This window comes from Petaurus breviceps, unplaced genomic scaffold (assembly GCF_028583685.1).
Source record: "Petaurus breviceps papuanus isolate PSGF00001 unplaced genomic scaffold, PetGlider_PUasm1.0 37, whole genome shotgun sequence".
Classification (NCBI taxonomy): Eukaryota; Metazoa; Chordata; class Mammalia; order Diprotodontia; family Petauridae; genus Petaurus; species Petaurus breviceps.
The window spans coordinates 103801204-103872780 of record NW_027186296.1 but is presented as its reverse complement, the minus strand read 5'-3'; the positions used below and the strand labels follow the sequence as shown (position 1 = coordinate 103872780).

At 40.3% G+C, this 71577-nt stretch overlaps 4 protein-coding genes and 1 long non-coding RNA gene across 10 annotated transcripts in view; 2 read left to right on the top strand and 3 right to left on the bottom strand.

Annotated features, from left to right (window-relative positions):
* The window catches only part of SLC16A12 (solute carrier family 16 member 12), a 115763-nt gene extending 113507 nt beyond the window's left edge, over positions 1–2256 (top strand). For all 4 annotated transcript variants that reach the window (XM_069099188.1, XM_069099187.1, XM_069099185.1 and 1 more), the window contains one exon: positions 1–2256. This exon is cut by the window's left edge and continues 1137 nt beyond it. The gene's annotated coding sequence lies outside the window, so the exon portion shown is untranslated.
* Positions 2257–19108: 16852 nt separating this feature from the next.
* On the bottom strand, positions 19109–29043 carry LOC138169594 (interferon-induced protein with tetratricopeptide repeats 5-like). 3 transcript variants are annotated; one of them, XM_069099181.1, is made up of 3 exons: positions 28822–29043; positions 28122–28232; positions 19109–21116 (listed from the first exon to the last, which is right to left on the bottom strand). In XM_069099181.1, the coding sequence occupies exons 2-3, from the start codon at positions 28154–28156 to the stop codon at positions 19679–19681; spliced, it is 1473 nt and encodes a 490-aa protein (XP_068955282.1). In that variant the 5' UTR covers positions 28157–28232; positions 28822–29043; the 3' UTR covers positions 19109–19678. The 3 variants fall into 3 exon arrangements, with proteins under 3 accessions (XP_068955282.1, XP_068955283.1, XP_068955284.1); XM_069099182.1 differs by having other exon boundaries at positions 28122–28229; XM_069099183.1 differs by lacking the exon at positions 28122–28232 and having other exon boundaries at positions 28822–29041.
* On the top strand, positions 28026–43078 carry LOC138169597 (uncharacterized). The gene is made up of 2 exons (XR_011170398.1): positions 28026–28197; positions 43046–43078. It is a non-coding gene; the product is annotated as an uncharacterized lncRNA (long non-coding RNA).
* Positions 42520–50091, bottom strand: LOC138169596 (interferon-induced protein with tetratricopeptide repeats 5-like). Its single transcript, XM_069099184.1, has 2 exons — positions 49561–50091; positions 42520–44648 (listed from the first exon to the last, which is right to left on the bottom strand). Exons 1-2 carry the CDS (start codon positions 49563–49565, stop codon positions 43211–43213), a joined length of 1443 nt encoding a protein of 480 aa, XP_068955285.1. The 5' UTR covers positions 49566–50091; the 3' UTR covers positions 42520–43210.
* Positions 50092–58697: 8606 nt separating this feature from the next.
* LOC138169593 (interferon-induced protein with tetratricopeptide repeats 1-like) lies at positions 58698–69171 on the bottom strand. Its single transcript, XM_069099180.1, has 2 exons — positions 69073–69171; positions 58698–61695 (listed from the first exon to the last, which is right to left on the bottom strand). The coding sequence occupies exons 1-2, from the start codon at positions 69075–69077 to the stop codon at positions 60243–60245; spliced, it is 1458 nt and encodes a 485-aa protein (XP_068955281.1). The 5' UTR covers positions 69078–69171; the 3' UTR covers positions 58698–60242.
* Between the last annotated feature and the right edge of the window lie 2406 nt (positions 69172–71577).

Here is a 71577-nt window from a genome sequence, read left to right as displayed (position 1 = left end):
ATTTTTATGTTTAGTCTTACACATTGTTTCTCAAACTAAGAATTTTAGGTAGTTCTCATCAGATTGTCCTTCTTGGTATGTTACAATGAAGACAAAACACCTTTTATACTACATTCATTTTTGTTAGTTCCATTGCTGTTCTTCTATACATGTATAAGTTATCAGGTCCTCCTGGAGACTTTCTATTGAGTAAGAAAACACTGATGGTTAATGTAAATACCAGGCCTGCTTCTTTCATTAGAGCATTGGTCAAGGAGAGGGAAAGGGTGGGTTTTCCTGTGGGGATTCAGATCACCTTTTGAGACCTTATTTGGAAGAGGAGAATGGAGAATCTGTTGCCCTGAGCACTTCCTTGACTCTTTCAAGTATTGGTACAAGACAAGAGCCCTAAATTACCTTTCTCCTCTTGTCTTCTGTGAGGTTTTATAATTTTCAGAATGAATTTTGTAGTATGGCAGTTGAATGCTAAGAAAGACCATCTGATCCAACCCAGTAAATTTGCAATTCAGTAAAAAAAGCCTGCAAAGTTTAAATAATTTCCTCAAGAACATGCAGATAATTCTCATGGCTGGACTGGGATAATGAATTCCTTGTTCGGTATTCTTTTCATCACTCCATCAATTCCTGATCTGCAAGCAAACCTCTTTGATTCCAGAGATCCCCAGAAATACTCTTAGATATATCCTAGAAGGTTTGGGGCAGATTCCTTTAACTAGGGAGCAACCATACTTCCATGTAAGTGAGAGAACAAATAACATACTCCTTGGCATATATGCTCAGCTTAGAGCATAACCTTTTAATAAAACTTGATTGAAAGCCAAGGCATCATCATGGTTAGTATTATGTCATTATGGTTAGTGGATGTCAGGAAGACCTGGTTCCAAATCTGCCTTTGAACCTCCTGAGCTATTTGACTGGGGCAAATTAATTCCTTTTTTCTGGGTCTCAATTCCATCATCCATGAAAGGGGAAGGTGAGAATAATACCTATCTCACAGGGTTGTTGTGAGGACCAAAGGAAATAATGAATGTAAAATAACTTTATAAACCTTAAAGCAACCTTAAAAATAACCTTATAAACCTTAGATAAATGGGAGCTATTAGTGGAATAAAAATGATACTTTCCCTACAGCTTTCAGAATAAAAGCTCAACTCCATTTGACAGAAATCTGATGTTACATCAGAGGAAACATTTGAATACTTTCTGTTATCTCTTAGGTTGGTTTTCTTTATGTGCTCTCAACCCTTCTATTTGCACCCGTAAAGGCATGTAAAAAGGATCATTTAGGCAGATTGGCAAAAGAGGGAGAGGGGCAGTTATGACAATGACAGCCCAAGTAGGTTGGTGTCTCTAAGATGCTAAAAGAAGAGGGGCAAGTTTTAGCACATTAGGGAGATACTTTGTGGAGGAATCATGGAGAAACATGTAAGGATCCTACAGGATGCGAAGGTATGGAGGGCTTTTGCTCTGAATCAGGAAGTGCAGAGACTGATGAGGCCATGAATTCACCAAGGTATCACTGTCATTTATATCTTTATTTAAAATGAGAAAATATTGGTAAAAGCCTAAGTTAAATGGAAAAAAGAAAAAAAGGGCAACAACCCATATATGACTTTCAATAGTACATCACACACAAAATCATTTCTTGAATCGTCATAATGTTTTTGTACTATAGATATATATGGGATCAAGCATGCTTGACTTTTTCTGCATACTCCTAGTTTTTTTTTAATAAGTTGATGGAGGAATAATGTTAATGTTGCTTTAGAAATATTGAAATATTACTTTAGAGTCTTAGAAAAGTTAATGAGAAGCAGCATAGACCCCTGAGCTTTTCTGGGCCAGAAGCCTTTGGTATATTTCAAATATGCACAATTGTTCATTTTGATGTTTATTCATTTGGGGAGCAGCATCATAAAAATGCCATAGGAATTTATAGATTTTTTTAGCTCGGGAACTTTGTCATTTACTAATTAAATCCCACTGAGTGCTAGATGCCTATACTTTGTTCCACAGGGCATTTTTGGGAAATGGTGGGTTTCATGGGAACAAGTTGTGGAGGGTTGAGTTCTTTTTCTCAAATATGCCATTATCCCTTTGCATATGGTACTGTGGAATTAGTTATAGGTAGAAAATGCAAGAAAATGACTCACTTTTTAGAATACATCATACGCAGATTGTAACCTTGCTGCCAGATTCAATTATTTATCGTGATATTTTCTTATTTCAATGACATAATAAAAAAGTTTACAATTATGTGTTTAAATTAAAGTTTTTTTGTTTCCTACATGGACCCCAGGTAAAGGGTCCAGTCAAGATGGTTTGAGAATTGATTCACATAGATGCTTCACTATCCCAAGAATGCAGAATTTCACTGGTGTTTGTACTCCTTCCTCTAATGCAAATTATATCCCTTCTAAAATTGGTAAACAGCTTTTGAGAGTTGCTGTTGTATCCTCATCACTCCCAAAATAACAAAGCAAAAACATTATCAACCTGTGTGTAAGTTTCTGATTCCTAAGACAAAAGACATATAATTCATCGCTGAACCCATCTTGAAGCCTTTCCAATTAAGTAGGACTGTATAGAACTTATGCCCCACTAGCTTAGCCTATGAGAACCCAGGGTAACTCCCACCATTCAATGAAGCATCAGGCAAGGAGAAGGAAAAGGAATAACTATTTATTAAACACCTAGTGTGTGTCAGGCAACATGTTTAGTGCTTTAGAATTATTGTCTCAAATGAAATAGGTGATGTAGGTATTATTATTATACCTATTTTATAGTTGAGGCAGACAGAGAAGTGATTTGCCTAGCTACTAAGTGTCTGAGTTTATTTTTGAATTCAGTACTCTATCCATTGTGCCACCCAAATGCCATCAGAAAAGAACTTTAAAGGAAGAGGCCTACAGATAGCAGCAAAGAATGTATTGATGCAGGTAATGTCTGCCACTATATCTCTTGATGTATGGTTGAGAATGTTTGAACTGATTGGTCTATAAAAGGTCATGAATAATAAAATAGATTCTCAGGTTTTTTCAGAGGGAGGTAAGTACAAGTAGGAGCTAAAGTGCATATTATTAGAGTGGGCAGGACTTGGTTTTAAATTAAGAGGATGTAGGTTCAAGTCCCAGATCAGAAACTCACTTCCTATGTGAGCTCTGTGGTTTTACAGTTTTCTCATCTATAAAACGGGATTTTATGGACATACCTCTGAGGTTCTTTCCAATTCTATTTCTAGGAAACTCTGAAATCTCTTCAAGTTTAGTTGATTGTGACCAGAATATGCAACCATTTCTATTTATCACAACTTTGGTTGCTACAGCTTTTCTACAATGCCATGCCTTACAGTAGGGAGTCAGCATGCACCCTTGTGAGTTGCTTAAACATTTGCTAATGCTACTATACACACCTACTATGCCAAGTACTATGTTAAGTACTGTGTATACAAAGAAAGGTGACAGACAGACCCTGCTCCCAAGGGGCTCACAGTCTAATAGTGGAGACAACATACAAACAACCATGTGCACACAACATATATGCAAGACAAATTGGAGATAATCAACACAGGGGTTAACATTAACTAACATTAAATTAACACTGAAGGGGATCAGGAAAGGCTTCTTGTAGAAAGTGGGAATATTTCTGTGACTTGAAGCAGGCCAGGAGGTGGAGATGAGAAAGGAAGAGTATTCACTCAGGTCTCTCTTTGAGAGTATTTGTCATAGTGAGTGTTACAATAACCATGGTAAACCCCTTCAAGTACGACTAAGAGGAATGCCATGGCTTCAATATGATTGGATCTTACTTTCTACTTAGAACCCACATGGAAGTCACAAATTGGGAATATATGAATAAATAAAGGCATTTATTATGTGTAAAGCACTTTGGTAAAGGCTAGGGCTATCAATACAAAAGTTAAGACAGTGTCTACTATCAAGGAGCTCACATTCTTTTTAAAATAATATTTTATTCCTTTCCCCCAATTACATGTTAAAACAATCTTTTTTTTTTTTTTTTTAAAGCAATCGGGGTTAAGCAACTTGCTCAAGGTTACACGGCCAGTTATTATTTCTGGGTGTGGTGCTGAGTGTCTGAGCCCAGGACTTGCTGAGCCACCTGGCCGCTGTGATAGTAATGGCAATTAAAGATTCCCCTGTATTGGCTTGGTTTTCAAATTGATTGTGTTAAAACCCAGAGCTTGTTAATCCCACCTGTGGGATGGACTTTTTGATGTGAAAAGAAAGTCCTGAACTGGGAGGAGCTGGTGACATAGATTTGGAGACAGGAGAGAGGCGGAAGACCTTTTTGGAAGCAGCACCCACATGGAAGCAGGAAGAGAGACTAAGAGAATTGCAGGTGGCCGCTTTGAATTGCCCTGGACTTTTGAGACCTGCCCCCTGAGCTGCCAAGGACTGAGGAGACATAGCTGTTTTGCTGGTACTTTGTCTGTCTGTTTTGATGTTGTTTTGCCAGATTTGTCCACTGGTGAAAGACAGTCCTTTTGTTGAAGAAGTCCTGGAACCTGGCTGTTTGCTAAGAAGCCCTGAGACTGTCCTGCAGACAGAGAGTGAATACTGTCCACTGGTGAAGGACAGTGCTGTTGTTGCAGGGGTCTGGGAACCTTTCTGTTGGTTCAGAAGCCCTGAAGAAGGATTTTCTTGTTGTATGTTTACAGAAATCCTGGGAGAGGGCTTTGCTAATCTGTTCAGGGGTTCTAGGACTGTTCTACAGACAGAGGATGAATTGATGAAGGGACTGGCAATGTATCTTGTGGCCTTGCTGAGCCTTGTCTCCCCAGGAACTAAGATTGCTGAGAACTTGCCTCGTGTTAAGATGAAGAAAAGACCTCCATTTGGGTATTAAGTGCTGTGTTTAAACTTGGTGTAACTCTGGGGTAGATTCAATTGTGATCCAGGGATGGGGAACTTTTGACCTTACTGTTTGGAAACTAATCTCCATTTGAGAAGAGGGGCTTTGTGGTGGACTTAATTAAGGTATAGCCCAGGGGTGGAGAAGTATTTAGAACAGAGACTTTGTAATTGATTGAATGATTGGAAGGTCCTGGGGTGGGGTAGTCCTTGGAGATTATTTAATCACATTTAGTAAATGCTGTATTTGGAATGATGTCATGTTTTGATCTTCTCTGTTCTTGGTTGGTCACTGAATAAAATGGAGAGCACCTATGCTGGTATTTTGAACCTGGGAAGTTGCCTTTGCTTGGTATTACATTACAGCCACCCCTAAGCAATTGGGGTTAAGTAACTTGCTCAAGGTTACACAGCCAGGTGTTTCTGGGTGGGTGCTAAGTGTCTGAGCCCGGGATTCGATGTCCAGGTCAGTCTGACACTGGAGCCGGTGCTCTTACTAGCTGTGCTACCTGGCCGCCCGAAACAATCTTTAACATTAAAAAAAAACAAACTTTGAGTTCCAAATTCTATCCCTCCCCTCTCCTTCCCCCTCCCTGAGATGGTAAGCAATCTGAAATAGTTTATACATGTGAAATCATGCAAAACATTTCCATATTAGTAATTTTGTTCAAGAAGACTTGGAAAGGAAGGAAGGAAGACAGGAAGGAAGGAAGGAAGGAAGGAAGGAAGGAAGGAAGGAAGGAAGGAAGGAAGGAAGGAAGGAAGGGAGGGAGGAAGGGAGAAAGAAAAAAGGAAGAAAGAAAGCAAGGAAAGAAAAGAAGGAAGGAAGAAAAAAGAAAGAAAAATAGCATTCTTTAGTCTGTATTTCAGACAGTATCATTTCTTTCTCTCGAGGTGGATAGTATGCTTCATCATGAGTCCTTTGGGATTGTCTTTGACTATGGTATTGCTGAGAATAGCTAAGTCATTCACAGTTGTTCATTGTACAATATTACTGTTACTGTGTACAACATTCTCCTGGTTCTGCTCCCATCACTTTGCATCAGTTTATGCAGGTCTTTCCAGGTTTTTCTGAAATCATCCTGCTTGTCGTTTCTTTTATTCCATTAATATTCCATTACAATCATACAACACAGGTTGTTTTGCCATTTCCTAATTAATGGACATCTCTTCAACTTCCAATTGTTAGCCAGCTTAAAAAAGCTACAATAAATATTTTTCATAAATAGATCCTCCTCATCCCCTTAATTTTGATGTCTTTGGGATATAGACCTAGCAGTGGTATTGAGGAGGTCACATTCTAATGGGAGAAGACAACTCATAAGAAGTGCCAGTTCTAAGTCAAATGGAAAGGCCCAGTGGTCCTTAGCATGCAGGGGCAAAACTGGTGGTTATGTATCTTCTCTAGTGTCATTACCATTAATATGACTACATTCTTTGGACTATATGATATTCCCAAGGACTTTAATGGTAAGAACTTTGTTTCCTGTTTCCTGTTTTGATATCTATGTCTGCCAAGGAAGTGGGAGCTAGAGCAACTGCAGACTCTGTTGCCATATCACATCTCCACAAGATGTGAAAGATCCAGGGCAATGCAATCCAATCTGATCTGATGTAATCCAATTCAATTCAATAAACACTGATTAAATGCCCGCTATGTTCCAGGCTGTAGTAGGCTATTAATGTTCACTACTAAGTACTGGTGATAAAATTAGTTAACAAAAAAAAAGACAACCCCTGCCCTCAAGGAGCTTACAATCTAGAGGAGAAAGCATACATCACTCAGGAACCTCTCCTCCTCTGGGGTTCACTCTATCCAGATAAGTCAGCTGATCCAGATTCTGGAGGAAGTTATCCTTCCATGCACAGATCATCTTCTCTCCTTTTTCTAGGTGTTCAGTACCTGGATCGTAGTCTTCCTCTCCACCTTACACTGGGGGATTTTAACACACGTGTTTATGTTCCTCCAAACACCTAGCTCTCCTAGTTCCTCATTCTCCTCAACTATCATGGTCTACTCCTTCACTCCACCCAACAACACCAAAGGAGAATGACTACTTAGACCCTCACCATCAGATACAAGTCATCCACTTTCATGATAAACAATTTTGAAATTTTTCTATCCAATTGCAATATTTTCTCCTTCCATTTCTCCATATTCCTCATGTTCCTGAATGCTGTTTTTTATCCTCACTAAGACCTCCAGTCTCTCCAACCTTCAGTGTTCTCCTAGGCCATCATCCATTCCTGCTTTGGGTCCACTTTCTTCATTTCCCAATCTTTACCTTAGTTAACCAGTTCAGCATTATGGTCTTCCACTCTCAAATTCCTTGGCTTTTATCTTATTAATACTAATGCCTTGCCAAACCTTAACCCTGGATTACTCTTGGACTCAATTAATAAGCATTTATTAATCAACCAATTAATCAATCAATAAGCATTTATTTTAGCATCTACTATGTGCTAGGGATATAGACATAAAAAGGAGATAATTCTTGTCCCGAAGAGGCTTAAAATCTAATAAGGGAGAATGACAAGTATAAGACAATGCTGCCAGAGAAGGGTAATTTGAGCAAGGATTGTGAGTGGAGTGGCACAGCAGTACACTGTCTAACCCTTCTCAATAGTCAAAATATTAGTGACATGACTATTGTTCTCAGAGAGAGTAAGAGCAAATGTCAGAGGGCAGTACTTATGGGGTGGGATCAGGGGAAGGTGCTCAAGGGCAGAGGTAGATGACAAGACCCAGGTATGTTAGTGGGTGGCTAGATGGGGTGTGAAGCATAGTCTGGGGCTGACTAAATGTGGTGAGTTAGGTGAGTTTTCACTCACTAACATGCCCTTCAGGACAGCTTATTTCCTAGTGGTATCTCAAAACTGAGCTGATTAATTTCCTCCTTCATTCAGAGTGAGGAGCATGGACTCTAGAATCTCTTTACAAAAGGTCACCTCCTCTTCTGACCCTATTCGTGTGCCACCGAATGAAGTTGGAGGAAGTCACACAACAAGGCCAACTACCTACATTCCTTAATTTCTTTTTAAAAATTAATAAATTTATTTTTAGTTTTCAACGTTCACTTCCATAAGTTTTAAATTTTCTCTGCCTCCGTCCTCTTCCCGCCTCCACTATGTTCTCTAATTTCAACTGGGCCCTTAATGCTGAAATATTTTTTACTTTTCCTCCATTGATTTTCCATTGTATACCTCATGGTGGTTTGGCTAAAGGTTGCATTGGAGCTCAGCTCAAACACTCTCTCCTTTATTTATTTGGAGAGGGGAAGGTAGGGTAATTGGGGTTAAGTGACTTGCCCGAGGTCACACGGCTAGTTTTTGTGTTGTGTCTGAGGCCAAATTTGAACTCAAATTCAACCTCCTGACTCCAGGCCCAGTGCTCTATTCACTGCCCCACCTAGCTGCCCCCACTCTCTCTTTTATGAAGCATCTTTTGGTCTCTCCAGAATAGCAATTTCTCTGTTATCTTAATTGAAATGTGCTTTGTGCCTGTGTGACCTTGGACAAGTTACTTAGGTCTTAGGCCTAATTTTTCTTACCTATAAAATGAGGGGACTGGATTTAATTACCTTCCAGCTTTGGATCTGTCATCCTTGCTTCTTCTCTATTCTTCGCTGTGTTAATGTGTAATTGTATCCATATCTTTTCTCCTCTTACTTAATGGTAGTAGCCTTTATATGTCCCACTGAGCCTAACCTTGCCCATAGTTAGTGGTTAGTACATATGTCTCCAGTGTATGCTAAATGTGTATGATATTGGAAATTGTTACATTTAGTAATAATGAATAGAGACCATTGAGGACCTATGCCTCATTTCTACCCAGGCACCCTATACTTCCATATGAGAAATGAGGTGAAAAGTAGCATAGAAGGAGGTATTTCCTTTGAAGGCACTGTCCTGGCACAGCCATATCCTTCCTTCCTTCCCACTCAGGCTGACGAGCTTTCACTGACTCTGTTCTGGACTATTAATTGAGGCCTTTGCACCAGTCATCATCCCACCGGACCATAACTACCTGAGCAATTGTGAGATGGCAAACGTGGAGAAGGACTTTGAAGTTCTGGAAGAGAACCACCATTACAGAATACTTTTGTTTGCGTTCAGTAGGCAAGGTCAGAGATCTCCAAGTGTGCTCTGGGAACCCCCAGTGGTCCAAAGTATATCACACATAAAGTGTTTTGGTGGATGAGTGTATTTGCCACTGAAGATCAGAATCTACATGAAAAGTCCACAAAAAAACAACATTTAAAACATGCAAATGTTTCTAAAGAGTAGTGACTTAAGCATTGTGGGTAACAAGTTCCTGGACACAAAGTACATACTTTAGAAAACAATTTCAGAAGTTAATTTGCAAAAAAAAAAATCACATTTCTGGTGATGAATGTTTCTGAACTCAGCTAGGCAGGTTTGCCATCTAACTCATCCTAGGGCTCATCTTTGAATTTTTCCCACTTAGTAAGGTCTCTTAGAGCTATACTCTGCCTCCCCAGTCAGCCTTTGAAAATCTGTCAGGATGAGACATCAGAGGAATGCTAGAGTGAAGGCAAATATAATAACAATAAAGCAACAACAACAATAATAGTTTTATGGTTATTGACTTGTATAATCTTCACAACCACCCTGTGAGGCAGTTAGTACAAATACTATTATCCCCACTTTACTGATAAGGAAACTGACTCAGAGAAGGAAAATCATTTGCCCAAAGTCATTCCCGAAAGTAATTGTTTATCTGCTTACCATATTAGTGTAATGTGTACTGCAGTGTGTGTGTGTGCGTGTGTGTGTGTGTATGTGTGTAATAGCAGTTTGGAGCTAAAGGGATTAGATCAATAGTCAGCAATCTTTTTTTCCCAAATGCTTTATTAACTTCTGATTTACATCATTCATTTCCGCCAGATTTTGAGTTACAAATTTTCTCCCCATTTTCCCCCTACCCACTGCCCCAAAATAGCAATCCCACAGGATATCCCCTCCTCCAATCTGCTCTCTCCCATATTTTCTCCCATACCCTTTTCGACTTTTCCAGTGGATCTCTATGCCCCAGTGCCTGTATATCTTATTTCCCAATTACATGTAAAATAGTATTAATAATAGTATATATATATATATATATATATTTGAATATTTGATTTTAAAACTTTGAATTCCAAATTCATTCCCTTCCTCCCTTGTCACCCACCCTTACTGGGAAGATAAGCAGTTCAGTATAGGTTGTACATGTGTGGCTAATGCAAAATAATAACGTAGTAGATATATTGTAAAAGACTGACTGTATTTCCCTCCCTCCTATCCCACCTCCCACTTGTTCTATTCTCTGCTTTGATTCTATCCCTTTTCAAAAGTGGGTGCTTCCAACTTCCCTCCCCCCCAGACTGCCCTCTCTTCCATCATTTCTCCTCTCATCCCCTTCCCCCCCTACTCTCCTGTAGGGTGAGATACCCTATTTAGTGTGTATTTCATTCCCTCCTCAAGCCAAATTCAATGGGAATAAGGTTGACCCATTCCCTTTTGCCTTCCTATTCTTCCCCTCCATTGTAACCATTTTCCCTTGCCTCTTCTATATGAGATAGTTTACCCCATTCTGTCTCTCCCCATCTCCTCTCATTATATTCCTCTCTCACCTCTTAATTTCACCATTAACTATCATCCCTTCCTGTTAAATTGGTCCTGTGCCCTCTATGTATACCTGTGAACATATATATACATTCACATATGTATTCATATGCCCATATACCCTCATATTCATATATATATATATATATATATATATATATATATATATATATATATTTCTAATCCCTTCAACTACTGAGAAAAGTTTCATAAGTTACAATTTTTGTTTTTCCATGTAGGAATGTTAATAGTTCAACTTTGATAAGTTTCTTATGATTTCTTCTCCCTGTTTACCTTCTCATGCTTCTCTTGCTTCTTGTATCTGAATGTCAAATTTTCTGTTTAACTCTGGTTTTTCATCAAGAATGCTTGAAAGTTCTCTATTCCACTGAATGACCATATTTTCCCCTGAAACATGATACTCAGTTTTGCTGGGTAGGTGACTCTTGGTTTTAATCCCAGCTCCTTTGCCCTCCGGAATATCATATTCCAAGGCCTTCGATCCCTCAGTGTAGAAGCTGCCAGATCCTGGGTTATCCTGATTGTGTTTCTACAATATTCAAATTGTTTCTTCCTGGCTGCTTGTAATATTTTTGCCTTAATCTGGGAATTCCAGAACCAATAGTCAGCAATCTTTGAAGGGAGAATTATTCTTTCTTTTTCTAATAGTCTAGGAATAGAATTTTTGAAAAGGCTGGACTTGATTTTATTTACTTTTTAAAGACTTGTCCCTATCCAAATCTATCTCTTTACCACTTGTCAAAGACAGTAGTCATTTTATCTTGTCTGACTGTCCAGTGTGTGGTCCCTAGCTTCTATACACAATCAGCTTTCCAAACAGTGTAGAATATTTGTTTCTGAGGTAATGATAATTTATGGATCCAATCTCTGTGTTAGTGAGATGAGTCAATACCCAGCTACAGACTTACGTTTTTATTTTGGCTAAAAGTTCATGTATGTCTGAAAAACTTCATATGACACTAGGCAAAGTGGCCCACAGGGTAGCAAGGCCCAGGAGGGTTTTCCTTGTGTCAAAGTGATCTTCATTTAGAAATATGGGAGGCCCAGCTGGTGAGCAGTTGGTTTCCAGGAGAGTTTGTCTTTGCCACTGGGACAAGCTGGATAAGTGTCTGGGTGAGATAGATTAAAGGCTCAGAGGATAGATAGGGACTTGATCCTGACTCTGTCAACCCTGAAGTTTCCTTATCTTACCAAGCCTTCTTGAAGATGCACTCCCTGCCAACACCTGGAAGATTCTGTTGTATTTTATCGTTAGCATATCAGAAGCATAGGGGAAAGTGTTGGCTTTCCTAGAACTAACCCACAATATTTACAAGATGAGCTGGCCACTCTCTCTGCTTTTCAGAATTCAGAGAGAATGTGAACAGAAGCAAGGAGAGGCAGGTTTATCTCTCAGGTGTTTTTTTTTTTCACCCAAATGGGGGAAATCTTATATGGGCTCAGCCCAATTTCATGGAATCTACCGGGTTTTTAAGTTAACCTTGGTGAAGAGGTGTGATCTAGGGCAGGAAACAGCCTTAGCTAAGCCCAGTTAAAATTCAGCTAGGATGGCCTGCCTCTTTCTTTTCCTCTGAGACAGAGGCTCTTCTGGGGAATATGGGTTTGGAATTGATAGATTACTGTGTTTAGAACTAGAGCATGCTCTACCTTCCTCTTTTTACAGATGAGGAAAGAGACCCAGAAAAGTGAAATGACTTGCTCAAGGTGACCCCGCTAGTACCCTCTCCCTCCCCCATCTCTTCCAGTTTCATTTTGTCTCTATTGTAAGCTTGTCGAGGGCAGTGACTGCCTCTTTAAAAAATTGTATTTGTATCCTCATAGCTTAGAAGAGGGGTTGACATATAATGGACACTTAATAAATAATAAACTTAAATGTTTATTGACTGACTGACTGGAAGAATCAGGATTAGAATCCAGACAGACCTCTGGACTCTTAGTCTAGCCATGTTCCCACTCTACAATGCTCATTTAGGGAGATTGTTCTGATTGGTTCCTGGAAGAGAGAGATCACAATAAACTAGAGTAATTGAAGAAGGATTTATAAAGCTGAGTCTATTCAGGTGAAAAAAGTCTTATGTTTGTAGTAGGCTGCAAACTCGGCATGTGGGCCAGTTGCTAAAAATAAAATAAAACAATAAAAACTCTTGTGAACTTATGTACATGTTGCCCAGAATGAGGGAGAGGCTTTTTAGACAGACTGTCTGTTACTGAGCATGTTGGGAGTGATGTGTTCAGAACATCACATTTCACATAAACTGATGAAAGTTCATATCCAAAGGGCAGCGAGGAGAGAAGAGAGACCTTATCAGGTGAGGACCAAAGGAAGGACGTGAGGAGGTTTAGCTTGGAGGGGCACATGATAGTGATCTTCAAATATTTGAAGGGCTGCTGCCTCACTGATCAGGGATTAGACTTATTTGAGTAAGGCAGAGCTGGAAGCAAGGGGAAGAAGTCAGAGCTGGCAGACTGTGACACAGTATAGAGAATTTAGCAATTAGCATTCTGCAGAAACATAATGAAGTTTCTTTATAAAGAAATGAGAACATCGTCACTGGGAGTGTGCTAGCAAAAGCCGGGTCACAAGGTGGTACCTTCTCAATGGATTGTATGAAGAATTTCTCCTTGAGGTGGGATGTTGATTTATTGCAGAATTTTAAAGATGAAGAGGACCTGAGAGATCACCTTTAAGGGATCTTATATTTGGGTCCGTTAGCTTGTTTTAAGTAGTATTTTGATAACTGTCTTAATAAAATTGGTTGCCTTTGTATTTTTCTGAATTTTATTTAATGCATTTAAGAACATTGTTCTGAAAAGAGGCCCATAAGCTTCACCAGAATGCCAAAGGGGGCCAATACACACGAAAAATTAAGGACCTCTGTTCTAATCCAATCTTCTCATTTTCCATGTAAGGAAATTAAAGCAGAGAGAGACAGAGAGACAGAGACAGACAGAGAAACAGAGAAAGAGACAAAGAGACAGAGGGAGAGAGACACAGAGAGAGACAGACAAAAATATACACACACAGAAACAGAGACAGAGACAGTCAGAGAGACAGAGACAAAGAAACAGAGACAGAGAGACATACACACAGAAGAGAGTCAGAGATACAGAGAGAGAATGAGGGAGTGAGACAGAGACAGAGAGATAGAGAAACAGACATAGAAACAGAAAGACATATAGTGAGAGACTCTCTGATTGTGTAGGAAGAATATTGAGTGGAGTTATCAGAGGCAGCTTAGCGGTGCAGCGGATAGAGTGCTCGGCCTGGAATCAAAAAGATTTTTTCTTTTCTGAGTTCAAATCTGGCCTCAGACACTTACTAGCTATGATACCCTGGCCAAGTCACTTCACCCTGTTTGCCTCAGTTTCCTCACCTGTAAAGTGAGCTGGAGAAGGAAATGGCGGAGCACTCCAGTATCTTTGCCAAGAGCACCCCAAATCGGGTCAGGAAGAGTCAGACACAACTAAAACTGCAGAACAACCACAATATCCTGCCTCTACTGTTTGCTGGCTGTCTGGCTTCTAGTAAGCCACTTCATCTCTGGGACTCAATTTTCTCATTTGTAAATGAAGGGGTCCAATTAGGAGACCTCTGAGGAGCCTTCCAGATGCAAATCTATAATCCCATGACCAGTTCAAGGTGACACAACTGGGATTCAAGCCTAAATCTTCTAACGACACGTCCTACATCCTTTCTCCTCCCCCACAGTGACCAGAGGCCACCCTCGGTCTCTTCCACCTTTGAGAGTCCATAATGGGTTGGAACAAGTCATTATCTGCTATTTTACATTGATCAAAAATAGTAGTGGATTATTAGATAGTGCTGAAGGGACTGGATTAATTTGCTTTGAAAATCCATCTTGGGTATGGATTATATATACTTGGGTGAAGAGACAATATCTCTGACTTGGCGGTTGAGCCCAGCAGAATTGTATGCAGACCTAATCACCTCTACAATACAGCAAAGAGTGAGTCCCTTTGACAAAAGTCCGAGAGTCTTCACCTTCTTGCTGTCTACTCAACAGAATCACAGGGTCAAACCCCACAGCTCCTTCTAGTTGTGACATCCTATGTATGACCAGGAATTAACTTTGGTTCACCAAGCTGAGAGTGGGGACTTCTTGTTCTCAGGAATCAAGAATCGCATCTCAGTCCCCCATCGCTGCATTGCAAGGCCTTTGAGTAGAATCATGTGGGAGTGGAGATGGATTTTTCTTCTTCCTCCTGTACCCTGACAGAATTTCAAACCCTTCTTTAGGTCTGCCTGCATCCACAGCAAAATGAGATGCAGCATTGCCATCTGCTGGCAGAATGTGAGAACACCTCCCAGAAAGTTGTCCAGCTCCAATGGCAATAGCACCTGACAATTAAATTCTGCTGGAGAGGACTGATTTTGGCAAAATGAGGAAGAAGAAGTAGTGTGCTGGAACCGATTAAATACTAATTGACCCAAGAGTTCAGAAATTCTTAAGGTCCGTCTCATTAGCACTTTTGACAAGTGACTTAAAATTCCAGAGTATCAGTGTTCTTATGTATAAAACGAGTCCTAACAATGTGCTTGTTTAGTCATTTCAGTCATGTCCAACTCTCTGTGACCCCATCTGGGGTTTTCTTGGCAAAGATACTGGAATGGTTTGCCATTTCCTTCTCCAGCTCATTTGACATATGAGGAAACTGAGGCAAACAGGGTTAAGTGACTTGCCCAGAGTCATGCAGCTAGTAAGTATCTGAGGTTGGATTTGAATTCAGGTCTTCCTGACTCTGGGCCTGGTTCTCAGCACTGTTACCTAACTGTGCTTCATACATATTTGAATTTGATCTCTAAGGGCCCTTTCAGCTCTAAAAATCTGTCATTGTATAATTTAGCTAACATATAGGTTGATAATCTCAGACATGCTTTCCAAAGGTGAGATGAAAGTTGATGATTTTTAGTAACAAAAGTCAATCAGTCAGTAGGTATTTCCTAAGTATTTATTACATACTAGGCATGGTGCCAAGTGCTGGAGATAGGAAGTAAAGGAAAAACATGGCCCATGATCTCAAAAAGCTCACATTCGAATGGGGGACATAATATGAAAAAAGTTGTATGTACAACTGTGGGAATCAAGAAAGACTTTCTTGTAGAAGGTAGGATTTGAGTTGAGTCTTGAAGGAAACCAGAGAAGCCAGGAATCAGAGATAAGGAGGGAGAGCAATCCAAGCCAGGGAAAAAGCACAGCCAGGAGATGGAGTATCAGTGGGAGGCACACCAGAAAGGCCAGTGTTGTTGAAATGTAGAATGTGTGTGTGTGTGTATGTGTGTGTGTGTAGGGGAGGGAGGGGATTAAAATATAAGGAGAATGGAAAAGTAGAAAGGGCCAGGTTGTAGAAGCTTTTAGAAACCAAACAGACCATTTTATATTTGACCCTGAAAGTAATATAAGGAGCCTCTAGAGTTTATTGAATTGGGAGGTGACATAGTCAGACCTCTGCTTTAAGAGGATCATTCAGGGGCAGTTGGGTGGCACAGTGAATAGAGCACCAGCCCAGGAGTCAGGATGACTGGAGTTAAAATCCAGTCTCAGACAGTTACTAGCTGTGTGACCCTGGGCAAGTCACTTAACCCCAATTGACTTGCCTCCCCCCCTCCAAAAAAAAAAGGATCATTGATAACTGCATGGAGAATGGAGTAGAGTAGAGAGAGACTTAGGCAGGCCAACCAATCAGTAGGCTATTGCAGCAGGGCTGGTGTGAGTGATGGGAGACTGTACCAAGGTATCAGTTGTGTGAGTAGAAAGAAAGGAATGCAGATGAGAGATGCTGCAGAGATAGAAATGATGAAACTTCTTGGCAACGGATTGGAAATGTGGGGTCAGTGTGAACAAGAAGTTGAGAAGAACACCTAAGTTGCAATCTTCTTCACTCTAATTGTTCTGATTTTCACTCCAATTAGAGCATCAACTGTTAATTTGCTATTAGAGAAGGATCAGACTCCATTTAAGAGAGATGCAACAGAAAGGCTATTCTGAAGGGAAAACCAGGTTTCAAGTCTCAGTTAAAATCAGGAGGTAAGAGGTTTAATCACTGAAAAGTTCAAACTGGTGAATATTGCAATGAAACGGACACATCAGAGTTTCATAGGGTTGACATGGGAGGGCTTGAAGAAAGGTAATTGGGAATGGAGTTGGTTTGGGCAGAAGAAGGCTAAGCTGGCTTGAAGTAAGAACAAGAGAAGAAATAAAGCAGTTCAGTATTTTAATATTTATTTAATTACAGAGAAACAAGAGTAATTATTAATGGGAAAGAAGGTTTCTCCAGTTCATAAAATATTTACTATTTGATGAACCAAAGGAGGGGCTTGGGATACTTATTCATTACTGAAAAATTATTGCAAGCTTATTAATGAAAAATAAATGATCATAACAGGTCCCTAGATCCCTATAGGACTTAGGAGAATATAAGTAAATATATGAGTCAAAAGGCCAGTTGAGGGGTGGGTGACCTACAAGTGAATGTGGTAAGACTCCAGTTTGAAGTGTCTCTTCTCTATCACCAGCCTGTTATACTTATAGTCCTTATTTGACTCATCTGGTTTTTTTCAGCCAATATTCAGCATCTTCCTGCCTCAGACATCAAATATGGGAAACCAAGCAGATAGATCCGAGGAAGACCCCGTACCTCTTTAAAAAGCCCATGACCTTCAGCTATCTGAGGAAGGTGCTTTGATATGAAGGTAATTCTGAAGGCATCCCACCCCAGCTAGGGAAAGTGATATAGTCAGGCATATTGAATTGCAGCAGTCCCTCCAAAGGACCATTGTCAATGTCCATTCTCCCTCCAGAAGAGCCATCCACCCTAGGTTCTGGTGATCACCATGCCTGCTCTATGCTTCTCTTTCTGCTTTTGAGTGTTTTGATGTAGGCCCTGAGTCTCTCGACGTGTTAGCAAATGCTATTTCTTTATGCTGATATTCTCCCTTGAGAAAATACATATGCACATATATGTATTATGTATTCGTATACATGTGTATACACATACACATATCAGAGAGCAAGTAACCAAGCAAATTTTAGCATTAGGTCAGGTACTAAGAAGGGACCTGTACCTATTGATAACCTGATCACTGCCCCCTCCCCATCTTTCTTTAGTAACTTCTATCCTCTTGCCTCCAATCTCATGGGCACATAAATGGCTTTCTCCTCCATGTCGCTCTTCTTCTCTTTCTCTCTTTAACCTCTTTTTCTTTGACCAAATTCACTTTCTCTCTTTGAATTGGTTTGGTACTTCAGCAATGGAAGGAAAAATGAGGTTGAAGCCTCTGGGTTGGTATGGCAGTCAACCAGACCCTTTTATGGAATTGCTGGAAGTCTCATGTGTGTCTTTTCCAGGACTGGGGTGATGACCTTGAATGTTGAAATGATGGACATGAAAGAATGAAGGCAGCAGAGTGGCATGCATTTCCTGTCTTATCCTTGCCAGGAGCTAAGGAAGATTAGTCCTATTTGATAGCAGAGTTATAACAGGTGTTAGGGAGGTAGAAAGCAGGGACTTTGTCCCAAGGCACTGACATCTAGAGGGGTAGGGCACATTTCTTTATTGGAAGAGCCCCCCACCTCTGGACACTCACTGCTATCAGAGAGCATTTGATTGCCTCATTCCCTAATCTAAGATTACACACTCACACACACACACACACACACACACACACACACACACACACACCACCTTTTCCTCCAAGTCCTGCAATGTTTAGGCTTGGACTCCCCCAATATAAGAGTGATTATCTGTACTCATTGTCCTCACTGCTGATGCTGCCTGCCATCTGCCAGAACCACCTCCCCCTCCCCAGCTTTGTTTGGCTGCAGGTGAAAATATTCCTTGATATGACTTCCCTTTTTCTCACTTGTTGAGAGTTTCACTTGGGAAAGTGCAATTAGTCTACTTTCTACATATTCTATTAATACCATTATTGGAGATAAATTTGCCTTACAGCAAAAGAAGGGACATAAACAAAAGTCAGGTATAGGAACACAGGAGTTATGTAACCTCTGGGGTCCTGGATCCCTTAAACAACTGGTCCTTCTATATCACTTAGAAGCTAACACACTCTAAGCACTTAGAAGTTGAAAGAACCCAGAAGATTCCCCGGAGATCCAAGCTGCTTTTTCAAGCCTTCAGTCAAAAGAAAAACATTTCAAAAGCTACGCTGGAAGACTCAGAATGTACCTCTGATTGAAGACCAGAAAGTAGGGCAGTGGGATGTACTATCCAGGGACCTGTCAAACACCACAATTCCTACTTAGGCTCCCCATTATGTTAAATACCTAATAAATTAGGTTATTTGTTGGTCATGGCCCAACAATGTCTGAAACTTGTTTCTTCTGTACTTTCAGTTGATAAAAAATACAGTTTTAGTCTGGGAAAAAATATTCATGTTATGAATATGGTTCATAATTATAGTTCAGGCTGTTTCTTTTTTCTAGCTAAGAGATCCAGAGATAACTTGACTTTATCCTTAGTTGTATTTTCCTAGCTATAAAATTCAATATCACTTTTTAAATAAATGGTATATAAAAAATAAAAATTTGTCATTTATAATGAACACCAACAACTTTTGACTTTTGCTAGATTTAGAGGCCAGGTTTATTACTATTTTTAGGTTTAGCGTATAGTGTGAAAGTTCTCAGAGACAATTTCTCTTTCATGCTTTCAGGGGTTTGTTTCCAACCCAGTTTGATACTGGTCAATAGTCTGATTGATGGTTCAATCTTAGATGAAAGATTTATGCAAGTTACTAGTGATGCAGCTGACAACCAGGTGGAGGTGGTGAATGCCCTGCCCTCCCTCAACTCCCCACCTTGCTGTACCTGGATCTGGAAACCCCCAAAAGAGAAGACACGGCAAAAGAGTCCAAGGGGTAGATGGAGCCAACTTCCTCCAGTCTACCGGTCCTCAGTCAATCCATCATCAGGAAGCAGTGCCAGCCCCTGGGGACCAATCAGGAGTTCCCTGTGTTTTCTCAGCTAGGGGCTAAAATTGTACATATCCCTACTTTGACTAAAATCTGTATCTTATAGTCTGCTATGTGTATAAAGTAATAATTTTTTTTGAAAAAAATCCATAAAGGGTTTTACATTAAAAAAATTTTAATAATGAAAAAAAATGCTCTGAAATGTGGGATTTTAAATGGAGAGGCGCAGCTCTAACAGGGCACTGATATATTCACTGTTACCAGGATCCTGTTTTAAGGCTCTCTCATAATACGCTACTGCTTGATTCTTCTCTCCGTGAAGCTTGTGAACCAAAGCAAGGGCTCCCAAACTCTTTGCGTCTAAAGAATTCTGGTTCAGCCGTTTGAGAGCTAAATTCTGCAAAGCCCTTACAAGTGGAGTGTAAAATTTGGGACTTATCTTCATCCCTTCTAAATAATGGTCCATGGCAAGCCCTCCGGCTTTCCTGTGGAATTCCAGGAAGCGGCCGTATCTGAAGTGGGCTTGCTGCTTTTCCTCTTGTCTGACGTTCTCTAGGTCCAGCACTTTTTCAAAAACGTACTCTGCCTTTGTGAGCTGACCTGCTTCAGAGTACATGTTGGCCAGGTCTAAGTAAGCAAACACAAACAGAGGTTTCTCTCGGACAGCTGCTTCAAAATGAAATATAGCAGATTGGATTAGCTTGTTCACTTCCTGTTTGTTCTTTCCCCTGGGCTTGTTCCATGTGGCCTTCTTGATTGTGATCATTTGTGCCCTATAACAAAGTCCCATTTGGTGATGCAGGAAAGCGGAGGTTGGTACCAGTTTTAAGGCCTTTTTTAAGAGCTCAATAGCCCTCTCTGGGTTGCTTTCTCGCCGGTAAAATTTTGCTGCATAGCGAAAGACATAAGGCTCAGATGCTACTTGGTCAAGGGCTTGCTTAATATAGTTTTCTCCTTCAGAATTTGCCCCCAAGTCCTGAAGCTTTAGTGCCAGGAGAACCTTAACAAATGTACTTTTTGGATCCAGCTTAAGTGCCTTTTTCAGAGGGCTCAGAGAAAGACTTTTACTAGTAATGTCTTTATCAAAGTCATCCATCCGGTACATGACAATGGCAAATCCAGTGTTAAATTCAGGGTGCTCAGGGTCTGACTCCAGGGCATTTTCAAAACAGGCTTTGGCCCTCTCATAATACCTCCCTCCAAACTTGAGAAGGGACCACCCTTTTTCACACTCTATTTCTGGAAGCTCTGCTTTATAGCGGAAAGGACTTGACAGCTTCTTACAACTTGTTTCCACTTTGTCCAGGTAAGTCTGGGCTTCAGGGAGCCTGTCCATGTGATAATAGATCCAGGCATAGTTTCCCCAGGTCACCAGGCTTCTCTCTTCTATGTGGTTAGCATAGTCCTTCTGAATCCTTTCTTCCGCACTTTTTAAACATTCTAAAGCTTTTTCATTTTGGCCTTTTAGATGTTTCACATAGGCAAGTAAGTTAAAAAGGGTGACTTTGGATTTAATGGTCAGATATTCCAACTGGTCATCAATTCTCTCTTCTACGTAATGTACCTCAATGTCCTCTTTCTGCAGATTCCAAGTAAAGTGACAATCCAACATCAGCAGGAAGTGTTCTAAGGAATTCTTAGATATTTCACTGTAAGAGATAAAATCCAGTTTAGTTTCAGGGACACAAATAGAAATAGCTCGTGACTCATAATCCCAAATGCCATTTTTTTTAGCAATTAATAATAATGATAATATAATATCTATAACACTTACTATGTACTCAGTGGGGCAGCTAGGTGGCGCCATAGTGCACAGAGTGCTGGGCTTGGAATCAGGAAGACTCCTCTTCCTGAGTTCAAATTTGACCTGATTCACTTACTAGCTGTGTGATCCTGGGCAAGTCATTTTACCCCTTTTGCCTCAGTTCCTCATCTATTAAAAAGGAACTGGAGAAGGAAATGGAAGACCCCTCTAGTATTTCTGCCAAGAAAACCCCAAATGGAACAACAAAATGTACCCAGCACTATGTTAAGTGCTTTACAATTATCTCATTTGATCTTCATAACCACCCTGGAAGGTAGGGGCTATTATTATATCCATTTTACAGATGAGGAAACAGAGGTTAAGTGACTTGCCCAGGGTCACACAGCTAATAAGTATCTGAGGCTGGATTAGAACTCAGGTCTTCCTGACTGTACCGCACCACCTAGCTGCCCCTAAGTTACATTTTTCTTTAATTTGTCACCCTTCCATTGCCTTACTCCCAACTTTCCTGACCAAAGTAGATAAAGTACTGGGCCTAGAGTCAGAAAGACCTAAATTCTAATTGGGTCTCAGATATTTACTAGCTACATGACCTTGGGCAAATTTCTTAATTTCTCTTTGCCTCAGTTTCCTCATCTGTAAAGTGGAAATAACAACAACACCTGTTCCCAGGGTTCTTGTGAGCATCAAATAGGATAATTATAAAACACAGCGCAGTGTCTGGCACACAGAAGCCCTATATAAGTGTTAACTATTATTATGGTTAATTTCTTCAATGTGCTAGGTTCTGGGCAAACAAAGACAAAAAATGAATAGTGTCTGGACTCAAAGGCATTTGACCTGGGGTGAGGAGGTTCAGAGATTTAATATATACATAGATAAGGAAATATAAAGCATGTAACATTTATGCATGAAGTAAAATAAGAGGTATATTACTAATACATTAGATATAATTAATTTTATTTTATTGCTTTTCCCTCAAGCTTAGAAATATTTCATAAATATTGAAAAACTATTCTTGTGGAGCAGACAGGGTTGGGGAACCTTTTTTTTCCTATTGAAGGTGATGATACAATGAGCAAACTGAGGACCACATAAGGGAAAAAAACCAGCCACATTTATTTATTTTAGAAATTGAAAAGTTTCCACCCACTAGATTTTAAAATTAATGAGAAAAAATATAAAATTGTACCCAATAAATATAATTTTAAAAATTAGGTCCTGAATTTTATGGGAGGTTAAGAGAAGGAAAAATAGTGGAGGGACTAGGGAGAAGGAGAGAGAATATTTTCCCTGTTTGTTGATATTTTGGGCAAGTCATTTTCTCCTTTTGGGCCCCTTCTCCAAAAAGGTGCTTATGCCTGCTACCTGAGGGAAAGGAGGAGAGAATGGAGTATGATGTCAAGGGGTTTTGAGATGAAAAGAAGGGGCCCCTTCCTGCACTGCTGCAAATCTGTACAATGAAAGGCTTTAAACTAATTAATATCTAAGGCCTCTTTCAGTTCTCACTCCTAGGATCTTATCACTGTATAACCTGGGTATGAGAAAGGGATAGACCTAAGTTTAAGTCAGAAGATATCCCCTAGACAATTCCTGGCATGTCTTTTGCTGTGATATCAGATACGATAAGCCAATCACACAAGTAGGAGTAAGAACTTGGTCCACACCATTGGCTCTTTCCTGGTCACTAAACTGGCCTAAGGCATGGAGAGGACAGATGAGATGCTGGCCCAGGGTTCTGGTGAGAAGTCGCCTAAGGGGCTGTCCTGGCTGTATAGGATATACATATATCCTTCCCACATAGCCCTGGCTCCATCATGTGCTTATCCCCTTGTGACTCATAGTAGGCCTTACTCCTTGCCTTAGGGATAGACCCTAGGCCTGTGATTTCATTAGTACAAGGAATTTTCAGAAAAGGAAACTCTTTCTACCAAGGCAGGTTTGTACCTTCTCTGAACCTTAAGAACTCATGGAGTTAACTCTAGTACTGAGAAATTAAGTGACTTAGACAGGGTCACACAACCAATATGTATCAGAACTTGAATTTAAATCTTCTTGGCTTCAACGTCACCTCTCCATCCACTATGCTAGACTTCTGTTCCTAATCTTTCTTTTTTATAGGTTAAAATAAGGATAGGGATTGGACCTGAGAAAATTAAGGGTATTTGACATGAGCTCTCTCATTTTTTTCCTTTATCTTCATCTCAAAAGCCCTTGACATTCTCATACCCCACCCTCTCCTCCTTCCCCTCAGCCTCTGTTAAAGACATGGTGCTTCCCCTTGCCAAGGCCCCACCCCTCTATATGTGCTTATGATTCCAGTCATTCCCATTTTTTTCTAGCAGATTACAACCTCATTATCTTGATCTATCAACATCTTCCTATCTATTGGTACATTTGTCACTGCCTTTAAACAAGCCCAAGTATTGCCCTTCCCTTAAAAAAAATTAATATAAGGACACTTGATTAGATCTTAACATCCCCTTGAGTTATGATGCTATATCTCTTCTTTCTCAGCTAAACTCCTAGAAAAGCTGTCTCTGCTTGCCTACCTCTGTTTCCTCTTCTTTCACGTGTTAGTTTTCTGACCTCATGACTCAGATGAAATACTCTCTCCAAAGTTACCAATGACCTCTTCATTGCCAAACCTAATGGTCTTATTTTTTTTTCAGCCCTCTTCCTTCTTGACTTCTCTTCCTTATTGGACACTGTGGACCACTTTCTTTTCTTACATACTCTCTCCTCTCTGGGCTTTCATATTACCTCCTCCTGGTTCTACTAACCCACCTAACTGCTCCTCATCTTCCTTTGCTGGCGCATCATTTATATCATGTCTTCTTAATTGTAGGTGTTCCTGAAACTTTGCCCTGGACCCCTTAATCTTTCCTCTCTATGCCTTCTCTTGGTGACCTCATCAAATACCATGGGATGTGATTTAATTATTATCTCTGTGCAGATGATTCCTGGAAGAAAATATCCAGTACATCTCTCAATACTGCATCATCAACTGCCTATTGAAAATTTCAAAATGTATGTCATAGAGGGATCCAAAACTCAACATGTCCAAAACAGAATTAAATATCTTCATATGCCCCCAACTTTTTCCTAATTTCCATATTTCTGTCAAAGGCACAGCCATTCTTCCATTCTCCAAGGTTTGTAATCTGGTGTTATCCTTATATCCTCCCTTATCCCACATATCCAACATTGTCAGTTGACAATCTGGCTGTTTCTGTCCCTACAGCATCTCTTGAATCTCATCCATTCTCTCCTAATACAGCTGTCTCTTCAGTTCGTGTCCTTGCCACCTGACTAAATTATTGCAATATCTTCCTAATTTGTTTCCAATTTCAATTGGTCTCCACACTCCAATCCATCCTTTGCATAGGTGCCAAAGTGATTTTCTTTAATCACAATCTGACCATTGCACTCTCCTACTCAATACACTCAAGTGACTCCCAATTGACTCTAGGATCAAATATAGTCTCTATTTAGTTTGTAAAGCCCTTCACAACCTGGTCCTAGTCTATATTTCAGCAATAGAAGGAAAAATGAGGTTGAAGCCTCTATGTTGGTATGTAGTCAACCAGACCCTTTTGTGGAATTGCTGGAAGTCTCATACAGGTCTTTTCTTTGCCAGGATTAGGGTGATGACCTTGAATGTTGGCATGATGGACATGAAGGAATGAAGGCAGTTAGAGTGGCATGCATTTCCTGTCTTATCCTTGCCAGGATCTAAGGACTATCAAATAGTCCTATTTGATAACAGAGTTATAACTGGTATTGGGGGAAGTAGAAAGCAGGGATTTTGTCCCAAGGCATCTGATTGCCTTATATCCTTCCTCATCCCACATATCCAGGCACTTGATGATCTTGATGTGTAGAAAATGGTGTTTTAGGAAGATTAATCTGAAAGTGTTTTGTAGGTTTGTAGGATGGGAACTAAGGTGACCAGTTAGTAGACTTGTAATAGCCTGGACATAAGACAATGAGGCCCTAGATTTCAGAATGGAAAGTAAGGAACTGAATCAAGAAAAATAGACTAGAATTATAGCATGATAATAATGGGAGATTAATTATTATTACTTTTAATTATTAATTTACTATTTGGCCTGGACTTTAGATCTCCTGCCTCCAAACTGGAGTGTTCTTCCTGTTACACCATGTTGCTACTACCATTATGGTAGAAGAATCAGTAAGATTTGGTAACTGACTACAGTAAAGGGAGAAGAAGAAATAAGACTGATTCTACACTTCACGAGCCAGGTTTCTAAACTAGACAGAAATAGGGAAGTGTAGAGGGGAAGCTGTGTTTTGCAAAAGGTGGATGATTCTGATTTTAGTTCATTTTAAAGCACATTCATTATGCTGGTGGGACATATAGATAGAGGTTTCCTAGAGGCCGTTAGATGCACCATAGTGCATAGAGTGCTGGGCTTGGAATCAGGAAGACTGATCTTCCCAAATTCAAATCTAGTTTCAGACACTTAGCATGTGACCCTGGGCAAGTCCCTTAACCCTGTTCACCTCAGCTCCTCATCTGTAAAATGAGCTAGAGAAGGAAGTGGAAAACCTCTCCAGCATCTTTGCCAAGAAAACCCCAGATGGGGTCACAAAGAGTTGGACATGACTGAAATAAGACTGAACAACAACATATTCCTAGAGGCATTTGAAAGCAATGGACCAAAGCTTAGGAGAGAGTTTCAGATTGGGGGTGGAGAGTTGGTAATCATCAAAATAGAAGCGATGCCTGGAAGTGGGTTGGATATCCACGAGAGAAATTGTGAAGAAAGAAGAGCAGGTAGACAAGGGTGAACTTTGGGGAATGCTTATGTTTAGAGGTCTGGAGGAGAAAGTGGTTCCATTGAAAGGAGAGCAAAAAGAGTAGTCTAGGAAGTAAGAGAACTAATGTGGGATCTTAGAAAGCCAAGGAGTAAGAGGTTTCCTAAAGGAAGTACTAGTCAGAGGTGTCAAATGCTTCCAAGGAAGTGGAAAACTGGGTAAAGGACAATATGATTTGTAGTGGCATTTTTTCCCCCAAAGATTACCAATGAAATTCTGAAGAGCTACAGATGTGGGTTGGACACCTTGAACTAAGATTTTATTATAGAGTCAGGTTTTTTGGGTATATTTTAGCACTACTTTATAAAATGATCTCTTTTGTTTTGGTATCACTTTCATTTCTAATTGTATCCCTTCTTCACCGCCTCCCCAGACAGGTATCCTGGGAATAAAGAATAAAAAAAGGAGGAAAAATATGTCAATAAAGCTGCCTATCACACCATCTATGTCTGAAGGTGCGTGCAGTGTTTCATATCCATAATATCCCACCTCTGCAAAGAAGAGAGATTTAGTACCATTTTTAAACACAGCAATTTTGAGGTTACACATGACCATGAACTGAGGAACACATCTACCACTTGGAAGTGGCCTTGCTATTTTACCTTTTCCTTATCTAGGCTTCATCCTAGACCACCTATGTTGTCTGTTTCTACCTTGTTTCTTACCTCTGATGAGCCTCTGCCATGACCTGGTGCTTAGAAAAACAAATTTCTCCCTGAACTCTTTCCATGGTGTATACCACTTTGGGAAAAAAAAAAAAAAAGCACTGCTTCCTAAAGATTTCTTCATCCAGTTATTATAACTTTCTGGGGACTATTAGGAGACAGTGAAAAATCACTTCCCTGGCCTTGGCCTCAGAGGATCTGTGTTCAAATGCTGGTCATGACTACTGTCTGTGTGATTTCAAGTATGCCAAGTAATCCTTCTGAGTCTGAAAGTAGAGAGTTAACAGTTGGCATGCTCTTCTCTGTGTGCAGCATATGTCTCCTCATTTCCAGTCATTTCTTGCCATTGCTTGCTTTAAGAACCAGTTCCAGATGATTCCTCTGCTCCTGGAGGACTTTCCTGACTAACCCAGCCCTGCCTTAATCATCCCTTACCTTGCATGCCACTGGCACAGTTCATTCTGCTTTTCCTACCACTGAGTTTCTTTGTTTGTAAAATAAAGGGTGGACTTTGAATTCCTACTCAGTTCTAGATTTGGGATTCTATGAACTTTGCAGAATGGGTTAATAGGAGTGTTCAACTACATAGGTTTATGGGAGAACAGCACCTGTCTTACCCTGACACACTGGTGTGTGTCCTCTGAGGAAATATGAAACCAACCCCAAATCTCTATGCACAGAGACGATTTGCACTTCCTCATTGAAACAAAGTGGGGCAGGTCCAGGGTAGGCTGTACAACTGCAGCAAAAGGCCATGAACCCATAAATAATGGCCACACACAGCACAGTTAGCAGGGCTTAAATTTAGCGTTAGCTGCTCCTGGTGGGAGGAGGGGGCTAGAGCTCACATGGTCCTGGATCAACCTCACCCCTCTTCTTTTGGATTGGGAGATGGGAAAGCAAACTTCACTCATGCAGTGTCCCTTGTGACTTCATTTTGAATTGTAAGGAGCGAGTGCTGAGGAAACAACCTGATAAAAAAAAAGTCTTCCATGGATGAGAACAAAGAAGGGGAAGGAACATTTCCTAAGCTTCATGAAAGCTGCTGTGGGGGCACACAAAAGTAGTGTAGACTCTTTGCTCTATGGGTGTTACCAGAGGAATTAGAGATACATGATTGGCATGGGAGAGAGGGGCAAGCCAATGGTGTGCAAAGTAAGGGAATGATTTCGGCAGGGCTGGGTTAGTCGGGAAAATCCCAGAGCAGAGGAATCTGCAGGAACTGGGTCTTAAAGCAGGCAATGGCAAGAAATGACTGAAAATGAGGCCACACACCACTGCATATCAGCTGTTAACTCTCTGCTCTCTGGTCCCAGCAGTTTGAGGATGTTATTGAACACAGTCCTGGCTTTGTCTTTGGTGCACAGATATCTGCAACTTACCTAGGATCCATGGAGGGGCACTGACAGCTCTGCATTCACCCACTCTCACCATTCAGTGATTAAGCTGCTATGCTGGGTAAGTTGTAGTTCTAGGTGCTTTCAAAAGTCCTACTTATAGAAAAAAAATGGAGGATAAATCCCTCACCCCAAGAGATTTACAGTCTCTGGGTGCACTTTTCGACATGGCAGGGGCAATCAGTTTTATTTTTCCTCTTGATATCAAAAACAAAAAAACCAAACAGAAGCGAAAAGAAACCTTCCCTCCCCCAAACACTGCCCTGCTTTACTTATTAATCTCGCATTCCCCCTGCAAGCCCCTGACAAGTGTGAAAGAGAATTCTTCCTGTCAGTATTTTCCTTTTCAAAAATTGACCTTTCTCTGAAACGTCTTAGCGCAGTCTAGCTGCTCTCTCGGCTTCCTTGAGGAGAGCTAGCAGTCTCAGTCAGAAAAGATGACTGAAAAGTGGAAAAACACCCAACCCCAACAACTATAAAGCAGCCTGGTACTGGGTTTTTGTTTGTGTTAATGGACTATGACTAAGCAAATATTGGAAGGTGCAATGCACATCCATCTGCCTTCGTGGAATAGCAAGATTGCTCGGTAATTGGAATTCAGGAGAAATATTTGGTTGGAAGATCTTTGCCTGCAGTAATTTGCATTTCAGGAAGAGAGAAACAAAGGGAAAAGAAAGCCATTTACCTCATGTTTATTGCCCGGCGGTCCAGCGTCCTGAAGCACCGGAGGCTGGTCTTGCTTTTCAGGTAGCGGTCTGCAGGGCTGCTTTGAACTGGGCTTTCTCAGGACTGGAGGGACACACCGGCAGATTCTTAGCTTGCCGTGGCTGATCCTTGCATGCAACTGCTTATAAAAAGAGCCTAGCACGTCAGAGATGAGCATAGAGTGGGAGGAGGAAGCAGAAACTGGAAAGTGCAACTGATTATTGCCTGAGAAATGGAAACTAAAAGGGGTGAAAACCTGCTTCTGGACTTTAAAAACTTGAGGCACAAGTCACTGGCAGAAAATAAACTTGGGGTGGAGAGGGAGCATCTACTCTGGACCCCCACACTGGGCTAATCACTTTACAAATATCTCATTTGAGTCTCACAACAACTCTGAGAGGTAGGTACTGTTATTATCCCCAAGTTACAAATGAGGAAATTGAGGCAAATAGAAATTATGTGACTTGCCTAAGGTCACACAGCTACTAAGTGTCGGAGGCTGGATTTGGACTCAGGTCTTCCTGACACCAAGCCCAGGGCTCTATCCACTGAGCCACCCAGCTGCCTCCAGTATAATATTTAATATCTAACACATATAGTGCTTTAAGGTTCACAAAGCACTTAACATAAATTAAGTGATGCTACTGAGCTGCTCTCTAGTCATTTTGTACTAGGTGTGGTTTTCCCAGTCATGAAAATGGGCTGATAGTGATCCATCCATATACTCACCTAATCTACATTAAGATTTGTACATTTATCAAATGATGGGCTGAGGGTGAAGGGGACATTTTGGTTGAGGATCAGAGTAGAGTTAATTGGCTTTCACAGGATCATAGCCTGCAGCTATGCATGTGACACAGCCTGAGCTGTCTCGTACAGACCCAGTAAACCTGCAGTTACAACTCTGGCTTTCCCAGTATCCCCCCCTCACCACAGAATGCAGATGTTGTTGGTGTCGGTGTTTGTCTTTCATTTGTTTATTCTTAGAAGAAAGAGACAGACAGACAGACAGAGATAGAAACAGAGACAGAGAGACAGACAGAAACAGAGAAACAGAGAGAGACAGAGACAGAGGAAGAGAGACAAGCAGAGAGACAGAGATAGAGACACAGAGACAGAGACAGAGACAGAGGGAGAGGAAGGAGGGAGGGAAGGAGGAAGGAAGGAAGAATGGAAGCCACGTTGTCCAACTGTCCAGTTCCAGTTGGGTCCCCAGTGGGCAGCTCTTTTTTTACTCACAGAGCTTGTTGCTTGTCTTTCATTCTCTCTAAGAGGACCATGACGTCAAGGAGGTGATGCCATGTGTAGGGTTAATGGAACACAAGATCTTCCTCATCCATTAATAGGCCTATGTGACCACATGTGTTTCTTTTCCCTTGGAACAGCATCTGTGTTGCCAGGTCTAAAGGTACACAGGTATTTCAATAGCAGACGTCTTGCTGCTTTGAGCTCTGGCCCGCTTTACAGTTGTGACACATCCTGAGTCACATAGAGCCCTGGTGCAGAGCCAATCAGGCTCTGGGACATGTAGGTCCAATTAAGTACTGAGACACATAGATTTTCAAGCCTTTTGGACGTTAAGTCAATCAGGTGCCGAGTCTTTGAAAATAATATGTTCTGGGAGGTTGGTATTTTGCTTTGGGGCTCACTCATGGGAAGAATGCTCTCCTGAGGGTCTTTGTGATTTGACCAGAGGAGACTCTGGGTAAATGTTGTTATGGCCCTTCCCCCCCCAGCTTTGTGAACCCAGATGTTGGTGTTCCCTGATCTGGTGATTATGTGTCTATTACTTTGTTTAGACAGTTGGAGTGTAAACAGTCTATTGGATTCTTTCTTGGATTCTTCTCTCTACTTATATATCTTTTTCACTGTTTAATTAAAGTAAGATTGTTGACCCCCTTGAAGCTGTCTTTCCTTTAGAAAAGCAGATCAAGGAACCTGTGCTTGCAGCCCTCCTGCGTGCTGGTGTTATTGGTCTTACACCTCCACAGCAGCTGCAAGCAGCATTAACCTATACTCTCTCTCTCTCTCTCTCTCTCTCTCTCTCTCTCTCTCTCTCTCTCTCCCCCCTCCCTCCCTCCCTCCTTTCTCTCTCTCTTTCTCTCTTGATTCTTAGGTTCTTAACTATGTGTTAAGTGACTTTGACAGGTTGACTGTTAATGGATGTGTAAGGGAAGTGGCAGGTCTTCTAAAAAGATTCTTCCCTGGGTTTGGGGGAACGGGCCTGCCAATAGAGGGACATTTCTGGTACCAAAGCTTCTAACACAGACCTATGTTAAGACCTGTGCATTCTGGGGGAAACACCATTCAGAGACACATGGAGTTGTCTCTATTCAGAATCCCCTCACAACAGTAAAATTCCTCAGTAGGTATCTCTACTTACCTCCTAACACTTACTGGCAAACTCAATGGACAGTGGACAGTATGAGTAAGAGGAGGACTGAGGAAAATAAAAATGGTTTGGCTTTTAAAGATTAGCAAGTGTGAGAAGCGAAGATTCCACAGGTAGTGTAATCTAAGCTGGCTGGGAGTGCTCCCATCTAAACTGGTCTTCCAGCTTTGGCCTCTCAACCACACCCTGAACAGAGTGGTACTACTCTAGAGATAGAGATTGAGCAACTTTATTGTCCCATATGACATGGATTTCTCATGGGAACTCAGGGCATACTAGATATTTCCCAGCAGCTCAGCTTCCCAGGGATCATTCAAAGCTTTTTCTGATTTTCTACTCCCTTCTTGCCAGGAAGCTCTTTTCTTTCCAATTATTTCATAACCCTCCCACCCCTAGCCCCCTACCAATGATCATGAATCCATAGAGGTACCATATTTGATATGGCATTGCAGGTCCACCCATACTATTCATTTTGAGCATGGGTGTCATCCCATACTATTAAATGTGGGCCTTGCTTAGGGAGAGGCACAAAAAGAGAGTTCATGCAAGTAGGTTCCCTAACAAAATCTTTATTTTTTTTTAATAATTATTTTTAGCTTTCAACATTCGCTTCTATAAGATTTTGACTTTCAGACTGTCTCACCCTCCTTTTCCTCTCCCTTCCCCAAGACGGTGTGCAGTCTGATATAGGCTCTACTTATGTATTCATAGTAAATATATTTTTACATTCGTCATGATGTAAAGAATTAGAATCAATGGGAAGAACCACAAGAAAGAAAAAAACAAAACAACAAAAGAAAAGGAGAGCAAATAGTGTGCTTCCACCCCCACTCAGACTCCAAAGTTCTTTCCCTGGATGTGGAGAACATTTTCCATCATGAGTCTTTTGGAGTTGCCTGACAAAATCTTTATGCAGAATTCCCTTTTCTAGGCATCTTTCAATGATCTCTGTTGCTTCTCTAAGGGCAGCTAGGTGGCGCCATAGTGTGCTCAATGCCAGGCTGGGTCAAAAAAGACCTAAATTCAAATGTGACCCGAGATAGACATTTATTAGCTGTGTGACCCTGGGCAAGTCATTTAATCTCTGTCAGCCTCAGTTTCTTCATCTGTAAAATGGGGATAATAATAGCACTCACCTTATAAGGTTGTTGTGAGGATAAAATGAGATATTTGTAAAGCACTTAGCCCAGTGCCGGGCAAAATGGTAGACACTATAGAAATACTTGCTTCCTTCCACTCTTCTCTTTCATTCAATCAGCAACAATCTGTGGTGTAGTCAAAGTTAGATTAGTTTCCATTCATTGGTATCTCGGACATAATATTTCTGCAGTAGTATAGGCCTAAAAATAGGTTTAAAAGGACTAGTGTAAATACCCTTAAGGGGACTTGTAATTCATATCATTTCTAGTGGACATAGTCAAGCCTGACGCTCTTCTACCTTTTAGGTATATAATATATGTTCTATCCTAAGCCTGGCACATGTGCAGAACTCTCTATGGTAGTTATAGAGTGGCTAATCCTTATGACACATTTCACTACCAAAGATATCTGCAGCTGTGTGTCCTGATATTTTAACTACAGGACCCTAGGATTAAAAAAAAAAAGACTTTGATGTCTTGGAAGAAAAAGGCTCCCATTTTAGTCATAGCACATGTATAAATAATTACACACCAGGGATCAGAGAACCATTATTTCCATTGAGGCTGATTATGTAGGTTCTGAGAAAGAATGTGTTTAGGCCTATGATATATAGCCCATTCTATCTCCAAACACTTGCACATCAAATCCTGGAGTCCAACCAGGATTATTCACTCCAGCTGGTGGAACCATTGCAATCTGTGGGCAGTTTCTAGTTCCAAAATGCACTTGGAAAGGTCAACCCATCTGTCGGGGTATGGTGCATGCTGTCTGTTTGCCTGCATAACATTATGCTATGGTTTTAGGAGACTTGTTGGGGAGGAAACACATTCAAAGTTGGGATTCAAGTGGCCAGATTATATACCCTATGAATGGGCTTGTCTGAGAGCAAGAATCCATTCTAGACATATAAGGGAGCATTCTTAGTCAGACCTCGATATGGTGGAAAAATTCTCAAGGTCCCTTATAGTTACCAGGCATGGGCAAAGGTCAGGTGGGAGAGTTTCTTTACTGGGCCCACAAACTGGTAGAAGGGCCTAAAAGATTTAAGAGAATGACTCAAAGCTCCAGCAGTAGGTCAAGAGTTCATCCAATTAAAAGTTGCAAACTTTATCTGCTTTAGAGTTAACAGTGGAAAAGTACAAATTGTCTGTTTTTTCTCTATACCTCTATGGGCATTAGTACCATTTAGCCTAAATAACTCCATATTATGGAGCCTTATCATTATAAAAATGGCATTAAACTACAAAATTTATAATTATCAACAACAGATACACTACTAAGCCCTGAGGAGTACAAATAAAGGCAAAAGACAATCTGGGCTCTTGAATTCACAATCTAATGGGGAAGACAATGTGGAAACAACTAAGTACATGTACAGGAAAAATAGGAAATAATTAAGAAAGAAAGCACTAGAAGTAAGAGGGATAAGGTTTCCTGTAAAATACAGAATTTTGACTGGGATTTGAAAAGAAAACAGAGAAGCCAAGAGACAGAGAAGAGGAGGGAAAGAATTCCAGGGATGAGGGGGAGTCAGTAAAAAATGCCGAGAATCAGAAGATGTAAGCCAGTATCATTAGATCAGAGATTACACATAGGAGTTTAAGGTATAAGAAAACTGGGAAAGTGTGTGTTGGGGGTATGTAGGTTAGAAAAGTAAAGTCAAACAGAAGATTTTATATTTGATCTTGGAGATGATAAGGAACTGTTGGAGTTTATTGAGTAGGGGGAGTGGCATGGTCAGACCTACACTTTAGTGGGTAAGAAGGTGAACTGGAAGGAAGAGAGACTTGTGTCAGGGTGGCTATTGGACTAGTTTAGGCTTGAGGAAAGGGCACGCAGCATGGTGCTGGCAGTTTCAGAGGAAAGGGGAGTATTCAAGAAATATTTCAAAGGTGAAGTCCAAGGTGAAGTCCAAAAGTGAAGCTAGGCAACTGACTGGATGTGGGGAGTGAGAGATAGTAAAGAATTGAGGATGATTCCTGGATTGGTAGTCTTAGGTACTGGGAAGATGCTGAGGCTACTTGATTTAGGCCTTTAAATCCAAAATCACTTTGGCTTCTCTTGAATGGTCAATAATAGCCCCAAAGTCCAAGCCTCTGAGGCTCATTGTTTAGGCTTTGATGGCTTAGAATGAGTATAAATAGCAGTTGTTTTCTGGGAGGGGGAAGACCTCAATGTTTCTGGCCATTAAATTTATTAGTATGTCATCCCAAAAAGGAATTAGGGATGAAATGGGGTTTGTAACCTCTATGTCCATTTAGCTCTTGTGGGGTTTCTTTGGCAGATCCTTTGGAAATGGGTTTAGGGAGACACACATCACTAGAGAGTTTAAACTGGAGGCATAAGGAATTTCTAACCCTAAATCAGAGAGTTGTATAACAGATTTCAATTTGACCCCAGAAACACGGAGTTCAAAAAAATAGATTTGTTCTTAGCCTGAGGCACTCTGTCTTTTATTTTACTGTCTGGTATGTTAACTCATAGTCTTTTTATGACTAGAGAGTAGGTATCATGGAGAGAGATCTTGTCTTTGTACCATAGCAGACAGCATCCAAGCTGGTCACCAGGTAGCCCTGAAGCTATAATGCTCAGAAGCTAATAGCAGAGAGAAGTTCAGTGGTTCAGAGAACAGAAGAGGCACCTAGAAGAGGAAACATGTTAAGCAGTGGGGAGTGGAGGTATGAAACCCAGACAAGAGAAGCATAGAGTGACATGATAACATCTCTGGAGGACACAGGCAGCAGTGCAGCGATGGACATGTGAGTTGCTCTGGAACATCCCCTCACCATGTTGACACTCTTCTCCCATTCAAGAGTTCCTCCTGGCACTTCCATTTTGGAGATTGCCCCAGGTCAGTCACACTTCATTCCCAACTTGGCGGTGCTTCTGATTCTCTGGACTTTGCTACCATGACCCCTACATGACTATTCTTCCGCTTGTCTCTCCACCAAGCTTCGCGTCCCTTTTATGCATTGTCTTACCCAATCAGAACATATTCTGCTTGAGGGCAAGGATTTTCTCTTTGCTTGTATTTGCATTTCCAGAACTTAGCACAATGACCGGTATATGTGTTTAATAAATACTTACCCTGGCTATATGCGTCCCCCAGATATATGTTCTCTACATACATTTCCTGGCAACACTTATTTTGTATACCCTCTTCTTGCTTTATGGGTTATCTGCTTTTGCCATTGTATTTATTATGCTGCTTGCTTTTTGCTTTGAACAAATATGTCCTATGATTGGCCGGTTAAAAACCAACACACTGGTAGAGTGTTGGCTCACAAGGTGAGTCAGCCCAGATTTTTTTCCATGAGAAGGGCTACATCAAGAAGAGGTCATTCAGCCTTTGGTGGAAGACTTCCATTGACTGATCAACTCACTACAAATTACTCACATTCTGCTTAAATTGTTACAGAGTTTTTCTTTATATCAAGTCAAAGTTGTCTCTGCAGAGACCTCCTACTTCTTCCTTTTGGTGGCCAACCAAAATAAGTTTAATATCTCTTCCTTGAGACACCATTTCTCATACTTCCAATATTTAATGGTGGCTATCATGTTCTTCTGAGTCTTTTCTTCTCCAGGATAAACATCTCCAGTTCCTTTAGTCCATCCTTATCTATTATAGCAGAGACTCAAAGCCCTTCCATATTTTGGTTACTGTCTGCTTAAAGTTCTCTAGCTTCCTGTTCATCCAACACTAAACACAATATTCTAGATGTAGTATGACCTGGATAGAATCCAGTGAGATGGTCATTTTCTTTTTCCTGGAAGCTGTGCCTCTCTTGATTAAATCCAAGATTGGATCAGCCTTTTTGACTGCTACATCACACTGATGACCCAGAAGAGACATGTAGTCCATAAACACCTAGGCCTTGTCAGGTAAACCACTCCCTAGCTGTCCTTCTCCAATCTTGTACTTGGGAAGTTGATTTCTTGACTTAAAGTATAAAATCACACATCTAATCTCATTAAATGTCACCTTATTTCATGCAGCCCAATGTTCTGGCCCTTAGTGATCTTTTTGGGCTTTGACTCTGTTTTCTAGTGTATTTACTATCTTTTCAAGCACGGCACCTTCTGCAGACTTTATAAACTTTTCATCTATGCTTTTTCCTCCCAAGGAATTGCTACAAATGTTTTATTGCACAGGGTCATATATGTACCTCAAAGACATTAGACTTTTGCTGCTCTTTGAATCTAGACATTCTAGTAATTATGAATCTACTTAATTAAATTATCTAGTTCACATCTGTCCTTTTCCTTGAGAATAGTATGGGATACCTTATCAGATGCTTTGATAAAATCAAAATAAGCATAGATAGATAGATAGATGATAGAGATAGATAAATAAACAAACAAATCAATCGATAGAGATAGAATTGAGATATCTAGTCTGCTCATCTGTTTCCCCGATAATAAGACACTGTCTTATTAATTTTTTTGGAAAGAAAAACACCAGAGGGCTTATTTTCAAGGGAGGGCTTATGTTGTCCTGCCTCAGCTCTCCTCTGCGGCACTGCTCTCAATGGCGCCAGCAAGCAAATCACTGGGGAAGAACAGGATGACGCATTCACTGCTGCAGCTCTGATTGGATGCAGCTCGGAGTGCGGCGTGCGTTTCATGGGGGTGAGGGGACAGTGCATACAGAGGGTACCGTAATGTAGCGTATAGCGCAGGGGATCACCTTCACTACAGTAGCAATCTCAATAGGGCTTATTTTCAGGGGAGGGCTTATTTTAGAGGAATCTTACACAGTAAGGGGAGGGCTTATTTTTGGGATAGGTCTTATTATCGGGGAAACACGGTAGTCCTATCAAATAAAGGAAATAACATTAGTTGGAAAAGACCTATTTTTGATAGAGTCAAGTTGCTTTTCCATGATTATTATTTCCTTTTCTAGATGTTCTTTTACTATGTCTTTAATAATTTTTCTTCAATTGTGTCAGGAATTGAAATTAAGTTCACTGGTCTGTGGGTTGCAGATTCCAATTTCTCCCACCTCTCCCTATTAATTCCCAATCTACTTCTCAGTTTAAAAGAAATTGTGCCATTAGCCTTTCTCCAGTCCTGAGTGCCCCCTTTTTCTTCAGGATCGTTTCAAGCATCACTGACACACCTATTTTTTCAGTGCCCAAGTTTTGGTTCATCTGGGACATGTGATATGAACTTGACAAAGGCAGCTTTCTTGCTATCTTATTTATTTTGGTTATTGTTTCCCAAGTAACCATTCTGGTCCTGTCTTTTCCAGTCCAAAGGTCATTTTCCTCAGCAGAGAAAATAGGAGCAAAATTACAATTAGGTAGTTTTGTCTTCTCTTTGATGGTCAGTTATCATTATCCTACCTATCAGAGTCTATTTGTGTTTTTATACCTCTTTCTCTGATAAAATGATAATAACTAACATTTATATAATACTTACTATAGGCACTGTGCTAAATGCTTTACAAGTAATATCAAATTCAATTCTCACAACAATCCAGGGAATAGGTGCTATTATTATCCCCATTTTATAAATGGAAAACTGAGACAGACAAAGGCAAAGTGACTTGCCCAGGGTCACACAGCTAATAAATGTCTGAGGTTGGATTTGAACTCAGGAATCCCTGACTCCAGTCCCAGTGCTCGGCACACTGTACCTCTTAGGTGAACAAGAAAACAAACCAGATACTCTTTTTTCTTTCCTTGTCATCCTTAACTCATCGTGAGCTTTAGAATTATTCATGTATATAGGCAATTTTCTCCATTTTCCCCCATTTTTTCTTTTTTTTTTTTCCCTTTTATGGTGGTGGTTGTGGTAGGAATCAGATCATTTCCCTTTCTCCCCCTTTTCTTTTTCCCACAGTCTTTCAAAGATTGTGATAGTGGATGAGCAGATACATACTTGGTTATAGTGTGTCTGGGCCTGGTGATTTGAATTCATCCAAGGCAGCAAGTAACTCTCTTATTAACTCCTTACTTATCTTGAATTACCTTGGAATTGATTCTGCATTAGCCATTTTCAATCCTGTGTTTTTGTTTTTTGTTTGCTTTTTGAAAGGGCAATTGGAGTGAGGTGACTTTCCCAAGGTCACACAATGGGTTAAATGTCTGAGGTTGGATTTGAAATCAACTTCTAACTCCAAGGCCGGTGCTCTATTCACAGCACCACCTAGCCGCCCCTATCCTGACATTTTTTGACCAAAGACCATTCTAGCAGGCAGAGTAAGTAAAGAAATCAGAGCTGGGAAATTTTGACTTCTCTTTGTCCCTCACTGTCATGACCCCATCCACCCTGAGCAGTAATCCCAGTCTGAGCAGGGATTTCATTCTGAGCAGTGATTTTACCCTGAGCAATGATCCTACTCTGAACAATGGTCCCATTCTGAGTAGTGACCATACCCTAAGCAATGATCCTATCCTAACAGTGATACCAACATGAGCAGCGATCCTACTCTGAGGAGTGATCCCCAGCTGAGCAGTAACCCCGACCTGAGCAGTAACTCGGATCTGAGCAGGAATTGACGGGAATGAATCCATTCATTACTTTGATCTTCCTTTCCCCCTCAATATGTCTAAGACTATGCACACTTCTTGGTCTCCTAATTCTTCTTCCCCAATTCCAACTAGTCCTTTTTGTTTTCCTTGTTTTTTTTTTTTAATTTCACGAGCATGTTTATTTGAAGTTTTTGAATTCCTGACATTATTCCTTTAATTCCACTCCTGCTTTTAAAATTATCATGAGCAATCCACAAACTTGAGTTTTTCTCCAAAGAACAGAAAGGAACACAAGAAATTGTGAATCATCACTCTGTGTATCTTTTGAAAAAATTATATTTCAAATTTAACATTGTAATTCTAACACTGTCCTGCTTTTCAGTATCCCCTTCTAAAATTCCTTCTGCTCTCTTCTGTATATTTTTAAATGATTCTTTGATAATACTCTTTTTTCCCTTTATTTGGTCTTGCTATCACTGCCTCCTGCAACATCCTTCCCAAATAAATCCTCCCTTATAACAAATAAGTATAATTAAGCAAAAATAAATCCATACATTGATTGTGTTTGAAAATTTATGTCCCACTTCCCACTTCTAGCTTATTACCTTTCTGCCAAAGAGGTGGGAAGCATTCTTGGCACTATTCTTACAAGATTGTGATAATCTTTTATATTCTTATATTGATCTTCTGTTATATACTTTTGTTTCTATCTTCTGGACTAGCTTTAACAAGTCTTTTCTGGTCAATGAGTTCCCTGTAATCCACATTTGTATCTTTAGAAAAATATCCCCATTTTTTTTCTCAGCAGAATTGTTTTTCTTTATGTCTTCAGTATCATTCTTGAGGGTTTCCTATTTTTCCTGGGATGATTTTACCTGAAATTAAAGATAATAATGATGATGATAATAAATGAGTTATATAGCATTCTCTCTCTCTCCCCCTTTCTCTCTTTCCCCCTTTGTCTCTCCTCCTTTGTCTCTCTCTCTTTCTCCCCCTTTCCCTCTCTTCCCCCTTTGTCTCTCTCTCTGTCTCCCTTTGTCTTTCTCTCTTTCTCTCTCTCTGACTCTCTGTCTCTGTCTCTCTGTCTCTGTCTGTCTCTCTCTCTGTGTCTCTCTCTCTGTGTCTCTCTGTCTCTGCCTCTGTCTCTCTCTCCCTCCCCACCCTCCATATCTCTATCTAACTATCCAACCTCATTTGATTCTCACAACAGCTAGGTACTATTTATTGCCAGGTTAATTTTACAAATAAGAAAACTGAGGCTGTATTACTTTAGACCATGTAATGGGAATGCAAATTTAAAGATCTTCCCTGCCCCTAGGCTAAAGTGCACCTGAAACATGGGGGTGGGAGGCTTGTTTTTCAGTAGATACTTCTTGATTGGCCAGTGAGTCAATAAGGTTGTTACATTCTCTGAGCCAGGAGAAGGCTATATAAGTCCTGATGTATAGCTTTGTTTTGGGGCTCACTTTGAGAAGTGTTCTGTGATTTGATGTGGATTCTGGGAAGCCGTTGTCCAGAGCGTAGTCGGCAAGGAGTACAAAGCATAGTGCCTCTATTTGTTCCAGGATCCATGGCCATTTAGATTGAGATTGTAAGGCCAAGGATCCTGGAGGGGTGGAATGTGATAGTAATGGCAATTAAAGATTCCCCTGTATTGGCTTGGTTTTCAAACTGATTGTATTAAAACCCAGAGCTTGTTAATCCCACCTGTGGGATGGACTTGTTGATGTAAAAAGAGAGTCCTGAACTGGGAGGAGCTGGTGACATAGATTTGGAGAGACAAGAGAGAGGCAGAAGAATTTTTTGGAAGCAGCACCTCGTGGAGGCAGAGAGAGACTGAATGGATTGCTGAGGGCCACTTTGAATTGCCCTGGACTTTTGAGACCTGCCCCCTGAGCTGCCAAGGACTGAGGAGACATGGCTGTTTTGCTGGTACTTTGTCTGTCTGTTTTGATGTTGTTTTGCCAGATTTGTCCACTGGTGAAAGACAGTCCTGTTGTTGAAGAAGTCCTGGAACCTGGCTTTTGGTTAAGAAGCCCTGAGACTGTCCTGCAGACAGAGAGTGAATACTGTCCACTGGTGAGGGACAGTGCTGTTGTTGCAGGGGTCTGGAGACTGTCCTGCAGACAGAGTGAATACTGTCCACTGGTGAAGGACAGTGCTGTTGTTGCAGGGGCCTGGGAACCTTTCTGTTGGTTCAGAAGCCCTGAAGAAGGATTTTCTTGTTGTATGTTTACAGAATTCCTGGGAGAGGGTTTTGCTAATGTTTTCAGGGGTTCTAGGACTGTTCTACAGACAGAGGATGAATTAATGAAGAGACTGGCAATGTATCTTGTGGCCTTGCTAAGCCTTGTCTCCCCAGGAACTAAGATTGCTGAGAACTTGCCTTGTGTCAAGATGAAGAAAAGACCTCCATTTGGGTATTAAGTGCTGTGCTTAAACTTGATGTAACTCTGGGGTAGATTCAATTGTGATCCAGGGGTGGGGAACTTTTGACCTTTTTGTGTTCTATGGTTGAACAAATGAATGTACTTTACTTAGATTGGAAACTAATCTCCATTTGAGAAGAGGGGCTTTGTGGTTGACTAAATGAAGGTACAGCCTAGGGGTGGAGTAGTATTTAGAACAGGGACTTTGTAATTGATTGAATGATTGGAAGGTCTTGGGGTGGGGTAGTCCTTGGAGATTATTTAATCACACTTAGTAAATGCTGTATTTTGAATGATGTCATGTTTTGATCTTCTCTGTTCTTACTTTGTCACTGAATAAAATGGAGAGCACCTATGCTGGTATTTGGAACCTTGGGAAGTTGCCTTTCCCTGACCTTACATTACAGACCATGAGATCCTACCTATCCTTTTTCTGAATACTTTGAAACCTACTCCTCTCCAAAAGTGATGGTACATGTCGGACTACCCTACTTTCCTTTTCTTTTGTATCACAAAATCTGTGAAGTAAAGGTCCCTTACTAACAAGATTCTCCTCATTTCTACTCCTCTGGTAACCAATTTTTCCTGGTTGCCAAGAATTAGATCCAAATGAGAGTTCCTATCATTGGTGCCTCCCAACATTGAAAGATGAAATTATCTTTATGTTATGTCAAGAAGTTATCACCTGCTCTGCTTTTGACAGAGGGCACTCTAGTGCTGAGTCTAGTAGATGTCCAAGTGGTTTTCAAAGTTCCTAGTCACTACTATTTCATGCCTCTGAGACAAGCCTGCAATCTCTTCCCCTCATATTCTTACATCTGCTTCTTCTGCACCTTGGATTCTCTCTCTCTCTCTCTCTCTCTCTCTCTCTCTCTCTCTCTCTCTCTCTCTCTCTCTCTCTCTCTCTCTCTCTCTCTCTCTCTCTCTCTCTCTCTCTCTCTCTCTCTCTCTCTCTCTCTCTCTCTCCTCTCTCTTCCCTCTTCCCCCTTCACACAATTGATCACACCTTTTCTTATCCTGATGTGTACTAGCTTTCCAAATCTAGGTTTCACTGCAATGTTTCTCAAACCAGTGATACCCATATTGGTCATGTATCAAGAAGGTGACTGCCTCAAAATGAGAACTATTCTGGAGACTTAAGATAGCTTTCTAAAATCAAGAAGAAGGCCCTATTTAGTCTCTTTGGAGCTATTTTCACAAACAAGCAAAATGGAAATAAGATGAACAAATTCTGGTAGGACTTTGGGTCCAGAAAACACTTTTATTTACAAAAAAATATCCAAGGCACAGACTAGAAACAAGCACCATATTTCATCCCATGGATCATGTCATTATGAACAAAAGTATTCTATTTGTAATGAAGAGGGAGGTGGTCAGGCCCAGGAGAAGAGGACTGGTCTGGAAGTTAACAGGTTCTTAGTGCTGGGTTCTTAATCCTGGCTTTGATGCTAATTTGCTCAGCAAATCATTCGATTTCTCCAAGCCCCAATTTCCTACCCTTTGAAAAAAGCACTAGGTGCCCCCTAAGGTCCCTTCTAGCCCATATAGTCTATCCTATTCAAACCTATAGAATTACAATGCTTACTTTTTCCAAAGGTGTGCCTAAAGAAATAATATAGACATTGTTAAACTACTGTCTAAAGTACATGCATGTTAGTCCTTTTATAAGTTTCTATTGTATAAACATATGTGCTCATAATACAGGATAGTCACAAATTATCACATTCTGTTGCAAACCTTAAAAAAAATCTTTTTTTTTTTTTTTAGGTTTCATGCTACAAACGGGAGGATTTATAACAGCTCAGACAGGGGACTGGTACAGTCACAAAGCTCAGAATTTATCTCTTGGCCGAGGGCTCTTGTCCTGAGCTCATCCTTGGCTTGTCTTTCTTCCCCTCATTTCACTTTGGGAATGCAGCTACTACAAACCCCTCAAAAGGAGAGCCGCAGCTCAAACAAGGCACTGATGTAGTCCCCGTTCTCGGGGTCCAGCTTCAGGGCTCTCTCATAGCACTCGATGGCTTGTCTCTTTTGTCCCTTTAGCTTGTGAATGAAACCCAGGGCCCCCCAACTCTTGACGTCAACCGCATTCTCATAAAGTCGCCTGGTGGCCAATCTCTGCAGAGCGCTAATCAGTTTGGAGGTGATAGAAGATTCCACTTTGATCTTGACGCCTTCCAGATAATGGTGCATAGCGGCATCCTCAGACTTCCTGTGAGTCTCCTGAAAGCGGCCGTAATGGAAATGGACCTGTTGCTTGTTTTCATCCGTCACGTGCTGCAGGTGAAGGGCTTTCTGAAATACGTCTTCGGCCTTTTCGTACTGACCCGCCTCTGCGTACATGTTGGCTAGGTCTGTGTAGGCAAACACAAACATGGAATTCTGCTCCATGGCCGCTCGGAAATGAAATATGGCAGACTGAATCAGCTCCCGCTTCTCTTTCTCTTTTTCCCTGGGCCGTTTTTTGGTCGACTGTTTGACGAGGATCATCAGGACTTTGTAGCAAACCCCTATCTGGTGATGCAAGAAAGCAGAAGTAGGTGTTGCTTGCAAGGCGATTTTTAGGAGCTGGAGGGCTTTACTGGGGGAGTTTTGTCTCCGGTAAAATTTGGCTGCATAGCGAAGGACATAAGGCTGTGAGGACATCTTCTCCAAAGCCTCCCGAATGTACCGTTCTCCTTCTGCTTCTTGTTTCAGGTCTTGCAGCTTCAGGGCGAGTAGGGCCATGACAAACGTGTTGTCGGGATTCAGTTCCACTGCTCTCCGGAGAGGGTCCAGGGACGATACCCTTTGACAAGAATATTCCTTATCGTCCAGACGATAGGCCGCGATGGCAAAGCCAGAGTTAAACTCGGGATTGTCGGGTTCTATTTTCAGGGCCTTCTCAAAACATGCCTTGGCCCTTTCATAATATTTCCTTCCACACTTTAGCAGAGCCCACCCTTCCTCGCAGTAAACCTCGGGGCATTCTATCTTATAGCGGGAGGAATTTGGAAGCTTCCTGTAGCCTTTTTGCACCTTGTCTGCATAATACTGAGCTTTGGGGAATCTTTCCATGTAATAATACACCCAAGCAAAATTTCCCCAGGTAACAAGGCTTCTTATTTCCACTTGGTCAGCATGTTCCACCTGGATCCTTTCTTCTGCATGTTTTAAGCATCTCAGGGCCTCCTCATTTTGACCTTTCAGATGTTTTACATAGGCCAATAGGTTATAAAGGGTGACTTTGGATTTCATATCTAGGAATTCAATCTGGTCAATTATTGTGTCTTCCAGATTAAGTAGATCAATATCTTCCTTCAGTAAGTTCCATGTAAAGTGGCATTTCAGCTGCCTCAGGATAATTTTTAAGGAATTCCTAGGCATTTGACTGTAAAAGATAAAATCAATTTCAATTTAGAAGAATCAATGGAAATGACAAGGGATTAATAATTCCCCAAATAGTGAAATCTCTTATTTACAGAATCATGAGTTTCTTTACCCTTCAAATAACACCTTTACCCCTCGGTGTAGACCGGAACTGATACTAATAGGTAGGGTAACTTTCTGCCATTTGATACTTGGAGGAGGAGGAAGGGGAAGAAGAGGAGGAAAAGAAGGAGCAGTAGCAGCAGCAAAAGCAGCAACAGTAGTAGTAGCAGTACCAGTATCAGCAGTACTAGTAATAGTAGTAGAAAGAGGACCTCTGTTCAAATCCCACAAGGTCTATGATCTAGGTTAAGTTCCTTCACCTGGACCTATGTTTCTTCAACCATAATAAAATGACTTCTAGTAAGAGTACCCATGTCACAGGATTGCTGTGAGACTCAAATAAGATGATGTAGTTAAAGTGCTTCACAAACCTTAAAACCCAACCTAGGTGCGATTTACTATTATTTCATTCAATCTGTGCTTATGTCACAAATGCACAGGAAATCTGAGAAACAGAGGCTGCTTTGCAAGCTACTAATGAGTGCTTTCAGGTTTTGGTAGACAAGTTTTTTAGAATTTCCCGATGGCAATTATGTAAAAAGGGATGAGAAGAGGCTTAAACAGAGGAGGGATTTGTAATAATCTGCCCTTTAAAAAAGGATCTCTCAGTTGCTTAGAATGGAGAAAATAGCTATAATGATTCATTTACACAAGATGTAGGCATTCCATGCAGATTAATATGTTTCATCACATGGAAGGAGTGTGTTGGCTCTGGAATCAAAGGGTAAGGGTTCAAATTTCAGCCTTGCCACTTACTGTGTGACCTTGGGGAAGTTACTTAGCCAGTCTTAGTTACTTACCCTGGAGAAGTTACCTAGGCCCATTTTTCTCATCAGAAAAGAAGAAAATTGGACCATATGGCTTCTCATGTGCCTTTTAGCTCTATATTTCTGATTCCAAGTAAATATGATTGTTCAGCATAGTTTTAACAAAAATAGCCCAAATACATGGCTCTTCTTCCCAGTGACCTAATTAGACTACCCAGTTACAGTGATAACCTGAAGGTATGAAAAAAGGTTAGTGTTGTAATCAAATAAAACTTGCAACACAATTAATGACACATTTATGGATGCAAATTGTGGTTGAGTGATATGGTAATTATGCACAGACTGCTAAACTCTTCAAGTAAACAACAGCAATGCTACTACTTTCATTCAGTCAAACAAGTATTTCTGGGGTCAGCTAAATGAGGAGGACTGTAGCTAGTATAAAAGCCTATGTGATGGACAAACTATTTCTTCCTGGACTCCAATGTTTTACTAATGTAAAATGAGGGGAATCAGACCACATGATTTCCATGATTCTATGATAAAGGTCCTTCTAAGGACCCTTTGATATGTAATTTAAGGAGTCTTAACAATCTGTTTCTCTAGCAGGGTATGCAGCTAGCCCAGATAGTTTAAGAACTCCTCCATGACAGGTGCACCTGTCCCTAGGTATCAGGAACAAGGACAGGATCCCAGAGCCATTTAGCTTAAGGCAGAGTTGCACCTGCTGAGTGTGGGGGTGAGGAGAAAAGGCATGGGGACAAAATTAGGGGTAGCTTTACATATAGAAAGTATAAGTCAAATGGTAATTTAAGAGAAAACGGAAGGCCCTAATTCCAAACTTTTATATACATGCATGTACACATGTATACACATACCCATATGTGCACATACACATGTGCATGTATATTTATACATATATACATGCATGTATGTGTGTACACAAAATTTATTATATAACTATATAGATATATAATGTATATATGAATGGATGGATGTACATCTCCTCCATGAGACCTAAAATTATGCCAATTAAAAATTAATGTGGGTTAACAAACCAGCCCTTCTGAGAGGAGGGGTGGGGATGGTTGATGTCATTCCCATCAGGCTGAATAATTCACTGCCTTTACTCAACATTTTTAAACAAGTGAAATTGTGTTAAAAAAGATGGACATGAAGGGCAGCCTGATTTAGCTGAAAGAGGAATGGAGGAAGAAGCAAGAGGCCTGGTCTCTACATCTGAAATGAATATTAACTACATGTATGGCTTGGGCAAAGGACATAACCTCTCTGGGTCTCCTTTTTGCTCTCTATAAAGTAGGAGTCCACTAGTGAATTTTAGAGCTGGTAGAGAACACAAGGATTATCTAATTCAATTTCTTCACTTTACAGATGAGGGAACTGAGGGACAGAGAAGGAAAAGGGTTAACTCAATCTCTACCCTGTGAATGGAAAATCAGAGAAAGAAAATAAGCATTTATTAACTGCTTACTGTATGCTAAAATTCTTTACAAATATCTCATTTGATCCCTGAAGCAACTCTGGGAGGTAGGTGCTATTTTCAGCTCCATCTTACAGTTGAAGAAACTGATATAAATAGAAGTTACATGACTTGATCAAGGTCACACAGTATTTGAAGCTGGATTTGAACTCAAGTCTCCCTGCCTTAAGTCCCATCATTCAATCCATTTCACCACTTACTGAGACAGTATTACTCAGGGGGAATGGCTACTAAGAGACCTTTAACCTTTTTGCACCTCCATTTTCTTATTTTTACTAGAAAATCTCTAAGGGACTGTCTGTGCCAGGGAAATTGAGAAGAATATTACTATTGCTTGGTCATCTGTGCAAGTTTATGCATGCCCACTGACTGATGGGCTCTTCTGCTTTCAGGCTTATGTGATCAAAGACTCAGCTATATTGGGGCAGTAGGAATATCTGAGGCCTCCACTCTCCAGTCTAAAGTCACTTACATTTCTGTGCACCTCATAACTATATATGTCACTCAAAATCCACATGCAAGATTGTTCTTTGACTGACTTGCTTCTCTCCTAATGCCAAGCAGAGAGGCTGACCCTGAGATGGGGAAGAGGTAATTTTAGTTCATGAAGGCACCTTGGGGAAGGACAGAATTTAGATTGTCACAGAATCACAGACCTAGACTTAGAAATCCTTAGGGTAGGGACTGTCTTATGCCTCTTTTTGTGTCCCTAGCACTTAGCACAGAACCCAGCACACAATAGGTGCTTAATAAATGTTTATTATGTTGTATTTTGCAGATGAGGCAAAGCCCAGAGAGGCTGAGTGACTTGCACTAGGTCACACAGTAATTGGCCAAGCTGAATTTTTCCTCTTATTTCAGGGTTAGCACTGTGCACTATACCCTTCTCCTTTCATTTGATTAAAAGTGTTGTCACATTCCATGCTTAGTGTAAATTAATGGCAGACCCCTCACTCAGGGCCTGTTACTTCCAGTTCAAAGATATTTCCTTTTCATCACCCTTTTGGGTGAGTGGGTGGGGGGCACTACAAAGGCAGTGGTGACAGGCCATGGAAAAAGGGCAAGGATCCAGAAAAGGGAGACAGTAAGTAGCATATTAACAACAAACTTTACTTGGAAATTTTGTCAGCAATGGGGGTGCTCCCTCCAGTCTAACGGAAAGTGAGAGGGTTAATCATGAAATCACACATGGTAAAAAGAGCTTGAAATAAGGGGATTAAAGGGAGCAAGTAGGTGGGCACCCCCCTAAACGGCCAGTTCACTTGGACAAACTCTTCTGTGGCCCTGGTGACTACAGGAGCCTTTCATAATTCTCACGCAGTTGCAGAAGCATGAATTTGGACTCTGAGCAGTAGCCAAAGTGGTGGAGGGGAGGAGAAGGCAGAAGGAGGGAGAGGAGATAGTGGGGAACAAAAATGCAATCCCCCTTCCCTAGCTATACACTTTCTACTTACAAAGGATCAGGGCTTGGTCTTGGGAGCAAACAGGCAGTGTGGAACTTGGCCCTACACTGCTTACGTGGGCAGGATTTCAACCTCCCTCCTAGCAGTCTCCTGGAACAGGGGAGGAGTGGGGCCGACCTCAGCAGCCACACATAACCAGAACTTTGGTGGGCCTAGTTTACACCTCCTACCCCCTCGGCCAGAACTGGGAACAGTACTTTAGGATGGGTGAAAAGATGGCTGTCTCTATCCTCAAAAGAGAGTAAGCTTGCTCCTCCCCTTTTTCTGTCAAGCCTCACACCCCCTTTTTGTGAACCCCCGGGGCAGCCTTCTCTGGGGCCTTGGGGAAGCAGAACCCGCAGCCACAGAGGATCTGTAGAAAGTCCTCCGCAAACAGCCTGTTGTGCGGGGAGGTGTGTGTGTGTGGGATGGGGTGAGTGTGTGGGAGGGGGGTGCAGAGAAGAGAGGGTAGCGTTTGGGACCGCGGGCTGCAGCCGGAGGCTGCCGTTCCGCCCATTTCAAGGTCTCAGCTCTTTGTCTATGGAGGGAGGAGCTGGGCTGTTAGGGTGGCTGGCTCATCCCCAAACACTGCAAAGGGCTCCAGGCGCACAGTCTTGCTTGCAATCCCATTACCACAAAAGTTAGAAAACCTGAGGCATTTCTTTTGTCATTAAGAAATAAAACAGAGTAGACCTTTTCTTTTTTCACTGGGAAAGCCTTTTTTTTAGACAGCCACCTACTCTAACTCCGAAGTTATAAAAGCAAACCAAAAATCTTATTCAAAGTTTGCAAAAGTGGCATTGTAAATTTCCTGCATCTCTGGGGGTGAGCTCCATTTCTGGCTCTGGCTTTGGATCCCGGGGCTCTCTGGTGTTCTTGCCTCTCCCTCTGACCTTTGAAAGAGCCATGTCCAACTGGTGCGAAATAACCATTCATGCTTCTGCCTGGCATTACTGGAAGCTGGCTAGCTAAAAAGAGCCGCGGTTCGTTCCCGCATCTTACTTGCACAAACGCTTGAATGCCGGGAAAGTTTCATTTGGAAAAGTTGGCAAAGGGACTAAGGAGATTCGGGGAGAGAAGGCAGAGAAAGCCTTTATTTACCTCATGCTGGCTGGGGGTTGTTCTGCAGCCGAAGTAGTCCCGGAGATTTCTTCTCTGTCCTTCTGACAGCTCTTTGTTGCAGTTTCTTAGTTGGGAAAGTTACAAGCTTAATTGTTGGGAGTTTCGTTCTTGTTGTTGTTTTATTTCTTCTTATTATTGTTTCCTTAAAATTGAGCAACGTGGAGAAAAACGGAAACCGGAAAGTGAGACTGCTTCCCAACTGAGCTGGATCCTGTTGTGGGGTGGGAGGAATCTGACGTGAGTGGAGAGCTGTGAGTTGAGGGCTGTCAGAGGCCCTGCTTCTCAGAGGAAACACTCACTTGTTGGAGTAAGCGTTTTGTTGTTAGCTTTTGTAAAAAGCTGATCTATTCCTCCCGAAATTGACAAGTGCTGGATGGAGAAGAGATGTCGAGAGCTGGTAGAGAGCCTGGGGGCTCCAACCAACACGGCTCAGAGAGTTCTCTTTCCACCTTCTGTATCCAAAGGTGATGCCACGGAGACATCCTCTGTGCATTTTATGATTGGAACTGTTTTCTCGGGAGTCAGCCCCCTGTATCCTATATTTATAAAAAACGAGTTGACTGAAATGGTGTGCTTTAGGTGGCTATGGAAAAGCAAGGTTTTTACTTTTGTTTTTACATCTCTCATTTCCAAAGAAATCTCTCTCCTATCTCCTTCTCTGAGTGCCATCCCTCATTACAGATAACGGGGAAACAAAAGCATTTTGGCAAAACTAACCATCACATAAACTGAATTGGCAGTATATGTAGTATTCAGAAACTGTGATCATCCCACTTTCACAAAGGGACTGAGGTATGTTCTATCTTTTCTGGAGACCAAGCTTAGTCATTATAATTACACAGCATTGTTTTTTTTTTTCTTCATTTTTTTAAACTTGGATTTGCATTGTGGCTATTTTGTATATATTTTCCTGGGTCTATTGATTTCACTTTGTATTGTTGGGTTTTGTTTTATTTTTTTGTCATTGAAAAAGCAGCACTGACTCTTTTCAATGGGAAAGAGAAGGTTGTTGTTATTTGATATTCATAATTTTTATGGCACACTAATTAATATTCCATTACATTTCTTTCCGTTACATATTCCTTAATCCATGGTCATTGATTTTGTTTCCAGTCCTTGCTTCTACAAAAAAAAAGTGTTAACTACAGTTATTTTGGGATCTATGGGAACTTTATTTCTAACTCTGATTTGCCTCTTTGAAGTAGATGTCCAGCAGTAGAATCTCTGGGTCAAAAGATAATAAATTCATAGAATTAGAACTGGAAAAGACTTTTTCATAGAATCCCACTCCATCATTTTTTTTTTTTTTGCTTTTTGGAGGGGGGAGGGCAGGGCAATTGGGGTTAAGTGACTTGCCCAAGGTCACTGGGCTAGTTTTTGTGTTGTGTCTGAGACCACATTTGAACTCAAGTCCTCCTGACTCCAGGGTCAGTCTATTCACTGAGCCACCTAGCTGCCCCACCACTCCATGATTTCATAATAGGTAGTACCTTAGGTTGTATTTCAACCCAGGTCCTTTGGCTCCAAACCCATACTATGGTTATTGTAGTCTCTTTCTTAGCATAATTCCAAATTATTTCCCAGAATGGTGGTGCCAATTCAGAGATTCACAGCTTCTTTGTGCACCTACTTTTCCTCAGCCCCTACAACATTGACCCTCAGAGGCATTTTGATTTGCATTTTTCTTATTGTTAATGATTTGGAGCAGTTGTTAATATTTTGCCATTCTTTTGTGAATTGCTTGTTCGTATATTTTGACCATTGATCTATTAGGGGATGGTTCTCGGGCTTAGGTATTTTGCTAGTTTCCTGCATATCACGAATCAGACCTTTGTAATCCCCTGTATTCTTTGTTCATTTAAGGATTTTCCCACTAACTATGACTGAAACACACCTGATATGTCTTTCATTTCATTTTTAAAAATAGTGTGAACTTTAATATTCATATCACATAAATTTAATTTCTGTCAAACTTCATTCCAGTTCTCCTAACACTTCTTGTCAAATAATGTGTTCTCTTTTCAGGAAATTAATATTTTTGTGTTTATTTAACTCTGGGTAACTGACCTTAGTCATTTCTGATTCCTGAGAGAGCTAGGTGGCACAGGGAATAGAGCACTGGACTTGGAACAGGAAGACCTGAGTTCAAATCTAAATTCAGACACTCACAAATTGTGTGACCCTGGGCAAGTCTCTTAAACTTTCCAGGTTTCTATTTCCTCATTTGTAAAAAGATGATAATAACAACACTTACCTCCCAGGGTTGCTGTGAGGATAAAACGAGATAATATTTGTTTTTTTTTTTTCCCTTTTGGAGGGCAATTGGGGTTAAGTAACTTGCCCAAGGTTACACGGCTAGTTTTGTGTGTGTGTGTGTGTGTGTGTGTGTGTGTTAAGTGTCTGAGGCCAGATCTGAACCCAGGTTCTCCTGACTATGGGGCCAGCGCTTTACTCACTGCATCACCTAGCCACCCAGTGAGATAATATTTGTAAAGCACTTTGTAAACCTTGAAGCACTATATAAGTGGTAGCTATCATTTCTTATCTATTTTGGAACAGAGAAGAGTTCACTGATGTGTCCTTGTTCCTTTTGTACTGTGTTCTAACTGAAGTTACCTGGTTTGACCAAAAAGTAGCCTGCTTGCAATCTTCTTGTGGAAAGTCCTAGGCCCTGTCTAGGGCCCCAACATCCTGTTTTTCTAGCTTGAGGAGGGGCAGCTATGGGCCCTGTTTGCCCCAACCTTTGTAACCGCAATATCCTGTTTCAGGACTGCTTGCACCTGTTAAGCCGAAAGGCACATAACCCCTGGTTTAGCTCTGTAGAAAAGTTCCCACTCCCCTGAGCTAGGGGCTGCTCTCTTGGATTGCATCCTTGAGACAGTCACCGGCCGGCTAATAAATGCTCCTAAATTTTCATTGGCTTATGTTGTCCTTTTGTCTTGCTCGGATACTTCATAACCAGCAGTGGAAAACAGCCTACACTCTCCTAGAATCACGGAATGTCAGGGCTGAAAGGGACCTTAGAGCCCAGCTGATGGGGTGCTTGGGTGCCTGTGCTTAAACCCCAGTTTGTAAAATCACATTTCTCCCTAGCCTCAAATCTCCCCAGCCTCAGAGTATTATCTCTGCCCCTTCTCCCCATGCCAGTATTCTGCCTAGCAACCATACAAGATCAAGCCCCAGAGAAATGTTTATCTGCCCTTGGTACAATAACAAGCTGCACCTAGGAATCCCTCACTAGATTATCTATAAGTAACTCCCTAGCTCATTATATACATCCTGAATCCCTCGTTAGCTTGGGACATATGTATACTCCCAACATCCATATTGTCAAACATGACATTGATGGGTAGCAGTTTGGTCAGCCCTGAGCAATACCTGACTTAGTGACCCAAATCATACCTCCATGCAGCACCCCCCCCCCCCAACCCCCCAGCTTGGGCTATTTTCCAGTGAATTCTGGGCAATATGCCTGAGCAGTAGATATTAAAAGTGCATGCTCCTTTAAGAACTGATTACTCCTTAACTCCTCCCTAATTCCACCCTGACTCACCTAGTTAGCATAATTAGCATCGTTTTACCAAAGTTATCCTATATAAACCTTAAATGTACCCCTCTAAGGTGGCAGGTTCCCTATGAACTCTTGCCAGCTGTAGAGTGTAAATAAGTCTTTACCAGGGGAATTGACTTAGGGAATGCTCGAGTGCATGAATTCATTCCAGACTGCTTTCCAGGGATGCTGGTTATTGGGGTTCCTGGACTCCCTGAACTCCCTGACCCCTTGATATCTTGACACAGCTACTCCAGAGCATTCATGTTATAGAGAAGAAAACAGTCTCATAGTTAGGAAGTGACTTCCCCAACATAGTAACAAGTTAGTGTTAGTAGGACTAGAATTGAAGTTCCTAGATTCCCAGACAATCTTTCTACTATACCATACTAATCACTGTCACATGCTTTGCTTTCTTTCCTCCTTTCCAGCCTTTCTGTACTCTCTCCTGGGCCATAAAAGGGAACATTATTTCCTACCCCAACATAGTTGAATTTAGGCTGTGGTTGCTTATAGAGATCCTCTAGGATCATATATTTGGAGCTCAAAGACACCTTAGAATTCCCTTACTTTGCAAATGAGGAAACTAAGATCAGGTGATTTGTCCAAGATCACAGAGGGAATAAATAAAGGTCAGAAATGGGATTCAAACCCACATTCTCTGACTCCCTAGTTCTGTAGTAAGTAGCATGTTAGAATGGATTCCAGGGGCAGCATGGTATAGTGGGAAAAATGTGAGGCATAATAATACTTGAATGACTCGTCTCATTTGAACATGATGGGGAAAACATGTTGCAAACCTTAAGCTGCTACAGAATGTGAGCTGCTAGTAATCACTGATTCAGAAGACGTTAGTCAAAGTGGTGGCTGTGTTGTAATGACCTAGAATGAGTTATCTTACCTCTCCAGGTCTTGGTGTCCTCATCTGTAAAATAAAGATGGGTTGCTGTATGACCTCTCAGGCTTTCTTTGAGTTCTAATGGTATTTGAATTAAGGGTCTTGACCCCTATCTGTGGTGCCCAAGGAGTGCCCTGCTTTGGTCCACCCATGATGCTAATGGCTTCTGTTATGGGGGATTTGTGTAGGGAGGGAGAGGATTGTTCCACCACCCTTGGATTTCTAGATTTTCTTTTCTTTTTCACTGTACCATAAGTTCACCTTGCAAGTAGGCTTTTGGGAAATTATTTTTAGTGAATCAACGACAAACAACTATTGGATCCCCACTAGCAAAGCATTGTTCTGAGAGTTGAGTGTAAATAAGGGAAATGAGAAATACCTCTAACCTCAAAGAGCTTATAATTTAATGAGAAAGATATATATTATATGTATAGAGAGATAGCTATCTAGATGTAGATATGTATAGATAGATATACATATGTGTGTATATGAATAACTATAATATGTTATAGATCAGGCTAAGTATAAAAACTAATACTAATTTATAATTTTTTAGTACTTTAAAGTATACCTTGGGTGAAGGTGGACATCAGAACTAAATGAGCAGCCCTGCAAAGGGTTCAGCAAGCCCTCACACTAGAGGTGCTAGTCCTCCCTGGACACCCACACACCCCGATGTGTGTAATGTGCTTTGTCAACCTTAATGGAAACTATTGTTATTGGGAGGGGGTGTCATGGCACATCTCTGAAATTGGCACCTAGGTCTAGGTCTAGGTTACTTATTGTGCCACATACTTTTCCTGGCTTTTTCCACTTACAGAAGACCAGATAATACCTACCTTGAGTTCATACAGCATTTTTGGGAGCATGGGATGGGAAGGAAGAGAATTTCTATCACCACTCTGCCTCAGGGGGCCATTAGAAGCTGATAGGTAGTTGTGTAACATATCCAAGTTATGTCAGCTGCCCGTCCTCAGACAACAGCAAAGTATTTGCATAGAGTGGCCTGGAATAGAATTAGTATAAAACAATCAATTGGAATATTGGGGATCATCAGGCTCTTTGTATTCTGCATAGCAACTAAATGAAAAGATGGGCCCCATTTTTAAATAGAATTCTGCAACTTCTTGGGTTTCACATTCCTGGAAAGAATTGGCCACCATCCCCCCCTCCCCACTCCCCTCCCCTACAGCTGTGATAAGCTCCAGGGACAGCTGTCTTCACTGTTACCTGGCAACAGCAGACCTCATTTTTTAACCTGGGGTCAAGTAGGAATCCAGAGGATCCAGACTAGAGGGAGGGAGGCTGTCCAGAGACAGCTCTAGTCAAATCCTGTTTTGTTTTGTTTTGGTCCCATTTTAGGTATGTATTTGCTTTACTTAAGCAAAAATTTAAAAAGTTAAAAACATGCAACTAGCAATGGCAATTAAACTAGCTGCTTAAAATCCCCCATCAAATACTCACAGTTTCTTTTGAAAAATAGACTCTCTGCATAATGCTTTATAGGTCATTTAGTGCAGTTATAAACATTATTGCACTGCTCATTGCATGGGTTTTTGTGTCCTCTCTTGGGTTGTATTTCCCATTAAAATTTTAATGATGAGGTGAATTGACTTTGTCTTTTATGGGGATGAAGGAAGGAGGGGAAAGCAGTTTTTAAAATGAATTTTTATTTTTGTTGTTTTTTTGTGATTCTATACTTAATGAACATCATCAAATATTAGCTTCTTCATATGCAAAGATGAACACAAAAAGATTTTGTATGACACCACGGACTTATTACATACACATTGCATTTTAAAAAAGAATATAAAAACATGAGGGGTGGCTAGGTGGCACAGTGAATAGAGCACTGACCCTGGAGTCAGGAGGACCTGAGTTCAAATTTGGCTTCAGACACTTAACACACACACAAAAAAACTAGCTATGTGACCTTGGGCAAGTCACTTAACCCTAATTGCCCCTCCAAAAAGCAAAAAAAAAAGAATATAAGAATGTACATGTTTATAGATATGTATATATATATATATATTCACATGTAAAGGTAGCCTTCTCTAAGGAGGGGTGGGAAGGGAGGGAGAAAACATAAAAAGTGCACAGTAGAGAACAAAAGAAAGCCTAGAAGGAAGCACAGAAAAGCTGAATAGTTTTGAAAACAATGATTAAGTATTTATTACATAGGTTAAAAAAAAAGTAAACAGTTTGAAATATAAATGTATTGCCTTATATTGAATCCTCTCATATTCTACTGTATACATGGAAATGCTTTTTTTGATTTTCTTGTTTTGTATTTAAGTTTAAAATGAATAAAAAAGAAAAAATAATATGAATATATGTATATATATAATAAAAGCTTTAATTTGTATAATGCTTTAAGGTTTTCAAAGCCTTTTACTAATATAATCTCATTTTATCCCCACAATAACCCAAATAAGTGCTTTTAAAATGGGTATCAATCCATTTTACAGATGAGGAACTGAGGCAAAGAAAGTTTAGGAGACTTTCCTAGAATCACACAGCTAGTGCCTGAGGCTGTATTTGAATTCACCTTCTTAAATTTGAAGTCCTTTGCTCTATTATGCTACCTATCTGCTGTTGAATATAACAAATTCAGCACGAATTTCAAAAATGTCCTGCTTGTTCTGAACCTCCTTCAATTTTATTCTGCTCAGATTAAAAAAAAAGCAACAAAAAACTTGTTTCTGTTTTCTCTTTCTTTCTTTCCTATTTACTTTGCCCCCCTTCCAAGCTTGGTATAAAAGGACAAGAACAGGAAATGGGATCATTGTTAGAGTTTGGGACACCCAAACTGTCTGAGCCTCAATTTCCTCATTAGTGAAAAAAGAACATAGGACCAATTAGACTATAATTTACAAGATGTTTATGGGTTTGGGGCATTTAGACTGTGCAGTTATGGTGAGATATATGAGGTGAAATGTCCTGAGGTATTGGAGATATGGGATTGGAACAATGTGAGATAGAGATTGGAAAGTGATTTACCAAAAAGAGACAAGTATTATTATTATTATTTTTAAAGCAATTGGGGTTAAGTAACTTGCCCAAGGTTACACAGCCAGTTATTTTGTGTGGGTGTTAAGTATCTGAGGCAGGAACTGATCTCGGGTCCTCCCAACTCCAGGGCCAGTGCTCTTACTCACTGCGCCACCTACCTGACCCAAGACAAGTATTATTGCTGAGTATACAAACACTCACGGAGAAGAGTGGCAGGAGAACAGAGAGAGCTGGTATTTAGAGGTAAGAAGAAAGCCTGTGAAGGTGTGTAATGTAATGCCAAGGAAAGGCAACTTCCCAAGGTTCAGAATACCAGCATAGGTGCTCTCCATTTTATTCAGTGACAAATTAAGAACAGAGAAGACCAAAATATGCTGTCATTCAAAATACAGCATTTACTAAGTGTGATTAAATAATCTCCAAGTACGACCCCACCCCAGGACCTTACATTCAGTCAATCAATTACACAGTCCCTGTTCTAAATACTACTCCAGCCCTAGGCTGTACCTTCATTTAGTCAATCACAAAGCCCCTCTTCTCAAATGGAGATTAGTTTCCAATCATAAGTAAAGTACATTCATTTGTTCAATCATAGAACACAAAAAGGTCAAAAGTTCCCCACCCCTGGATCACAATTGAAACTACCCCAGAGTTACAACAAGTTTAAGCATAGCACTTAATACCCAAATGGAGGTCTTTTCTTCATCTTGACACAAGGCAAGTTCTCAGCAATCTTAGTTCCTGGGGAGACAAGGCTTAGCAAGGCCACAGGATACATTGCCAGTCTCTTCATTAATTCATCCTCTGTCTGCAGAACAGTCCTAGAACCCCTGAAAACATTAGCAAAACCCTCTCCTAGGATTTCTGTAAACATACAACAAGAAAATCCTTCTTCAGGGCTTCTGAACCAACAGAAAGATTCCCAGACCCCTGCAACAACAGCACTGTCCTTCACCAGTGGACAGTATTCACTCTCTGTCTGCAGGACAGTCTCAGTAGCTCTGAACCAACAGAAAGGTCCCCAGACCCCTGCAACAACAGCACTGTCCTTCACCAGTGGACAGTATTCACTCTCTGTCTGCAGGACAGTCTCAGGAGCTCTGAACCAACAGAAAGGTCCCCAGACCCCTGCAACAACAGCACTGTCCTTCACCAGTGGACAGTATTCACTCTCTGTCTGCAGGACAGTCTCAGGAGCTCTTAACCAACAGCTAGTTTCCAGGACTTCTTCAACAACAGGACTGTCTTTCACCAGTGGACAAATCTGGCAAAACAACATCAAAAGAGACAGACAAAGTACCAGCAAAACAGCTGTGTCTCCTCAGTCCTCGGCAGCTCCGGGGCAGGTCTCAAAATCCAGGGCAATTCAAAGTGGCCCTCAGCAATCCTCTCAGTCTATCTCTGCCTCCAAAGGTGCTGCTTCCAAAAAGTTCTTCTGCCTCTCTCTTGTGTCTCTCCAAATCTATGTCACCAGCTCCTCCCATTTCAGGACTTTTTCACATCAACAAGTCCATCCCACAGGTGGGATTAACAAGCTCTGGGTTTTAACACAATCAGTTTGAAAACCAAGCCAATACAGGGGAATCTTTATATTCCATTACTATCACAAGGTGTTAGAAGAATGAGAAGAGACAAAGAGGCAAATCTATCATGGAATTGATGATGAAGGTTTTTATTTCCAGCATCCAATTCATTTATCTATCCATTCATCCATCCCTCTCTCCATCCATCCATCCATCCATCCATCCATCCATCCATCCGTTAACAGTCAATAAACATTTATTTTAAATTTTTTTCTTGCTTCAAATAGTAATTTATTTTTTCCACAGTTGCAAATCAAGAAATTTTTAGCATTTATTTTTGCAATATTTTGATTTCCAAAATTTTCTCCTCCCTTCCCTCCCCTCTTCTAAAAGTAGTAATAATAGAGTTCATACATATGTTATCATATAAACCATATTTCCATGTTCATTACAGTTATGAAAGAAGATACAGAACAAAAGCAAAAAAAACCCATGAGAATAAAGTAAATAAATATTGATGGGGTACCTGGGGTCTAGGTCAATTTGTGAAACCAACTTGTGAAACTAGTCTGTGAAATTGTAACTGCAATTTGTATTGTAAAATTGTTATCTGTAAAATTCCTTTCCCAACCTCCGACTCTGCCCCTTCCCCCTATCTGCACTAGGCCTAGGCAACACCTTGGGACTCCTTTGTTCTTACTTAATCCCTCATGTCTCCTCCGGTCTGGCCCAAATTCTCATGTCTCATGCCTGGCCCAGGTCTTATCTAAACTATCTATTCACATGCTCCTCTTGGTCAGCACTGACCTTTGTCTATGCATTGAGGCCCCTCCCGTCAGGTCAGCCCTGACAATGGCAGCCCTACCCTTTAAAAGTAAAAGCATGTACCCCTCTCACTCGCAGGTCCCCTAAAGGACTCTTGTCGGGAAGCGTAAAAATAAATTTCTATGACTCTCACTCCAATTAAGCCTGAGACCTTGAATTCTTTCCAGACAATATTGCAGGTTTTCTGGTCTTGGATAAGATCAGAATATCTGCTGAACCTATTGGGATCCCCTCCCCCATCAATATGCTTCAATCTACATTCAGAAAAAGTACAGTACTATATAGTCAAAGAAAAAAAAATCATTTGATAAAGTTCTTAGCCATAGGGAGTGAAGTGGGGACAGTTGGGGAAATAGAAACTGGAATAATTCTAAATCAGGATATGGATAGCACTTCCCTTCATAAACAAGTCCTTTCTACTTTTCTTGGATCATTGTTCAATAAACATTTATTAGGCACCTACTATGTACCAGGCATTGTACTAAGCACTGTGCTAGGCATTTGAGATATAATTCCAAAGAAGGAAATAGTACTTGCTCTCAAGGAGTTTGCACTCTAATAGACAACAAGTTAATATGAAAAAACATGCAGGGGAGGCCAGGTAGCACAGTGAGTAAGAGCACCGGCCCCAGAGTCGGGATCGAATCCAGCCTCAGATACTTTGCACCATAACCAGAAATAACTGGCTGTGTAACCTTGAGCAAGTTACTTAACCCAAATTGCTTAAAAAAAAAGAAAAACATGCATAATAATATAAATGGAACAGGTACAACTGAATATAAACTCTGTAAAAACATCCAAGGTTTTTGCAGAGAAAAGGATGCAGTAACATCTGTGGGGATCTGGAAAGGGTTTATGAAAAAGCTGGTGCTTGAGCAGCATCTGGAGGGAAGAGAGGTGTTTGTGTTCTAGAAAGCTGAAGGGAGGAGCCCACATCCAGGGCTGTCTCATAATGCTTTATGGCTTCTTCTGGGTCTTCTTTAATTTTATTAATGAACCCTAGGAGATTCAAACACTCCACATCTGATGCCTTTCGCTGGAGACGCTTTTTAGTGAGTTTCTCCAAAGCAGTTAGAAGATATTCATCTTTTGTGTTTATTTTCAGTCCTTCCAGGTAAAGGGCAAGAGCATCAGCCTCTGACTTCCTGTAATGCTCTTGAAAGCGGCCATAGTGATAGTAGACTTCTTGCTTTGTCTTGTCTGTACATTGTTCCAAGCTCAGTACTTTCTGGTAGCTTTCTTCTGCTTTTTGGAAGTCACCTGCTTCTGCATACATGTTACCTAGTTCTATATAACTTATTTCAAATGTGGGTCTGTACTCTATTGAAGTTTTAAAACAAGAGATGGCTGATTCAATTGCTCTCAGAAGATCGTGTCTGTCCTTGCCTTGTGGCCTGTAGTTGGTAGCCCTCTTGATTTGAAAAATTTTTTCTTTGTAACAACATCCCTTCTGGTGATGCAGGTTAGCAGAGGCTGGAGTGGCCTGCAATGCAGTGTCTACAAGATCAAGAGCTTTATCCAGGCATCCTTTCTTGCAGTAAAATTTGGCTGCATAGCGAAGGATGTAGGGTTGTGATGAAATCTTTTTTAAAGCTTCTTCAAGGTACTTTTCTCCTTTTTCTTCTTGACCAACTGCCTGGAGCTTCATTGCAAGAAGAACCTTAAGGTAAATATCTTCTGGGTTGATTTTGACTGCCCTTTGTAGTGGTTCTAGAGAAATACTAGGTTGGCCTCTCCTATAACGATCCAGACGAAACATAGCAATTGCAAATCCAGTGTTAAATTCAGGGTTCTCAGGCTCTGATTCCAGGGCCTTTTGGAAACAAGCTTTGGCTGCTTCATAATACTCCTTTCCAAACTTGAGCAGGGCCCACCCTTCCTCACAGTCAATTTCTGGAACTTCTACTTTATAGCGGAAGGGGCTTGAAAGCTTCTTACAGCTTGCTTCGACCTTCTCCAGGTAAATCTGGGCATCAGGGAGTCTGTCCATGTGATAATAGATCCAGGCATAGTTTCCCCAGACCACAAGGATTTTTTTCTCTGCTTGATCATCATTCAGTTCCTGGATCAATTTTTCTGCTTTTCTCAAGCTTTCCAGAGCTTTCTCATTTTGACCCTTCAAATGCTTCACATAGGCCAATGTGTTGTGAATTCCCACATCGAATTTTGTTTCCAGGAACTCAATTTCATCCAGAATTCTGTTTTCTAAATCAGGCAAGTGCATTTTTATTCTCATTAAGTTCCATGTGAAATGGCATCTCAACTCAAGCAGGGCATCCATCATAGTATTCTTCCTGGACATCTCACTGTGGATACAGATAGAATATTTAATTATTAGATTGTTATTGTTTGTCCTTCATTATCAAAGATGACCAATGATAGCAGAAGGTGATGTCTTGATTTTCAGGTGAATTGGATTTAAGTGAGGGAGGGCTGTGCAAAATTAAGGGACTCCTTCTTCCTTTTAGGGCCATCTGAGTTCAGTGGCAAGACATAGGTCAGGACTCCTGAAAATGGACCCAGATGCAGGGAGAGACCTTGGACTTTTTAAGGTAAGATCTTTCCAAGGCCTCAGTTTGTCTGAGACAATACTCATTCAGTGATGTAAGGCTAGGTAAGAAATGAGGCAACGGATGACATAGTTTGCCTACTCAAAAAAAAAAAAAAAACGAGAGAGGAAGACCCTTAATGATTTCTGGTCAGAATAGACAGTTCCTATATATTCTTACTCTGAGCCAGAGGTTCCCAAAACTTCTTTGACCTACTATCACCCTCCCAAAATTACTCAGTGCCCCCCTAGAATTCTGTTTTCCTTAATATTTTAATGGGATTTTGAAATTTGCATCATTTCATAAAAGCATAATTAAAAAAATAACATCTCAAAATTAAAATTTTATTGTAAAGTTTTGGGTTTATTTTCCTGTATGGAAATTTTGAGGATGCAATATTGTGTCATGTAACAGTAAAGTATGATATTATAAACATGTCATTACATACGCATATTCCAGCCAATGCATGTTGGACTTCCAACAATGCATGACATGTTCATCTGCCAACGCTTATAACTTGTATTTTGTGTGTTTGTTATGTTATAAAATTTGATAATTTAAAGCTGTTATATTTGGGCTTACCTTAATTTCGTTAAAAGGATTGCTTTATGTTCATTAACTTTATGTGGAGTTTTACTTAGATGTGAAGTTTCTGTGTAAAACAATTTGAAAACACATCTGACTGAATTAAGGTCACTAGATTGTTAATTAATTGGGTTCCATTTCAAAATTTAAATTTAAGAACATGATGATTGTTTATGATGCTGTTACTGGTAAACAGTTGTATTATCTTTGTTGTAACAGCAGCAATTTCTTTTATAAAGTCCAAAAGTTGTTAAATTGAGAATTATATCATCAGAGGAATAGAAAAATGATGAATGGGATTCTCTGACCATGTGTTGTAATATTTTCAAGTATTGCAATTTGGGAAATCATAAGCTTCCAAGTTTGTCTTAGTTTAAAAGGAAGTTTCAGTTGAGATTGTTCTGCTATCATTTATGAAACTTGCAAGTTTGTTAACTAAGCATTTGGAGTTACTGTTTTAATGTGAAAACCTAAAATTGCTCGTTGATTACTGTATGTGTAAGAATTGGCAGGCACGGGCACCAGCCCTTCCTTATGGTCCATGTCAATTCTCCTTATTTTGTAAAACTGTTAAGGCCCCTAGAAACAATCTGTATAAGTAAGGTCATCTGTCCTCTTTGCAAATTTCTATGATCAGAGCAGTTCCTAAAAGATATGAGCTCTTTTGTGTTATCTTACTGGGAAATCTATTATGATTTTTCACCTAGAATTAGAACATGTGCAGAAATTTATAAAAACTGCTTGAGACTCATCTTATGATGTTTCCATTGTTTAAAGGGATTATAAAAGCAGTAGCTTGTAACAGCACTGACTGTGATCAGTCTCTTAACTGTTATCAATGTGAGATTCCATTACAATACCTTTTTTGACTAAGAAACTTTGTGATATCTAAGAATTTTTCAATGAATTGGAATTTATTTTGTTAATCATACTTTGGGAATTTATGTTACATAAGGACTTTTCCCACCAATCTCAATTTTAAAAGTTTATTTTTCCTTTAAGGAAAAACAAAGATATCATTTAAAACTTTACAATTAATATTCTTCATTGAGGCTTAGTAATTTTTCTCTTAACATCAGAATAAATTCAAACTCTTTTTAAAGAAAAGAAAATACTTTCAGAAAAGATGTTTTGAAAAGTCTTGTGTGATATTTTTGAAGGTCTACTAAATTTTCAAGATAAGTTATTGTTAAACTAACTCAATAAGTTAAACTAATGAAATAAAGTAGAATACATCTTGTTGTTTTGATCTGAATTTGTAGTTATTCCATGGCCTAGGCAAAAGTCATCATTAGTATTTGAATGTATAAGTTAAAGATTTAGATTCTTGAAGTGTCTCATTCTTCCAGAATAAGTATAATTAGGGAAGAATAAACAAATTTGCAAGGACATAAATCCATCAACTTGTGGGATTAGCCATTTACCTCTTTGCTTTGTTTAAGCTAGAATTCCAGTACAGAACAGTTATGTTAGTAAAAGAATAACAACTTATGATCTCGCCTGTTTTATGGTTAAAAATGTAAAGGAAAGATGAATAAACTGAATAATGGGTTTGAGAGGTTAGGAAAGACAAATAAAGGTGTGATTAGAAATATGGAAGGCAGATAACAAGGTTTGATGACAAATGGGGGTTTATCCAATCCCCTCCTGTCTCTAGATAGTTGCTCTGGATACCTTTGTATCAGTTTCAGATGGTTTTAATATGTTGAGAGAGAGGGTAAGGAAGTATTTTAGGAAGGCAGAAAGATTTGTAACTTGATAGCTGGATCAAATTTTAGACGGCCCCATCTGAAGTATAGCAGTCTATATTTATTTGCTATTTAAGACTTTTGGGGCCTGCAGTTTACTATTGTTTTAAGCTTTGATTATAGGGATTGATGTCATAGAAGCCAACAATGGAATGGCATGGGCTGCAGGCTGAGAATTGCTAAATGGTGGATGTCTGTGCCTGGGAAAGGTTTTGAAGACAACCTTGGACACTGTCTGTGTAGATTCTTTTTTAAACTGCTTCCCAACTGTGCATTTCCTTTCTGAAAGGGAAAATTCTCCATCTGATTACTCCTAAGCCCTGCTTTCAGCACCTAGTGGCTACATGATTGCCTATCAGATATGACTCATGCCTGCAATCAAACAGAACTAAGGAAGTTTTTCCTTTTGTTAAGATATATGACATTGCCCCTCTTTTTTTTTTTTACAGCAAATTTATCAGGAAGTTATATTCATGGACAAATATATAAATAAATATAGAGACCACATCCCACAAAGGAGGAAATGATTAGATCAAGTAATGAGGCAATAGCAAATTTTGAGGAAAGCAACAGGATCAGATTGATTCCTCTAAGGAATACATACAGATTTGTACGGTTGTATTCCAAAAATTTTCTATTATGTAAATTAAAGCTTTATGCTTGTTTTGGCAATAAGATCTCAATTTATATTTTTGCACAGATTGTATAAGAGAGTGGTAACAGTGAAATAATTTTGCTTTATTAAAATATTCATGTGATGATTTCAAAGGGTAGGTGAACTCATTTTTGGATACAACCTCACATTTTAAAGGACTCCTGTATCAGGTACAGGATTTAGGTAAGGATGTAAATAACAAATAATAAATAAACTGAAAATTTTCTGAAGTTTCAAATATGTGGAACCAAATTTAAAAGGAACCAAATAAATAAATAATTTATATTAAGTCAGAATTATCTGGTAACCTCTAGATCTGAACCAGATAATCAGAAACCCCTTCATTAATTTTATAACTACATGAGGCATCTGGGATTCAAAAAGTACTGTTTAAATGAATATTGGGAATAGGTCACTGGGATACAAGTAATTGATGCTAATTAACATTGGTAATAATTATTCTGTTGATTTCTATGGTTCATGTGTAAGTTTTCTTGATTATCTTTGTGACATGTATCTCCCTTCTCCAGACTAGTTTACTGTGAGCCACCAAATAAGTTTAATCTCTATCTGACTTAAAGTAATTATGCAATTTTGTAAAACTGTGAGCCAAACTTTCTTGTATAGCTATACTGTTTGAGCCTAGCCTTGCATGGTTGAGAAACCGAACCATTTCTATGTGCCTTTAGTATCAAATCATGCTTTGGGGGGCCCTGTCAGGTTTGTCTGACCACAGCTTGTTGTCTGATTACTCCTGCTCTCGAGTGGACATCAGAGCCAAGGGACCTGAAAAAGATGACATCAGATGCAGACAACTTTCCCAAGAGCCTGGACCAGTCCTGCATAAGAACTGCTCACTCCCTGGGGCCTCCTTATGCCCAAGACTGGTTGTTTTTATCTTTTTGCAGCTTCAGCCTGCTCCTTCTTTTTGTTTGCAATTGCCTTGCAGTAATTGCCCATCTCTGGGGATCTCCAACCATTCCCTTCAATGTCCTTTCTCACAGGGTGGGCAGTTTGCTCAGATCCCTCCCCCTTTGTGCTGCTGGGATACTTACTGTCCTGGCTCTTGTCCTGCTAGGGATTTGACTAGGATTAAATTTTGCCCACAGATATTTCACCACCTTGGTAAACAAATTTATGCTGTCCATGGTCATTTTCCCTCTACCTGAGGGTCCTACTCCAGATATTGAAAAGAAAGGATTTCCATGGTCTATAAAGGAAGGATTTTTAGAACTTTCTTTCGCTTCTCTAGAAGAAGAATGAGTTTACTTTATATCTCATCCCTTTCTTGGCCTGAAGGCTAAGCCTTCTGGATTGCCTTTGACCAAAAGTGGGAAAATGATTATCATTAGATATCATATTTTGGCCAAAGTCTGAATTATTCAAACAGACTGCTTTGCCTCACCTTAAAAAGGGGTTTTCCTGTGTCAGCAACTCCAGAATATCCTGAGATCATGACTTCCAAATGGACTCTGCTTTGTCTCTGTTCTCTGAGTGAGCTTGGAGAACACCTCTCCTTATGTCAACAAAGCAGATGAGGCTTGCTTTATGGCCCTTAAGGATGAGACCCTTAATGAGGCATTAACTTGAGTAATGGGTCTTTTTCTTATCTTAATATTTCTGGACATATATTATGTTATGGAATGTTAATGGTAAAGAAAACGCAGGTATCCTCATCATAATTTTAATTGATACCTTCTCAACTCTCTTGTTTTATTGTTTTAACCATCTATTAAATTAAGAAAATTCCTTTTTCATACAAGGATTAAATATTCATGGAGATCATAAATTTGTGTGACACAGCCACCCTGAATTGGGATGGTTCTAAAATATATTTAAGGTTTTTCCTCTTTTTGTTCATCAGTCAGCCTCAAGCAGGCTCCTTGTACAAGTCTGCTAGTTTTTAAGGGAATAAATACAGCAACTGTACATTACTATTTGTTTATCTCCTTTAACCAAACTTTTAATTATGTTGACATAACTCATAAGAACTTTTTCATTATTAGGGCAGGTAGAAGGAGTGTATGTAGATAGAGGGCATAGTGTGAGTTGAATATGAAGGGATGATATTTAAAAAATAAAATTAAGGGGTGGGAGAGGAATATACTGGGAGAAAAGGAAAGGGAGAGATAGAATGGGATAAATTATCTCACATAAAAGAGTCAAGAAAAAAGAATTTACAGTGGAAAGGAAGAAGGGGGAGTTAGGGAGGAGGGAGTGAACCTTATTGTCATCAGAATTGGCTCAAAGAGGGAATAACATACACACTCAATTGAGTATGGAAATATATCCTACCCTGCAGGAAAGTAGGAGAGGAAGAAGATAAGAGAAAGAGGGGGTGTGATGGAAGGGAGGACAGAATGGGGGAGGGAGCAGTCAGAAGCAAAACACTTTTGAGGAGGGGCTGGGTGAAAGGAGAGAGAGAATAGAATAAACAGGGGTGTAACATAGGATGGAGAGAAATACAGCTAGGAGTAGTAACTGTGAAAAAACTTTGAATCAAGTTTTTCTGATAATGACGTCATTTTTCAAACATACAGAGAACTGGGTGTGATTTACCAAAATAAGAGACACTTCCCAATTGAAAAATGATCAAAAGATATGAACAGTTTTCAGACAAAGTATTCAAAGCTATCTATAGCCATATGACAAAAGCTCTAATTCACTAATGATTAGAGCAATGCAAATTAAAACAATTCTGAGGTACTACCTCATATCTATTAGATTGGCTAATAAGGACAGAAAAGGAAAATGACAAATGTTAGAGAGGATGTGGGGGAAAATGAGACATTAATGTATTGTTGGTGGAGTTGTGAAGAGATTCAAATGTTGTATTGAGGATTTTGGAACTATGCCCAAAGACCTACAAAACTATGTATACCCTTTGATGTAGCAATACCACTACTAGTTCTGTATCCTAAAAGAAATTTAAAAAAAAACAGAAAAGAAAAGGGACCTATATATACAAACATATTTATAGCAAGTTGAGTGGTGGCAAGGAATTGAAAATTGAGGTTGTGCCATCAATTTAGGAATGGCCAAATAAATTGTGGTATGTGGTTATGATGGAATATTATTGTGCTGTAAGAAATGATGAGCAAGATGCTCTCAGAAAAACCTGGAAAGATTTACATGAACTGATGCAAAGTGAAATGTGCTGTGTGCAAAATAACAGCAGTATTGTAAGATGATCAGCTGTGAATGACTTAGCTGTTCTCAGCAATACCATGGTTCAAGCCAACTGAAGGATTTAGGATAAAAAATGCTATCTATCCCCAGAAAAGAACTGGGGTGTCTGAATACAGATTGAAGCATACTTTTTAAACTTTCTTTATTTTCTTGAGGTTTTTAAAAATTTTCTTTTCCCATCATGAATAATCTGGAAATGTTTTGCCTAATTATAGTGAAAATGTTTAGGAGGCTCCTGCAACAATCCAGGCACGAAATGATGAAAGTCTAAAAATTCAAGGGAAGCAATATGAGAAATCAAAACCTAGAGAGGAAGAGAGACTTCTTGTGGGATGCTAGGTGGTGCCATAATGCACAGAACACCAAGTCTGGAGTTAGGAAGACTCATCCTCCCAAGGTTTTCCTGTCTTTCTTCCAGTAAAAGAAAAGTATTTTCAGATTAAACAAAAAAACAATGAAACTTAAGAACATAATTCTGTGAGTGTATATTTAAATGTGTGCATGTCCATGCATATATGCATACCAATATGCATAGTTATATGCATATACTTATAGATGTCTAGAGACATAGGACTCAGGCTTTGTTTCTAAGTTCATCACCTCATGCCTGGACTGCTGCAGGAGCTTCCTAAATATTCTCTCTTGATTCCCATTTGTACTGTTGCTAGGCCTTCTTGCACACCATTGCCAGATTACTATTCCTAATGAAGCCCCTTTCATCAGGACATGTCCCCACTTGCACACCCTACTCTCTAGAGGGCAAAGTCCCAATTCCTTCATTGGAGCCTCATTTGACATTGATCATATACTGTCTTAGATGGTGAGATCTCTCCCCCAATTGGGCTGTATGAGCACCTGCCTCCAGGGGGTATGAAGGATGCTCATCCATTGAAGTCTAAGAAAATAGCTACTAGAAAACTTCAAAGGCAATAGAAGAGAAAAAAGGAAGGTGTTTACCTCATGGTTGATTCCTGGTTATTTCTTTGTGAAGGGATGGGAGAGAGTCTGAGTTCTTCAGAAGCTGGCTTGGCTTTTCTTGGGCAGTGCAAGGCAGAGTTATATAGCCAAAAGAGGAGGATCCTATTGTGTCATGTGTATGTGGGCTGGGGACATAGAAACTGAAACTCACTCACAGGAAGTTAGAACACCTGTGAGAGTGCTAAATGCTGGGACAGAGGGGTGTTGGTAGACCTGGGCTTGTTTTTTAAACAAAACAATTCTCTCTGTTTTTGTCATTCTGTTAAATTCAATACTAAATGTTTACTCATCTTCTGCCCACCCTTATTTTCCCCATCTCCACTCCACCCTCACTTTGCCCAGGGAACAGTTTCTTGTGACATATAATGCACATGAATGAAAGGAATAAGCCAGAAATATAGAACTTTACCTGGGGCAGAATGATTTGGCAAATATTTTAGAAAATTTTTATTAGAAGTCAGGCAAACTAGTGCTAGCAAAAGTGGTGTAAGGCAGTGTGGGAATAAAACTCAGAAAAAAAAAGGATTTCTGTAAATTGCATAGTGACTTAGAAAACCTTAAACTTCCTTTGTTTCCTTGCATTTATATTTTTTTGTTACATATTTCCCAACTGCTTTTTAATCTGATTCAGTCTCAGGGAGTTTTGCTTGTCACTTGAGGTCTGAGGGTTGTGAGTTGGATGCCTCTGATGTAATGAACTTAGTGCAGTAAGTGGGATAGCTGTTTGATCTGGGACATTTCACTTTTCTGAACCTCATTTTCTTTATCTCCAAATGAGAACATAGGACCAATTGAACTGAGGTCTAACAGCTTATTGTGTTTGCTTTTTTTTTTTGCCTTTTTTTTTTTGGAGGGCTGTTGGGGGTAAGTAACTTGCCCAAGGTCACATTTCTAGTAAGTGTTAAGTGTCTGAGGTCAGATTTGAACTCAGGTCTTCCTGACTTCAGGGCTGGTGCTCTATTCACTGCACCATCTAGCCCCCCCCCCCCAGCTTATTGTCTTAAAGGTGAATTTTGCAAGACACACTGTGTGCAGAGATAGGGGAGCATTCAGACTGAAATGTCCCTTTTACTGGAGATATGGGACTGGTGAAGTGCAGACCAATACCCTTTACAAAGTCATTTGGAAAATAATCTGCCAAAAAGAGATGTGTATTTCTGAGTGTTCAAAAGGTCTTTGCTAAGAGTAGAAGGAAGAACAGAGAGAGAAGACTGATATTTAGTGGTAAGAAGTAAGAGGTAGGGGGGGCGGCTAGGTGGCACAGTGAATTGAGCACAGGCCCTGGAGTCAGGAGGACCTGAGTTCAAATATGGCCTCAGACACTTAACACAAAAACTAGCTGTGTGACCTTGGGCAAGTCACTTAACCTCAATTGCCTCCCCCACAAAGCAATAAATAAATAGAATGAATTACTGTTTAAAAAAAAAAAGAAGGATGAGGTAGGGCTGGCCTGTGAAGGAGCTAGAAGACTGAGCAGAAACATAGGAGAAGAACCTAGGGAATTCACCAAGCATTTATTAAACAATTTCTTTGTGCATGACTTTGTTAGAAACATATATCCTGTGGCCCAGCACCCAAAGCTCCTGGTTCACATGGGACAGGTTCAATTTTGGGGGAGTCTCCAGACAGATTCTTTGATAAGGAACGACAATTGTACAAAGGCCAAGGAGCCTGCGTGTGCTTCTCAGGTTTTCAGCCAGATCTCTGTTCTCTCATTTGTATATTTCTCTCACTGAATCAGCAAATCTACTTTTAGAGTTTTTTCTTTTATTGTTGTTCAATTGTGTCCAGGGCTACATAACCCCATGGACTTTTCCATGGAATATTCTTGGAAAAGATACTGGAGTAGTTTTCCATTTCCTTCTTCACTATGTCTCCATGTTTTAGATGAGGAACTGAGGCAAATAGAGGTTAAGTGACTTGTCCAGGGTCACACAGGTGTTAAGTGTCTGAGACTGGATTTGAATTTACATCTTTCCAATTCTGGACTTAATGTCCTATCCACTGAACCATCTAGCTATCACTTTCTTAATAGGGCAGCCTTAATCACTTTAATGATCCAGTGTTGAACAGGAAAGACTATAATGGGAAGTTCTTTCTTATTAAAGAGACACAACTCTAGGGAGCCATGTGGGACAGTGAACACTGTGGGACATTGGCCCGGGAGTCAGGAGGACCTGAGGTCAAAAGTGGCCTCAGACACTTAACATAAAAACTACCTGTTTGTCCTTCGGTAAGTCAATTAACCGCAATTGCCCTCCAAAAAGAAAAAAAAAAGAGACACACCTCTGTACCTTTATACAGTTATGTCTTAACCCATAATCAATATTTCCAACTAGGGATTATTCTTTAAACCTCATCAGGATGACCAGGGTTTCTTGGTGAACTTTCTGCACACAAGTAAGCCATGATCCCTGCCTTCATGGTATCAGCAATGACTGCCTGATTTTCTCCACCAGCTCTCTACCATAAGAATTAGAGCAC

What these genes read in the sequence shown, in the direction of transcription:
- LOC138169594 (XM_069099181.1), bottom strand. Translation starts at nt 28,156, where the DNA reads ATGCAGAGCTGTCAGTGCCCCTCCATGGATCCTAG. An exon ending in TGCCCCTCCATGGATCCTAG is followed by an intron (nt 21,117 to 28,121) that starts GTAAGTTGCAGA and finishes TATCTCTTACAG; the next exon opens with TGAAATATCTAAGAATTCCT.